This window comes from Phocoena phocoena, chromosome 17 (genome assembly GCF_963924675.1).
Source record: "Phocoena phocoena chromosome 17, mPhoPho1.1, whole genome shotgun sequence".
Lineage (NCBI taxonomy): Eukaryota > Metazoa > Chordata > Mammalia > Artiodactyla > Phocoenidae > Phocoena > Phocoena phocoena.
In genome coordinates this window covers 47,481,634-47,553,722 of record NC_089235.1, presented here as the reverse complement: position 1 = coordinate 47,553,722, position 72,089 = coordinate 47,481,634, and the positions used below count along the sequence as shown (strand labels likewise).

Below are 72,089 nucleotides of genomic sequence, written 5' to 3'. Positions count from 1 at the left end.
ATGGGCTTTAGGCGCATGGGCTTCAGTAGCTGTGGCTCGCAGGCTCTAGAGCTCAGGCTCAGTAGTTGTGGTGCACGGGCTTAGTTGCTCCGCGGCATGTGGGATCTTCCCGGACCAGGGCTCGAACCTGTGTCCCCTCCATTGGCAGACGGATTCTTAACCACTGCGCCCCAGGGAAGCCCCTTGACCACATTTTTAAAATGACTTACCTTAGTTCATTTAACGTGTTTTCCACAGACACTGCAACTCTTTCTCTTTGCCCTCAAATTTCATTGGTTTCATAATTTTTAAATTGAATTAGGTAGTTAGAAGGACAAGCACAAAGACAGGTCTGGAAACAAACACAACCAACTGTTGGTAAGTGTACAGTTCACCTGTGGGAGGAGAAGTTGAGGGATGGGGCCAGGGGCAGGCAGAGTAATGGCTCCCAAAGATGTTCATGTCCTAGTCCAGAAACCTGTGAATATTACCCTATATGGCAAAAAGGATTTTGCAGGTGTGATTAAGGTAAGGACTTTTATTTATTTTTCAATTAAAAAGAAAATTTTACTTATTTATTTTTGGCTGCGTTGGGTCTTCGTTGCTGCACCTGGGCTTTCTCTAGTTGCAGCGAGCGGGGGCTACTCTTCTTTGTGGTGCGCGGGCTTCTCATTGCAGTGGCTTCTCTTGTTGTGGAGGACAGGCTCTAGGCATGCAGGCTTCAGTAGTTGTGGCACTCAGGCTCAGTAGTTGTGGCTTGCAGGATCTAGAGCACAGGCTCAGTACTTGTGGTGCATGGGCTTAGTTGCTCTGCGGCATGTGGAATCTTCCCAGACCAGCGCTCAAACCTGTGTCCCCTGCATTGGCAGGCGGATTCTTAACTACTGTGCCACCAGGGAAGCACTTTTAGGATTAACTTTAATCCTAAAAGTTAAGGATTAACTTTAATCCTAAAAGTTAAGGATTTTTAGATGAGGGATTATCTGGATGAACTCAACATAATCACAAGTGTCCTTACAAGAGAGACAAGAGAATCAGAGTCAGTAGTATATGTGACTATTGAAGCAAGAGGTCAGTGTGATGTGAACAAGGGGCCATGAATCAAGGAATACAGACGGCTTCTAGAAGCTGAAAAAGGCAAGAGAACAGATTCTCTCCTCAGAGCCTCCAGAAGGAAACAGCCTGGCCAATACCTTGACCTTGGCCCAGTGAGACTAATTTTGGACTTCTGACATCCAGAGCTATAAGATAATAAATGTGTTGTTTTAAGCCATACGTTTGTGGTAATTTATTGCATTGGCCATAGGGAACTAACACAGGGCGCAAGTGTACTGCTCTGAAGAGGTACTCAGAGTGCTGTGGGCAGAGTGGTACTGAGGGGATGTGTTGGCTTCTCTGGCAGGTGCAGTAAGTAAAGAGTAATCAAAAGCATTTCTACTGACATGAAAAGCTGCTCAACATCACTAATTATTAGAGAAATGCAAATCAAAACTACAATGAGGTATCACCTCACACCAGTCAGAATGGCCATCATTAAAAAGTCTACAAATAACAAATGCTGGAGAGGGTGTGGAGAAAAGGGAACCTTCCTACACCGTTGGTAGGAATGTAAGTTGGTGCAGCCACTATGGAAAACAGTACGGAGGTTCCTCAAAAAACTAAAAATAGAGTTGCAGTATGATCCAGCAATCCTATTCCTGGGCATATATCCAGACAAAACTGTAATTAAAAGAGAAACATTCACCCCTATGTTCATAGCAGCACTATTCACAATATCCAAGACATGGAAACAACCTAAATGTCCATCAACAGATGAGTGGATAAGGATGTGGTACATATATACAATGGAATATTACTCAGCCATAAAAAAGAATGAAATAATGCCATTTGCAGCAACATGGATGGACCTAGAGATTATCATACTAAGTGAAGTAAGTCAGAAAGAGAAAGACAAATACCATATAATGTTACTTACATGTGGAATCTAAAATATGACACAAATGAACTTATCTATGAGACAGAAACAGACTCACAGACATATAGAATAGACTTGTGGTTGCCAAGGGGGGTTGGGGGAGGAATGGATTGGGAGTTTGGGGTTAGCAGATGCAAACTAGTATATATAGAATGGATAAACAACAAGGTCTATTGTATAGCACAGGGAACTATACTCACTATCCTATGATAAACCCTAATGGAAAAGAAGATTAAAAAGAATGTATAAATATGTATAACTGAATCACTTTGCTGTACAGCAGAAGTTAACACAACATTGTATATCAACTATACTTCAATTTAAAAAACCACTTCTCTTGTAATTAATTTGGAATTGTATTTTGTTCACTAAATCTTTCATATGTCTTACCAGATGAATGGTGAGTTTTTTGAGGGCATCAACATGTTCTTTTGCTGGCTTTGCCTCTTGAGAGATAGCATTTTAAATCAGCAGCTAATCACTTTAGTTATTTATAATTTAAAAATTGTCTGTGTGGCGTTTTTGTGGCTTAATGTTTAGACTAGTATACTTAAGATTTTTTTTCCTGTCAAAAATATTGTATCCTCAGAAAAAAAAAAAAATTGTATCCTCTACTGTGCTAAAAACCTGTAATCTAGGAGACAGGAGATGAAGAAAACATAGCAAAGGTTTTGGAGTCTTAGCCTGTTTTCTGCTATTGCCAACACTGTGGACTTGGACCTGTTAGGGAACCTCTCTTACCTTAGTTTCTTCTTACGTAAAATGGTGATTATAATACTTTCCACCTAACAGTCTTGTTGGGAGGAACGAATAAAGTACAAAAAAATGCTTGGTCCATAGATACACAACAGTGGTAGTGATTCTTACCACTGTATTGTTGCTAGAGATAATACTCTAGGAATGTGTGAAGGAGTGAAAGGACACTGAGAGCAGCAGTGCAGATCAGCAGACCTTTTATATTCTAAAGCCAGAAGGACTCTCCAAGACCGCCTAGAATAGGGGTTGACAAACTATGGCTCACAGACCAAAACAGCCTGCTTCCTGTTTTCATAAGTAGAGTTTTATTGGAATACAGCCACGCCCATTCATTTATCTATCATCCATGGCTGCTTTTGCACTACAATGTCAGAGTCGAGTAGTTGTGACAGAGACTTTACGACCTGCAGAGTTTAAAATACTTACTTTCTGGCCTTTTACAGAAAAGGTTCAACAACCTTGATCTAGAACACCTCATTTACAGATAAGGGAAGAGGGCTAAATGACTTTGTCCCCAGTCACATTGCTAGCTAGAGACAGAATCAGGACTCAAATGTAGATGCCTTGACCCCCAGTTCAAAGCCTGAATGAGGGAGAGAAAATGACAGTTCTCTGAATCCAGCCCAGAATGGGGTCCTTCGGCGGAGTTTGGCTCTGATCTAGGCTTCTAGGGAAAAGACTGACAAGTGCCTCTCCAGACACTCCCAGGCTGGTTCACACCTCCACATCCTGATATGTGCAACTTATAGAACCACCCTGTGAGAAATGCTAACAGGAGTCCTTCAAGTAGAAAGGAAAAGATACTAGACAGTAACCTGAAGTCATACGAAGAAATAAAGAGCACCGGGCTTCCCTGGTGGCGCAGTGGTTGGGAGTCCGCCTGCCGATGCAGGGGACACGGGTTCGTGCCCCGGTTCGGGAAGATCCCACATGCCGCGGAGCGGCTGGGCCCGTGAGCCATGGCCACTGAGCCTGCGCGTCCGGAGGCTGTGCTCCGCAACGGGAGAGGCCACAACAGTGAGAGGCCCGCGTACCACACAAAAAAAAAAGAAAGAAAGAAAGAGCACCAGTAAATATAACTACATAGGTAAATACAAAGCCAGTATTATCAAAATTTTCACTTGTAACTCATTTTCCCCCATATGACTTAAGATACAAGTGCAAAAACAGTAAGCATAGATCTAGGTTAATGGGCACATAATGTATAAAGATTTAATTTGTGATGACAATAACAACATAAAAAGGGGATGGAGTTGTACAGAAGCGGGGTTTTCGTACACTATTGAAGCCAAAGTGGTATTCATTCAAAATAGATTGTTATGTATACACACTACTTATAGCACAGGGAACTGTACTCAGTATTTTGTAATAACCTATAATGAAAAGAATCTGAAAAAGAAAGATGAAGTCTCTTCCTGAGACAGCAGAAGTCCTGGGATTCATTCTGATTGGACTGGTGATGGGTCCTGGGGGATTTGGGGCCCTGATGTCCAGTCCTGTTCTGGAGTCTGGGTCAGAGCCCCACCTTTAGGGTGTCCGCCCTAAAGGAAGGAGAGTGCTAATACCTGTAGAAGGGGAACTCTCCACCCTGTCCTCATGTAGGATGCCAGATGGTGAGAACACAACCAAGGTCCACACATTCTTCACTCACATGTTCCCGAGGGGGGATATTGGTCAAGAAGGGAGTCAGAGTCCAAGATGTTAGACGTAGCTGCATCCTCAGGGAGGCTCTAGTCCAACCCCCTTCATTGTGCAACTCAAGAAACGGAATCCAGAGAAATGAATGACTCCCACAGGGTTACAACTTCTTTGTAGCACTGTGCCAGGGAGAGTCCAGGTATTCTGACCCCTTATACAGACCGCTCCACTAAGTAACACTAGCAGAAGGGGTTAATTAGTAGAACTTTCTGAATACCTTAGGACAAAAGCTTTCTCAGAAATGGACAAAGATCATAACTTATACTTCCTCTACCTCCCCATATACCCAATAAGATGTTGAAATAGATATATGTGTGTGTACATATATATAGATTATATGTACATGTATGCATATAGATATAGGTGTATATGTAATTGTATGTATATAAATGGTGAGAGAGATTGATCGCATTTTAGACTCATGCCTGTGTAGAAACACTTTAAAAAGCTTTTGGTTTTTTCCTTTAAAACGTATAGAGTTACAGGATAATTATTGCTCAGCACCAGGGAGAAGGAATTGATTGTCTCAATGTCCCCCCATAGTTTATGTCAGTTTTATTGATTTTTCTAAAGCTCATTTCCAAACATCTGAGTAAATATACGACATAACTATTCCTCTTAAGTCACTACTGTTGCTGCTGGGTCGGGAAGCCAGTGCCTCACATCTGTCCCCCTTCCCACATGCATCAGTAAACCGCCAAATGAGCAGCAGTGTTGTGTGCTCTGCTGGAACATCTGGCGAGCCTGGCTGTTTGGCTGCAGTCACACGTGTAGCCGGGTGCTGCGTTCCATCCAAGGCTAATCTCAGTGCAGCGCGTTTGACTCTACAGACCGGGCCAGAGCAAAAGGCCCTGCACCAAGGACATGAACATGGAAATCTCACACTTGAGACAGACGGGTGTTTGTTCTTGTGATTTAAGAGACACCAAATGAATCTAATCCAATAATCAAACACTGGTACTAGGCTCAATGTACGGCTTTTTTTTTTCTTCCAGGATAATCCAACACGCAACAGATCCCACCAAAAATTAGCCTAGTTAAGACCCCCTTCTATAAGTTGGCTGCTCACTGTGGTCACGAGTCTTGACTGCAGTTTTTAGGTGTGGTTCACATGATAGGTATCTAAAGGGGTTCTTTGACTTACAGCTTTGTAAATGTCTGTAATAAAATGAGCTTGGGACAGTCACTTTGGAAGACAGTCTGGCAGTTTCTAACAAACTAAACATACTCTTACCACACGATCCAGCAGTTGCACTCCTTGGTATTTACCAAAGACTTGAAAAGTTATGTCCACACAAAAACCTGCACATGGATGTTTACAGCAGCTCTATCCGTAACTGCCAAAACTTGGAAGCAATCAAGATGTCTTTCAGTAGGTGACTGGATAAATAAACTGTGGTCCATCCAGACAACAGAATATTATTTAGCACTGAAGAAATGAGCTATCAAACCACGAAAAGATACGGAGGAATATTAAATGCATATTACTAAGTGAAAGAAGCCAATCTGAAAAGGCTATATAGTGTATGTTTCCAACTGTATGACATGATGAGAAAGGCAAAATTATGGAAACAGTAAAAAGATCAGTTGACTGGTTGACCGGGGTTGCAGGGGCAGGTAGGAAGGGATGAATAGGTGAAGCACAGAGGATTCTTAGAGTGGCAAAAATATACTGTGTTATACTAAAACAATGGATATATGTCATTATACATATGTACACCACCAAGAATGAACCCTAAGATAAACTATGGGCTTTGGGTGATTATGATGTGTCCATGTAGGTTCATCAATTGCAACAGATGTACCACTCTGGTGAGGGATGTTGATGATGGAGAAGATTATGCATGTGTAGGGACAGGAGGTATACGAGAAATCTCTGTAGCGCCTCTCAATTTTTCTGTGAACCTAAACCTGCTCTCAAAAAAAAATAAAGTCTTAGTAATATAAATAAACAAATAAAATTAACTCTATCCAATAGCCACCAGTTAATTTAAGCTACTTAAATTTATTCATTCATTCTAAAAATATTTGCTGAGGGCTTCCTAGATTCTAGGCACTGAACTCCTGACTTAAGGGCAGGAAGCAACTCTACAAGTAATACGCAGCATTTTCTGATACCAACTCATCCTTCCTCTGTAGTGAATCAGTAAAAACCCTCAGACATGCTCATCCAGAAGTCTCTCTGTGTGGTTCATCTCAGCTCCTTTTCTCCGGTTGTCCAGGAAACCTTTTCTGCCTCACTCTATTCAAGAGTTTGCACTGTTGGTGGTCGTTAATCCCATCTACAATGTCTGTCCATTTGTACATACACAAAGCAAATTCTCTAAGTTCAGCCATCTCTTTGTCAATAATATTCATGCATCTTGGCTATGGCAGGAATCCACATAATATTGGAATTTAAGAAATTCCTACATTTTCAACATATAAGTTTTACAGTTTAGCCTGAAACCATGTGTCCTGTCACCCCCTTTGCCTGGAAATGCAGCTCTCATGGTCCATCAGAACTTCAGTAGAGTATTGAGAGCAGTTTCCCAATCACTCACTCTGTGTAGGAGGTGAATAGCCTCCAAGATGAGAACAAATTCCAGGTACTTGAATTACTTGGAAGAGTTTCCTCTATTGCTCAGAAGTTCTTGAACTCTATGATACTTCCTGTTCAACACCAGCTTCCTGTGAAGTTGGCATTCCTCTTGACTCCCCCAAATTGCCATGATCCTCTTCCATAGAAACCACTTGAAGTAGTTGCTCATATTAAATACTTTGTTTAGTGCACTAAACCGGAAGCAGGATGTCAATGTGTCTCATTGTGAGCTTCTCATGAGACTTTTCAGGACCTTATGCCGACCTCCCTGCTGCCTTGATCTGTTCATCTGGGCAGACTGGTCACATTCAGCCCAAGCCCACTTGCCATAGGTCTATAATGGACCTTTTCTTTTCCTCTCTACATTCTTTAAAAATTTACTTATTTATTTATTTATTTTTGGCTGCATTGGATCTTCATTGCTGCGTGTGGGCTTTCTCTAGTTGCGGTGAGTGGGGGCTACTCTTTGTTGTGGTGCGTGGGCTTCTCATTGCAGTGGCTTCTCTTGTTGCGGAGCACGGGCTCTAGGTGCGTGGGGGGCTCAGTAGTTGTGGCTTGCGGGCTCTAGAGTGCAGGCTCAGTAGTTGTGGCGCGTGGGCTTAGTTGCTCCGTGGCACGTGGGATCTGCCCGGACCAGGGCTCGAACCCATGTCCCCTGCACTGGCAGGTGGATTCCTAACCACTGCACCACCAGGGAAGTCCTCCCTTCTACATTTTAAAGAAAATGTTTTCTTTTCAAAAGTCACACTTAAGGTCAAGAGTATTATCTTGAAAATTGCATGAAGTTGACAGTTTTGGATGGCAGATTTGGGCAATCTGACCCAAGTGCTTTTCAGTCCCTGCTCTAGTAAATTATCTGAAGGCTGCTTCTTCTGAAATTCGCTCTTCATCATTACTAGGACTTGATCAGGTCACCTTGCCAAAACTGCCAGTTTATTTATTTAAAGAAGAAAACTGTTCAAACTCTTTATCCATTTGAAACCACTCTTCTCTGTTCTGGAGCCCCAGTCTCAAGATCACCTAGGCCACCAAACTTAGTGTCCATTAGTGGAGGAATGGATGAGTAAAGTGGGTGGACTGCACTGTGGAATTTTTGCAGCAGATAAAAACAACAAATGTGATGAATGGACAACAACAAGCTTAGCTCTGTAAAACATAGCACTGGATGAGAAAAAAATTAGCAAGAAAAAATAAAATTTATAGCACATACACACAAAGCAGTATACTTTATTTTATAAGATAAAGGTATATTTAAGGAAATATATGAAACACAAAAGTGGGTACTTAGTGTGGGGAGTTGGGGTAGGGGATGAAGGGGAAAAATAAAACAAGAGAAGCTTTGCTGAAAATGTGATCATGAGGTAGCATGAACTGAGGAGTAAGATGAATTCTTTTGAGTTCTCAAAAGAGGCGCAAATAAATACTAATTCAGAAACATAATCCTGTAGATTAATGCTTCCCCACAAGGTTCTGTGGAACTTGAACATTCTGAAAGATGTTAATGGGTATTTCCCCAAAGCAGATTCCACAGTCAAGCACATCTGGGAAACTTAGGTTAAACGAAGCTAATCGGGTCTCTTCACTTTAAGTGTTCTCAGAGCATATAATAAATAGTCTAATGTAAGATGGTATGCGCAGCATTTCCCAAACATCTTTGGTCTTGAACTGCTCTTTGCCAAATGCCATTTTGCAAAACATAGAGCTCTGAACATTGACGACAGTTACTTTCTTCTCTCAGGACGTCCTTCATAATCCATCCCTACCTGTGCTCCAGGTCTCAACTCTTCCATGAAGCCCCTCTGCAGCCCACAATAATCTCTATTCTGATCTTATTGCTGCAACTCTCTGGCCTTTGGACAAAGGCCAATAAGCAATAAGACCAGAATACTTTACTGTTGCTGCAAAATGCTTATTACTACAGCAGTCAGATCAGATACAGCAGGCAAACTTTACGGATGCTTCTGCACAGACTGCTTTCTTATGGACGGGTGTGACATTTTATTTTATCTATATCTAGATATTGGTTAAGTTGAATAAATTACATGAACGTTCCTTTCAGCCAATCATTTCACAGCATCTATTCAAATCGGGTTAATCTTTACAGTCTGCCTCTCTTCCTGAGAGGTGAAGGTGGATGAGTCATATTTACAAAGCATCCCAACAGTCACAGAAAAAAAGCTTTCTTCACAAAGTTTTGATGCTTTACAGGCAAGCACTCTGTCTTGAAGGATAAGAAGAATCTTGCAGGCAAAGAGTAGGAGATGATCATGACATATTGGTAAATGTGTAAAACCGGCACGCCAGGAAGGGGAAAAGCACTGATGTGAAGCATTTGCTAATTTCCATGGTGTAAATTCTCCTGCTGCAGCAGAATTCAAGGTACCAACGTGATGTCACTGAACAGAGTTGGGACTAGATGTGCATGAGCTAGTAAGAGCCAGATCCAGCCAGCACACCACTGGAGGCACCAGATGAAAGCAAGAGCACAGGCAAAGGCATGGAGTCTGGAAATGTCTGGTGATTAGTTGGCTATTGTATGGAGTGTGAGACAGTAAAATCGAGCAGGACCCTGTGAGGTCTTCCTGAGGACAGACTCTCTCCCCCCACTCCCCACCCACTCTTCCCCCTCTGCCTCTTGTTTGTAGAAAAGCTTTAGCCTCCCAGGCCTTCCCTGAGTTCCAAAAAGAAAAATTTAATCAGAGAAGTAAAAAAAAATACAGAAACAAAAGAAAACGGTCAAGCAAGACAAAATAATAATAGTTTAGCCATAAAATAGTCAAGGACCTTTAGTTCCTTTTCAAGGGCTGTAGATAACATCCTGAGCCATATCCTTGAGCTGTTCGGCAAATTCTAAACTCCCCACCAGGTGGAAGAAGTTAACTGCATGCTGACCACCAGTGCGAGACCCCAGACTGGTTGGAAGTAGAAGGTTGATGATTGAGATTCCTGAAACATCACCCTGTTACTTCACCATCAACCAGAGAACTGTGCACGAGCTGATCACACACCCTGTGACCCTCTCCCTCACACTGTCTTTTAAAACCTTTCCCTGAAATCCACTGGGGAGTTTGGGTCATTTGAACATGAGCTGCCTGTTTTCCTGCTTGGCCCTGCAATAAACACTGTACTTCCCTTCACCACGACCCCAGTGTCAGTAGATTGGCATTTCTGCGCATCAGGTGAGTGGACCCAAGTTTGGTTCAGTAAAAATAAGGGCTGGAATATAGATGGAAATGGAGAAGCTTGCACCATCTAAACCAGGTAATTCCCAAAGAGAAGACAGGTGTAGCCTGGGATAGTTAAAACAGATCGTGAAAGAAGAATTTGGAAAACAGTTTAGGAAGAGATTGCAAATAGCATTGAAAACTTTTGCAATTTTCTCTTTTATACAGTTGATAGTGATCTAAACCGTCCAGATTTTAGAAGAATAACTCTAGTGGCAGTATGGAGGAATTACTGCAGGACAGGGAGACTGGGAGTAAGGCAACTGGTTGACAAAATTTCAAAATAATCTTGAAAAGAGATCTAAACTGCCAATGCTTGGCATCTTTGAGCCACAACGCAGCCATTTCAGTACTACTCATGTATATTCTACCTGAAGGGGTTGTTTAACTCAGGTCTCTGGAAAACAACAAAAGGAAATAAAATAATTTTTAAAACTACTAAATATAAACTATACAATATAGTTCATAGCTTAATCAAACGCAACTGTGTGTATATGTTTTTACATATTATGAATTCTTTTATGAATACCCTGCTCTTCCACAGCAGGGAATACACTGTAGTTTATCTGCTTTTGCTTATCTTCTTATGGCTAATTCTTATTGCCTCTTCCTGAGTACCACACTGGTCCCATTAAGCTCTCAAATTTGTTCTATATTTGCTTGATGTTCAATTATACAAGAGCTCACCCCCTTTAACTACAGCAAAGTTTGTTTCTGCAGCTGCAGTGCCCCTGCTGCTTGTTATGCTGAGCCAGGTTTCCTTGGCATTAGTGCTGGAGCTGAACTCAACACCTACCCTGGAGATGTCACACTTTCTCAGGCCTCTTGGACTAAGCCACATGGCCCAGGAGCTGATGGCCCTGGGTCTATGTCAGCTGACTGGTTGGAAGGCTCCCTGATGAGTTCTAGTTCCCTTGTCAATAGTGGTCCATGAGATGGTGACATAACTGCAGCGTCTGTGCTTTTGCCACAGGCTATTATGATTGTTTTCTAGGCACAAATATTTACCCCCATGGGTGGTCCTGTGATCTATAAAGGGAGGTGTGAGTGTGACAATGTCTGCAGAATCTCATACCAACTGTCTCTATCTCTCTCGAGCTCTTATTCTTTCCTGTTCTTCCTATATTTGGCATCAGAAGGAAGCATTTGTTACCAGGGCTGGGACCACCATTGCCCAGCTCCTTTAACTCTTGTACCACCAGCAGGTGGGGACAGCAGCAGCAGCAGGAGAGCACGGGAGGTGAGGGAGGGGTGGGAAAGTCCACTGCTGCTTCTCATACCTGCTCAACCAAATCCTTGGAGCCAAGAAGGCAATCTGCTCACTTCCTCCCAAACATGCTGGTATTAATGCCGACACACGTCTCCGGCCACACTGGAATGTGCTGGTTAAGAGTGTGGGCCCTAGAGTCCCACTACCTGATTCAAACCTTGCTCTATCACCTGCCAACAGGATAACCTCAGTAGGCTTGCCAGATTTAGCAAGAACAAACAAATGCAAACAGGACACCTAATTTAACTTGTCAGGTAAATGATGAATAACTTTCAGTATAGGTATGTCCCATGCAATATATATACTAACCTATTTTTTGTTATTTATCAAATTTAACTGTATTTTATCTGGCAACCCTAGACTTCAGGCAAGTTACTTAACTTCTCTGTGCTCAAATTCTCTTACCCGGAACTTGAGAATAATGGAACTGTCCACCAGAAAGCATTGTCTTGAGGATTAAATGAGATAATATATGTAAAATGTTAGGAACCTGCTTGTTGGCACACACTAATAAATGTTATGTGGCTGGGACTTGTTGGCACACACTAATAAATGTTATGTGGCTGGGACTTCCCTGGTGGCGCAGTGGTTAAGAATCCACCTGCCAATACAGGGGACACGGGTTCAAGCCCTGGTCCGGGAAGATCCCACATGCCACGGAGCAACTAAGCCCGTGCGCCACAACTACTGAGCCTGCGCTCTAGAGCCCGTGAGGCCACAACTACTGAGCCCGCGTGCCACAACTACTGAAGACTGCATGCCTAGAGCCCGTGCTCTGCAACCAGAGAAGCCACCACAAGGAGAAGTCCGCACACCACAACAAAGAGTAGCCCCTGGTCGCCGCGACTAGAGAAAGCCCGCGTGCAGCAGTGAAGACACAACACAGCCCCCAAAATAAACAAATTTATATTAAAAAAATGTTATGTGGCTATTAGTCAATATATTATGATGGAGTGCATGGACTCGGGAGCCACACAGACCAAGTTCAAGATGAACTTGGGCAAGTTATATAATTTCTTTGTGTCTCAGTCTCATCATCTACAGAATGGGGATAATTATGGTTCTTACCTTATGCTGTTGAGAGGAGTAAATAAGACAATACATGGCAATCATTTAGCACAATTCCTGGCTCACAGCAAATATAACAAATAGTAGTCTCTGTAATAAATAGTCATAAGAACACCCTCCCCCGTCAATCTGTCAGCCCTCTTTGCTGTGCAGTGTCTCCATCCTATTCCAGTGGGCACTGATTTCTCTTCCTCTGAATTTCTGTAGTCCTTGCTGATTTTACCCCAAACGGAACCCTCAACTATACCCTGCCTTGCACTGTTTGCTAACTATTCCATTTATGGACGCCGTATTTCATTGGTCAGAGCCTGGAAGCCTTTTCTTCCAGCCCCTCCCTTGGGTGCTGGGCACCATTTTTAGTACATATCTGTTTTTTGTTTATTTTTGTTTTTGTTTTTGTTTTAGCTGCACCGCATGACATGCAGGATCTTGATTCCCTGACCAGGGATCAACCCCATGCCCCCTGCAGTGGAAGCTTGGAGTCTTAACCACTGGACCACCAGGGAAATCCCCAGTACATATCTGTTGACTGATTAACTTTTTAGTGCCATCGTCATGGATGTGAGGCCCAAGAGGAAGAGTCCTATCTGCAATATCCAATGACCTACTTCCTAAAATCGACAGGCAGAGAGGGGAAGTCCTGTTTAAAATGTCAGTGCACTTTCCCCGCCCACGGAACCCTGGAGAAGGATGCAAAGTGGCAGGGCTGCCATTGTCCTGAGCATGCTCAAGCAAGGGGCTGAGGTGCTTACCTTCTCTGAGTGTCTGTCTAGGTCTCTGGATCCTTCTCTCAAATCCTGCAGATGGGGCTTGAGACATGAAGATGTTCAGCACGTGGTTACTGAATAAATCAACCATTATGCATTGGAAACACAGCTCTAGACCTTAGCAAGGCACAAAGTCAGGAGTTTTCCATACATCCCAAACAGGATAACAATAGTAAACCCTGTATACCAGTGATTCTCAGCTTTGACTGAATATTATAATCACCTGGGGAGATTTAAAAGCTGCCAAGGTTCTGGCTTAGTTGATCTGGATGGGGTGGGGCTGGATGTCTGGAGTTTCAAAAGCTCCCCAAGTGATTCTAATGCACAGCTGTGGCCAAGAAACTCTGCTTATACTGCTTTAAATGGAAACTAATGACTTGCCTGATACGCGATTTTTGCAAAGTACAGAATATTTCTAAATTGCCTACAGGTTGACACCTAAACACATACTTTTTTTTTTTGCTCTGGACAGTAGATAAAACAACTCTAAAATGACTTGATGTTCTTCCAAATTACTGTATAATTAGTTATCACTGAACGAAGTTCTTGTAAAGCTTTGCCAGTAGCCTATTCCTATATCCTGTTTGGCGAGCAAACTGGGAGCCAATTTTCCATTGTGGGGTAAACTCTGGTTTGTGGGAACTGATTACTAAAATCACCTGGTGGCCCATGAAGGCAGGAGCAGGGATCACGAAACTACAGACTGTTAGAGCTGGAGGGGACGTGGGAACAGAGCTTTCCTAACTTCAATGTGCACAAAAATCAACTGGGGTCTTGTTAATGCCCAGATGCTGACTCAGTGGGGGGACCTGGGATCTGCGGTGCTAACAAGCCCTCAGCTGGTCCCAGGACCACATTTTGATAGCAAGACCTTGGAGTAAATCTGCCTTACAGAGCTTTTAAAAATTTCCAGTGCCTAAGTCCCACCCCAGATCTAGTGAATTAGAGTCCTAGGGTTGGGGTGTGGGGCTAAGCATCAGCATTTTTTCAAAGTTCCCTAACTGATTTTCTTTCTTTCTTTCTTTCTTTCTTCTTTTTTTTTTTTTGATGTCCCTGAATTTTTTTAAGTGTTTTTTTAAATTGAAGAATAGTTGATTTACAATGCTGTGTTAGTTTCAGGAATACAGCAAAGTGATTCAGTTATACATACATATATATCTCTTTTTTTCAGATTCTTTTACCTTATAGGTTATTACAATATATTGAGTATTTTTCCCTCCCCAACTGATTCGACGGGCAGTTAAGGGGAGCATGATACCTGACTCCAAAATATTCCACTTTGGCATGTGGATTATTTTGAGCTGAAGGGATTCAAGACCAAGCTGACTCAAGAAAAACTTTTATCTCTCCCTTAACTACTTAAAAGTATTCAGATAGGAGTCCTGGCTCAGAGAGAGCTATTACCAGAGATAACTTTTATCTAAATGACTGACCTAGCTGTATGGCAGGCAAACATCTAATTACCAAATATCTGCTCTTCTTATCATCCTGTGAATTCATCCTCCTCCCCTTTGAAGCCACAGGCCCCTATCCCATTCCTTAGCTCAAGATGGCATACAAACCTCAACTGTCCGGCTTGTCTTTGGGTCTCACACTCTTATAGGGCTCCCCTACATATGTAATTACATTTGTTTTTCTCCTATTAACCTATCGTATGTCAATTTAATTAATATAGACCAGCCAAGAGAACCTAGAGGGGTAGAGGAAAATTTTTCCTCCCTACAGCAGCCAAGACTGAGAACCACCCATCTGGCAGCTGAGGAAACTGAGGTCCAGAGAGATGGAGTGAAAGAGGCAGCTGAAAGTCCCACCTTTTAAAACAGCACCCAGGATTCTGCCTATAAAAACCTTCTTCCTCAATTCTACAGAGACAGGAAGTAGATTAGTGGTTGCCAGCGGCGAGAGAGAGAAGGGAAGTGAGGGGTGACTGCTAATGGACACAAGGTTGCTTTTGGGGGTGATAAAAATGTTATAAAGTTGTATAGTAGTGATGGTTGCACAACTCTGTAAATATACGAAATGCCACTGGGTGGTACACTCTAAAGCGTGAATTTTATGGTATGTGAATTATATCTCAACAAAGCTATATAAAATTTTTTTAAATTTCTGCTTCTCCTCACCCTATCGTTTTCCTTCATCTGATTAAAGAGATTCTAAGAGCAGTTGATGGGGGTGGGGGAAGGAGAGGGTGCACAGGTGTGTATAAATCGACTCCTGATTGGTTGCCAGCTAACTCAGGGGTGTTTCCAGTTGCGCTTCCTTATCCCTTAAAAGCCACCTTCCTTCCCATATTCCATTAACTGCCATAGTTTCATGGTATCCTGGGGTCACCGTTCTGTACGGGCTTTCAGTTGCAGGGTGAAATTTGGGGTTAAGTCATAAATGGTTCAATCACTGTTAGGTCACCTGCATCTCAAAGGCGACCCCCTACACTTAGGGACAGAAGATTTTTCTCCTATGCAAATTGGGACTATAATAAAATAATTTCCTTGAGATGGCTTTTCTCTTCAGAGACAAGGAAATAGGAAGTGAAACTTTTTTCCGTAGAACCCATCACTATCATCGTAATATATTTAAGGTTCACACATATTTATATTTCAGAAGATTAAGTAGATCTCAATAATAAATAGGTTTAAGGTGATAAACACTCAGCAACCTGTAGGTAATTGGCAGGCAAAAGTGTTTAAAAGGATATATCCGGGCTTCCCTGGTGGCGCAGTGGTTGGGAGTCTGCCTGCCGTTGCAGGGGACACGGGTTCGTGCCCCGGTCCGGGAAGATCCCACATGCCGCGGAGCGGCTGGGCCCGTGAGCCATGGCCGCTGAGCCTGTGCGTCTGGAGCCTGTGCTCCGCAATGGGAGAGGCCACAATAGTGAGAGGCCCGTGTACCGCAAAAAAAAAAAAAAAAAAGAATGAATTATATTGACTTGGAAAGACTTTCATGTTGGTTGTTGCTGAATGAGATCTAGAGAGGTGAATATAATTTCATTTTTAAAATATCATGAACATTTTCCAGTACAAATATGTAAATATATCTATATCAGATTTCATGAGCACTGAGAAATAAGTGATAACACAAAACTGTTAACATTGATTTGTGGGGAAATAGGGAGGGGATAAACTTGATTCTTATATCCAAAATGAAGCAAGAGTCATAATGGAATTTTTTGAAGATAGATGTTATTTTTTTAAATGGTAGCTTACAAAAAATCTTTACTTTTTTCTTTTGGCCACGCCGTGGCATGTGGGATCTTAGCTCCCCGACCAGGGATCGAACCCATGCCCACCCCCTAACAGTGGAAGTGCAGAGTCTTAACCACTGGACCACCAGGAGAGTCCCGAAAGGCACTTTTTTCCTGCATTGGAAAGTCACATTTGTGTTTGGGTAAAGGATCTACATAATTAGATTCATTACTGCTCCTGGAGTTTTTAGAGTTACTCACTGCTATTTACATTTATATTTGAGAAAATCAGATCTTCTGTGATTATACGTGGTTTTCTCTCCCACGTCTCATGATCACATTCCTTGGGGCTAGTGGAAGAGGATTAATCCAAACCATGAGGTGCTCTTGAGACACTGCCAGCTCCTAACGTTGGCCCTAGCACCAGGCCCTGATATACCCTTTTTATTTTTTAGGAGAATCCTCAATTTGTGAAAGACTAGATGGGAAGCAGGACACCTCCTGCCACTACAGAAGCTGGAGGGTGGACATGTGACCCAAATCAGCCAATCAGATGCTTATTTCAGGATGACATCTCAAAGGACTGACACAATAGTGCAGGGACATTATTCAATATGGCAGCAGCAGGGTTGAGAGTCCACGGGGTGGTGAAAATAGGTTTTGGTATCTGCAGCAGCAACCCAGCACTTCAGGTTTTTCCTGTGGTGTGGCCTCAGCATGTTTTTCCTGCCGCTCGGCTCTCGTGGCTATTTCCTGAGCCTGATTCTCTAGCCCTCCAGTTGATTTTGTGAACACAATATTCTTCCAGTACATTCCAGTAAAGAAGTTATCGAGAGTCTGTTTCTGTAGTAGACACTGTGATAGGCTCTCTAATTTCCCTTTCAAGTCTGAAGGATTTATTTTGTCAGCTGTTGAGTGGGTTGCTGGCAGCCCGTGCTCAGCTGTCAGCCTGCCTCAGAACTGCCTCAGCTGAAGAGAGTCTCATAACCCAAGGTCACACCCCTTTCACTGGGGCAGTCTGAATCCAGAGATTGGTCAACATAGGGCAGAAAGACCTGGCCCCTCGTCCCGACTCAAGTGGGATTGCCAGATAAAATACACCATGCTCAGATAATTTCAGATAAACAATGAATAATTTTTTCAGTATAAGTATGTTGCAAGTACTGTAGGAGCCACACTTATATTAAAAAAATATATTCACTGTTTATCTGAAATTCAAGTTTAACTAGCCATCCTCTATTATTATATGCTAAATATGGCAACACTAAACTCAGGGCAAGTCTGAAGGACCATCCCAGCCTCAGAGCACTCTGTGGGGTTGGCTGAGGATTACACTGAGACTGCATTTCAGCCCAGCTCCTCCCCCTGCCCCCTCCTGCTTCCATCTCTTCTCTTCCTTAGGTGGTGATCCCAAGACCACTTCCTGATACAGCTGCTGCAAGATGATCTCTGTCTCAGAGTCTCCCCTCAGGCAACCCAAGCTGTCACAGTTTCTCTTCCTTGCAGTAGGGTCACCAACTGTCCTGTTTGCCCAGGACTGAGGGAGGTCCTGAGATGAGTTGATCACCCTAGGTTTGGAATTCTAACAGATATAACTGTCAATAGCTTGGGCGACCAGAAAGTGTCACTGCTCCTTCCCCTTTGAGGTGCCTAACAGTCTATGGGCCTGGGCTTTTGCCTTATTGTCTGAGCCCAGTGCTCCCATGCCCTGTCAGGACCAAACGTTTGTTCTGAATCCAAGCCTGTTCCACCGAGGCCCTGAGGTCCTGCGTGAGATCATATCCTGTGCTGCTAGAACCCGAAGCTGTTACTTCCTGACTTGGGCAATTGTCTGGCAGCTAGGCTTTCCTTGCTCTAACTGCAGGATTGGTCCATCCATCCCCTGCCACACCACTATTACATGCCTCCAACTGCACTTGAGATTTCTATTATTAATAGCTCAGATGTTCAGACTTCCCTGGTGGTGCACTGGTTAAGAATCTGCCTGCTAATGCAGGGGACAAGGGTTCGATCCCTGGTCTGGGAAGATCCCACATGCCACGGAGCAGCTAAGCCCACGTGCCACAACTACTGAGCCCGCGCGCCTAGAGCCCATGAGCCACAACTACTGAGCCTGCGTACTGCAACTACTGAAGCCTGCACGTCTAGAGCCTGTGCTCCGCAACTAGAGAAGCCACCACAATGAGGATCCCACGCAACGCAAGGAAGAGAAGTCCCCGCTCACCACAACTAGAGAAAGCCTGTGTGCAGCAAGGAAGACCCAATGCAGCCAATAAATAAATAAATCTTTTTAAAAAAATAGCTCAGATGTTTTCTCCAGGGCCAGTCTCTCTCTTTCCAGAGCTGACTTTTTTCTCTCTTTTGATAGCCCATGTTTCTGAAGCCATATGCCTAAGCATCCCTCTCTATTGATCGGAAACCTAAGAGCAAGCTGAAAAAGCATATAGATTCATGTTGTTTCCAATAATATTAATTGAACATTCCCTATATGCCACACTGTACCAGGAACTTCATTCATTCATTCACTCATTTGAAAAATGTAATGATTACCAGCCATGTGGCCGGTACTATGCAAATGACATTAGGGATATAACAGTAAACAGGAAGATGAGGTATCTGCTCTGGGGCTTCCTTTCTAGCGTGGGATGCAGTCAATAAGCAAGTGCAGCCAGTACTATCCCAGCCTTGCTCCCTGGGATCCCTTACAGTATTTCTGGGTGCCTCTGCCCTGGCTCCTGTGTGCATTCGCTGTGATGGTCACGCCTGCCACTCTCCAGCAGCCTGCTCTTGGGCAACTGGAGGGAGTTAAAAGTGATTGGGAGTTGACCCCGCCCCTAGTCACCCTTAGCCAATGACTGATTGGAGCAGGAATGCGAACATGCTGCTCATTTGCTTCAAGGTGGGATAAGCTCAGAGGCAGGATTTGCACTGCAGAACTCCCCTATAGGACCAGGTTGAGGCTGGGACTGTCCCTTATTTGAAATTTTTGGGACTTTACCTTATGGAATCTCACCTTTATTTGCCTTCTTCCCCATCCCCGTTCCGCTTCCCCCACACCCTTACTCATTTCCCCTGGGAGAATTTCCTAAATCACTGCACTTGAATCCTCTTCTCAGGATCTATTCCAAGTGAGCCTGATCTAAGAAAGCAAGTAAGTAAATAAGTAATGATAAGCTGTGATCAGTCTATGAGGAAAGGAGTACTGTTCTAGAGAAAAATGGAGGGACTTATTCTAGACAAGAAGACAGGACAGGCCACCCAAAGAGGGGACATTCCAGCCAAGAAGGAACCAGATACGTGAAAAACAAGGGAACGTGTATTTCAGGCAGAGGGAAGGGCAAGAACAGAGTTCTTAAGGAGTGAAAGAACTTGGCACTGACCACGTTCTAGGAATTGTCCAAAGACTAGTGGGGATGGATGGCAAGGAGCAAGGGGGACGGGGCACAGGAAGGCAGAGGCCAACTCACATGCTGCCTTGTAGGCCATGATAAGGACTTTGGAGTTTACTGTAAGTGACATGGATACCGCTGGAGGGTCTTCAGCTGCAGTGTGATACATGTGATTACCTTTTAACTTTTTTTTTTTGTGGCTTGTGGGATCTTAGTCCCAACCAGGGATGGAACCCGTGCCCCCTACCCTGGAAGCATGGAGTCCTAACCACTGGACCACCAGGGAATTAACCCGAATAACATTTTAAAACAATTGCTCTGGCTATCTGGTATAGATGATGGGTGGAAGTCAGAAAAGCAGTTGGGAGACTATAGCAACAGTCCAGTACTCAAATGAGAGCTGGTGTCGACTGGGACTAAGGAGGAGGTAGAAGTGGAGACAGAAAGGGTATATTTTGGAGGCAGAATTCTTTAAGATTTTTTTTTTTGACATGGACCAATTTTAAAGTCTGTATTGAATTTGTTACAATATTGCTTCTGCTTTATGTTTTGGTTTTTTGGCCTCAAGGCATGTGGGATCTTAGCTTCCCGACCAGGGATTGAACCCACACCCCCTGCATTGGAAGGCAAAGTCTTAACCACTGGACCACCAGGGAAGTCCTTTGGAAGCAGAATTGACAGGGCCTGTTGATGGGTATTAGCAAGAAGGATTGGTTAAGAACAACCCTCAGGTTTCTGTCTTAATAATTGAGTGAATGGTGATGTCTTTCATTAAGATAAGGATCACTGGGAAAGAATCAGGATGTGGGGACAGAGAATCCCACACATGATCTAATTCTCGCAAAAGCCCTTTAACCAATGTGGAAACTGAGGCAGGGAGAAGTAGCTGTCTCCAGTTTACAGCTAGTACATAGTAGTGGAGGACTTGAAACCCTGATCTGAACACTGGCCATGGTAACTCTGGGCTGTCACAGCAGGCCACCAGTCTTATTTGCATAGGAGGCCCTCTGTCCCCAGAGAGTAAGACTACAGGAGGGCTCATGCTAGATGCTGAGGTTACGAGATGCAGGAGGGACTCCCCTGGTGGTCTAGTGGTTAAGATGCCATGCTCCCAAAGCAGGGGGCCTGGATTCCATCCCTGGTCAGGGAACTAGATCCCACATGCTGCAACTGAAAATCACACACGTGGCAACAAAGGTCCCACATGCCGCAACTAAGACCCAGCACAGCCATATAAATAAATACATACATAAATAAATATATATTTTTTAAAAATAAAAGAGATGGGGGAGATGAATCTACCCTAATGCCTCAAAAGACTGATCAGGGACCTCACCTTGAAAGGTTTTTTAACTCCTATCAAAGGCTTGGCTGAAAGAGCATCAAATAAAATCACCTATTATTTGGGACAGAAAAGTGATGCCTCTTCCCAGTGTCAGGGGCAGCTATGGGGCTGGAGGGGTTGCAGGCAGGCCTGGCTGGGATTCCAGTGGACCTCTCCTCGGCCATCAGCTTTAGCATTACAAGGTCCTTCCTCGCCCCACCCCATGCAGCTCTCGCTCCAGCCAGGATCAGCTACCTACTGCTTTCTGAAGGCAGCAAGCTCCTTCATGCCTTTGTCAAATGGATCACTGGTCCCTCTATGGGGTGCTGGGAATGCGGTTCCTTCCCAAACCTATACCTGGTGGTAACACCTCCTTCACCTCTAGGATTTAGCTCTAAAATTAGCTTCCTTGTGAAGTTGTCTCCACTTCCCCAGGCTGTGTTAGTCACCTGTCTGTGTTCCCACAGTGTCCTGTCGAGGCCTGTGCTATGGATTTAACTATCCGCATTTTGCAGGTGGGGAAAATCTGAGCCTATATAACAACTGAACAGAGGGGAGAGGGGTGGGGCTGGAGGTGGGCACTAGAAAATTCTGTATCACTTGAGCCACATGGGGAAAGAGAGTTTCCAGATGACCCCACCAGGCCCGGCTGGGCGAGGATGGGGATCCAGGAATGATGGCAGAAAAAGTGGAATTAGGGAAGGCCTGTTGGAGAGGCTGTGACATGGGTTATTTTATGCTCTTTCTAAAACCTTTTCCCACAGCGGTCCACAAATTGAAATTATTCCTTGTTGTGTCTTTTCTCTGGAACTTCTAAGAGGACTGTGGACGTGAGCACTTCACTTTGTCTGCCTTACTCAGGAAGACCCTAAGTGTGGCTCTTCACCAAAGTGAGCCCAATTCATCCTGTCTGCACACAGCACTGTGCAAAGCAAATTAAAGAGAACTATCCCCTGCTTTATATGTCGCGAGTTCTTGCCAACATTTGCATTAATAGAATCTCCCATTTATGCAGCACCTTGTAATTCACAAGCTGCCAAATTGTTTCATTTCAACTTTCACAAGAAGTCAGGGTAATTCTGCTGTAAACTCATGTTACACGTGAGGAAATTGAGGCTCCCATAGTTCAGGTACCCCAACAGGAGGTCACAGAGCCAGGACTAGAACCCAGGTGCCACCAATTATAAGTCCAGGACTTACCTAAAGAATGACCAACATATGTTCCCTGGGCTTCCCTGGTGGCACAGTGGTTGAGAATCTGCCTGCCAATGCAGGGGACACGGGTTTGAGACCTGGTCTGGGAGGACCCCACATGCCACGTAGCAACTGGGCCCGTGAGCCATAACTACTGAGCCTGCGCGTCTGGAGCCTGTGCTCCGCGACAAGAGAGGCCGCGATAGTGAAAGGCCGCGCACCGCGATGAAGAGTGGCCCCCGCTCGCCGCAACTAGAGAAAGCCCTCACACAGAAACGAAGACCCAACACAGCCAAAAATAAATTACTTAATTAATTAATAAAAATTAAAAAAACCCATACGCTCCCTGAGGAAAGGTCTTGCTTCCACTCTTCCAAAAGCCTGAGAAAATTCTAACTGCTTGACCTTCAGAACTCAGGAAGACCTTTTTGACTGTGGTTTGTGTCCTGGCCAAAGAAAGCATTATTACAGGGCTTTGTGATGACAGGGGCAGTTTGCAGCAGGCCCTAACCAAACCAGGAAGAGCTCCATCATAGGTTGATAAATAACCCTGCTTCCATAAAAAAGAGATGATTCCAGAGAAAATAAACACTCAGCAAATTGCTCCTTGTAGTAGGAATGTTCCAGTGTGTGGGTATAATAAGGAGCATTTCATAAGGAAGGAAGAGAATGCTGTTGGGGGATAGGAATAGGAGATATTGTGAAAAAGAACTGAGAAGAAATACCAAAGAGCAAAAAACAGGATTGAACCATTGGCAAAAAGAAAAGGATGTAGAATGTGGTCCAACAGAAAGGCCTTGAAATGTCAAAGATAAACATTTATTTAACAATCTGAAAGTAAAAATGAAAGAAATGTGAGGTTCTGGATTGAATCAATATGTACTGAATCCCACAGGGTGATTGTGCCATGACAAGACAGAAAATGACAAGAGAGAAAAAAGACCATGATAGTTATATTTACTGAGTTCTTTGTTATATGTCAAGTGCTGGCCTAAGCCTTTAAAGATATAACCTCATTTAAAAAAGATATGATCCCATTTAAGGGCACAATGACCCTTTAATTTTGCAATTGTACAGATGAGAAGCTAAGGCACAGACAATTTATCTACATTACCCAAAGTCACTTAGCTGGTTGATGCTGAAGGTAGGATATGAACGTGAGGATCCTGAGCTGATGCTCTTAACTCTATGCCCTATCATTTGGTATAGGTGGCCTGCCTTGACAACTCAAGGTTTACAAGGTTAGTATTCAGATTAATCTTTAAATCCAATGAATTCTACAAATTGATCCTAGCAAATGTGTGTGGGGAGAGGGGGTGGAGGGGGTGGAGAGAACTCTCTGAAGAAGGAAGTGATAAAACACAACTTAAACTAGGTTAAGCTAAAAGGGAGATTTTTGGCAGTCAACTGAGATGGCTCCCAGAATGAAGGATGAATTTGACAACTAAGCTGTGGGGCTCAGGAAACAGAGAGTCTCTGAGATTTTAGGTCCTGGAATCAAGGATTTGAAAGGTCTCAGGACTCTTCACCTTCCACCCTGTTTCTCTCCTTGGGTTGATATCATTTCTCCCATTGCAGGAAGTTTCCTTTATGGGGTTGAGGTTGGCCTCTGGTAGCCCTGTGCTCCCAGCCTAGCAAGAAACTCCACAAGTGGAGAAGAAAAAGCCCTCTTCTTTACCTCTTGTTCCCAAGGTAAAAAAAGTTCCCAGGGAAGAACCACGATTGGCCCAGCTTGGGTCATGCATTCAACCCTGGGCCAATCACTGTGGCCTAGGGGCAGGGTTCTATGATTGTCAGCTCCCACCCACTAGGGTCAGATGGGGCTTTGGTGGAGCTTTTCTCAGAAGAAGGGAGCTGCTATTCTGGAGAGTTAAAACAATAAATGTCCATGTGAAATTGGACTACTGCTAAGAAAATTACAAACATCAGAAGAGATGCAAAAACAGCCAAGATCAAACAATTTGATAGCAAGGATAAAATACTCAATAAACTTTGGAAACACTATATAATGAAAGCAGGATTTAGGTATGACGAGCAGAGATTTATCTAACAAAGTAGAGGGTCTAAAAAGCAATTTAAGAGATGAATTAAGATGCCAGCTCTGAGGAATTCCCTGGTGGCACAGTGGTTAAGAATCTGCCTGCCCATGCAGGGGACACAGGTTTGAGCCCTGGTTCAGGAAGATCCCACATGCTGCAGAGCAACTAAGCCCATGCACCACAACTACTGAGCCTGCACACCACAACTACTGAGGCTGCATGCCACAACTACTGAAGCCCACGCACCTAGAGCCCGTGCTCCACAAGAGAAGCCACCGCAATGAGAAGCCCGCGCACCGCAATGAACAGTAGCCCCCACTCACTGCAACTAGAGAAAGCCCGTGTGCAGCAACAAAGACCCAGCGCAGCCAAAAATAAAATGAATAAATAAAAGCAATCATTAAAAAAAAAAGGGAACAATTCTTTTTTAAAAAATTTATTTTATTTATTTATTTTTGATTGTGTTGGGTCTTCGTTGCTGCACACGGGCTTTCTCTAGCTGAGGTGAGCAGGGGCTACTCTTTGTTGCAGTGCGCGGGCTTCTCTTGTTGTGGAGCACGGGCTCTAGGCACGAGGGCTTCAGTAGTTGTGGCACATGGGCTCAGTAGTTGTGGCTCGTGGGTTCTAGAGCGCAGGCTCAGTAGTTGTGGGCTCAGCACATAGGCTTAGCTGCTCCATGGCATGTGGGATCTTCCCGGACCAGAGCTCGAACCCGTGTCCCCTGCACTGGCAGGCAGATTCTTAACCACTGCGCCACCAGGGAAGCCCGGGAACAACCCTTTAAAAAAAAAAAGAAAAAGATGCCAGTTCTGAAACCTTGAAATAGTTCTATTATTAAGGTAAATGCATTCTGGGAAAGTTGATTAATGCAGGATCATGCTCCTAGTTTGTGCCCACTAAATTATTAATTCATTTTGATGACAGGTTTTATTTGAAATTATTGCCTGTAACACTTACATATTTATAACATATTTTTAGCAGAATAATTTGCATATGTAAAGTTACGCATAAGTGCAACCAATAGCAGTTTATTACAGAGTCATTGGGCTTATATTTACTCATTCATGTATGCATTTATTCATTCATCTGCTAGTGACTAATTGAGTGGATACTTTATTTCAAGGACCCTGTTGGGCACACCTGGTTTCTGTCTTCAAGGTGCTTAGAGTACAGGGGAGGAGACGGAGCTGTAGGTAAATTGTGCCTGGATAGGTGTAGAGTGGACACTGGTGCACTGGCAGGTCCCCCTTCAAGACTGAGACACTTTGCTCCCATGTATAGGGAGTGTGTTAATGTTAAAGGTTCATAGATGAGTCCACCCTTGGGAATTGCCCTTGACTGTTGGGAGTTGCTTCCTCCAAGGTAATGTCCTCTAAGGCTGGGGCAGTCCACATCCCATGACTGGGCAATGACTGGTCATTGAGAGGGTACAATGGCCAGCCTCCTTGCCACCACTGGAGCTGGCACTGAAGGGTTGCCCCAGCCCTCAGGTCCTGGTGGGATCAGCTGAGGCCTCTGCTGCAATTGCATCACAGTGCAAGTCCTTACTTTGCCCAGTCTTGCTTTGCTCACTTCCCTAGAGGCATTGCTCCTGAGAACACTCTGTAAAAAACTCTACGTGCAGGTCTCCATTTCTGATCTCTTTTACAGGGAATCCACCTAAGACAAGGTGTAACTTAGAAAACTCTAATCAGGAAAAGTCATGCTCACAAAGTTGCCAGAGCCTGCTTTCCAGTTAGAAGACACCAGTCACCTTGGAGCAAGTCTTTGTTTGGAGAAGAATCACCTGGATGGTTTCTCCACTTTGTGTAAATGTAGGAAAGAAGGTACCCTTTGTTCTGGAGAAAGAAAGTTATAGAATATTCTTTGTAGCATGAGAAAACCTGGCCCTCTCAAGTGTCATGGTGTATAGGGCCGGTTTGCTGGGGAGAAAGGATATTTTGCATAGGAGACCAGGAGCCTCCTGGGAAGGGAGGCATAGAGAATTGGACCCTCTCCCTTGTGAGGTTCAATGTTATTATAACCTCTCTGATAAATGGGATGGTCCCTACTGAGGTCCCCTGGTGAGAGAGGAGGAAAAGGCTTCAGCGAGGAACTTACCAGGAGCAAAGGGGGAGTCCCTGGGAAGCCCCTCATGTCCCAGCCAGCCTGGTGGGGAGGGTAGGCTTTGAGAGAAAGAGAGAACACAAGATTGTAAGTTAAAGAGCCAGAGAAACATTTTAACTGAGGACAACACTGAAGGAATGAAGTCATCTTTTCTCAGAGGACTGCTTGGCCAATGAAGAATATTAACTTGCAAGACCATCATCTCAAACACTGTTTTACAAAGCCAACTTTCACTAGCAACCCTGTAGGGTAGTAACAGAATCAGCCACATGGAAAATAGGGGCATACCAGGACACTGATGAGGATTTCCTGTTGCCTTTCTCAAATGTGGGTGACCGGAGTTCCCAGTAACTGGCTAAGGGAGGCTGTGGGCAATTTAACACTCAGGAGAGACGTGATTGTATTGGTACTTTAATCTGGTGAAAGGGGCCGTGCAGGGCACAAAAAATTCCCAAACATTATGAGTTGTACTTTAAGGAGGAATGACTACTGTCAGGGAGGAAGCCTTCCCAGAGGTGAGCTAAGCGAGGTATTGCAGGCTGAGTGAGAGTCCGAAGGGAGATGATGAGATGCGGACATTGGTCAGAAGAGCATCTGAGACTTCCCAGGACAAAAGCACCAAGGAGAGAAGGCACACTGTCTCCTGTAAACAACCTGCGTAGATCTGGAGCCCAGGAGGCACTAAAGGAGAAACTGCAGGTTGGGTGAGACAGTCAAAGGCCCTAGAAGCCAGGATAAGACATTGAAACTTGCGCAGGTTACCAAATCTTGTCGAGAAGAGCTGGAATTCCTGATTTTTATCAGACAGACCCAGAGTTTTTTCAGTTGGCAATTATTCCAAATTAAAAAAAAAAAAAAAAACAACCATTGTGGGAGCTAAAACAAAACATCCTTAGAGGAGGCCACGGGCCTTTAGTTTGTAACTTCTGCTAAACTGAAGGGAGCTTTTAGACAGAAAATTGGAGAGATCAGACTGGCATATTAAAAGTTCACTCTTGGCAGTATGATTAGAGAGAGTAAGAGACTTGACAGGAAGACTGGTTAACCCAACAACAAATATTTTGAGACTTCTGTGTATGGCGAGAGCTAGAGTCACAACAGTGGGTTGTGGACCTGAGCTTGGTGTGGGAGACAAATCTCAGCAGCAAATACACAAACGTGTAATTAGGCACAGTTACAAATGTGTGATTATTCCAGGGAAGAAAAGGGGAGGGCCTAAATCGTGGGGAAATATGGAAGAGAACACATCAAAGAGATATTTGGAAAGTTTGGTAACAACTTTAGACAGGGAAAAGAGAAAAAGGGAGTTTCAAGGTCTTACTTGGGTGAGTGGGTAGATGCTATTTTAGAAAGAAGCATAAAAACGATCACGGGGAACTTTGCCACTACTGAGAGTTCTATAAACAGAGTAAGTATGGTTTAGACAGACGGGGCAAAAGAATGAGAGCTAAGACCTATATTTTAATTTTTATCCTGAGGCTTCCAAAATGTCATATTTGCTTCTTTCTGAAGATAATACCTGCCCTGCTTATCTCACAAAGCACTTGGATTAGTCTGGGTTCTCCAGAGAAACAAAACCAGTAAGAGTATAGAGAGAGAGAGGAGAGATTCATTGATTTAGTTAGTATAAGGAACTGGCTCATTCAATTATAGAGGCTGACCAGTCCTCAGATCTGCAGTCGGCAAGCTGAGGACCCAGGACAGCGGATGGTGTATTTCTAGTCCCAAAGCCAGCAGGTTCAAAGCCCAAGAAGAGGTGATGTTCAAGTCCAAATGCAGGGGGAAAACTGGCGTTCCATGTCCAAGGCAGTCAGGGAGAGGAGTTCCCTCTTAGTTGAGGGAGAGTCAGCCTTTTTGTTCTATTCAGGCCTTCAAGTGTTAATTTCAACCAGAGACACCCCCACAGAAGCACCCAGAATAACGTTTGACTACATGTCTAGGCACCCTCTGACCTAGTCAAGTTGACACATAAATTAACCGTCACAGAACCTTTGAGTATAAAATGAAATACTTGAAAAGAAACTACCTTAGGTAAGTCAAGGGCCATACATATATAATATAGTAAGTAGAGAAAATGTCTATAATGTATATGTTGCATATTCTCTGTTTGCCCCTCCTGCCCTATGCCTGGCAGGCTGGTCTCCGTCTACTGTAGTATCTGGACTCCCTGACGCTCTGGTTTCTGGTTGGGAGGTACCGCAATAGGTTGAGAGTAAGAGGAAAGAAAGACTGGGTGGGCAGGGCATTTATTTCCCCATTCCCTCTTTGTCCCACTTGTGACTTAGCCCACGCTGGCATCTCCTCTTCCTTTGACTGCAGCTTCCTCCCCTACCCCATCAGGCCTAGGGGTGCTAACAGCTTCTCTCCGCTTGAATCTCTGGGTGCTTCTCCATCCCTTATGGGGCTCTTACCCCTGCCAAAGAGCAAGCATCTAGGTGCTGTATTGATAATGTTAACATTAAATTCATATCTAAGCTCTCAGAGGAAATTCTTGTCAATTCTATTTCTAATCTCAAATCAATTTCTTGCCATCTTTTTTCATTTAACTTAATAATGACGGCTTTAACATGAGCATGTGTTTGACTCTCAAGAAACTGTCATATGTACAGGGAAGAGTGAGCTGCCCACTGAAGGGAATGCATGACGCTTAGGGATGGAGGGAGAGCTGTTTCTGGATCCAGGTGATATTCAAAGACAGCAAAGCAACGGAGAACTGTACTCATTTGAATAATCAGAACTTCTTCAACCACTGGGTCACTTCTTCCTTGGGGTAGGGGCTGAGTACAGGCCCTACCTCAAGGAAGGACCTTTCCTTCCTTACGGTGACATTCTTGGGCTGCTCCAGCCATAGCATGTGGTCAGGGTCTCAGCCGGCTCCTTTAGGGCCTTGAGGACCACCTTGCGCATGTGCGCCTGATCCCGAGGACAGGCAGCTGCGTGCGGGAGGTGGCAGGAGGTGTGACAAGCCTGAGCTACCGAGGCGCCCACTGGCCAGGAGAACTGAGCCTGTGACAGATCGATAGATCCGTCTGTGACACCAAGTATGGCACCAGGAACTGCAGCTCTGCGCTGAAGGGTGCTGTCTTCTTGCCCTGTTTCTTGCCACCTTCACTGCCAGTGCCCTAGCTCATGCCACCATCCTCTCCTCACTGGGTGACTGCACTGGCCTCCTAACTGGACTTGATGCTCCTGTGCTGGGTATTTCCCTTGATCTTCGGGATACCCTTCTGAGCTGTTCTCTACGATATGGGGTTGGGATAATGCAAACGAAATCTCCCCACCTCCCAGCTAGCTGGCTTCCTGTTAGGTTCTGCAATGTGAGGCATTAAAAGGAGAAAGAAAAGTGGAGGGAAAGGAGAAGGGACTTCTTTCCTGTTTTTCACTTCCTGCTTTTCGGCATTGCTCCAGTAGCACCATATAACTGGCCCCAGCTCCCAGAGACTTTGAGTGCTCCCAGCATGCCCCAGCTGCCAACAGTCAACAGTCAGGCCCCACTCCCTCACCTATGGAGCTGCTGCCCCGGCAGGGCGGGCGGGGAGGTTCCCTTGGTGGAAGCCCGATAGCCAGCACTTCCTCCTCAGAGGTCTGAGCAGGGCAAGCCTTCCTTCAAAGATCCAAGCACCAGCCCCCTGGGCCCCTCTGCCAAGCTCCTAGTACGGGTAATACCACCTGTTCTCCAGCCTTAGGAGGCAGGAGTTTCTTCTTGCAAGTATTAATCCCTGGGTTACTACCTTCTTCCTTTTTTTCTTTTCCTTCTCCTCTTTCAGCCTTCTAATGCCTGTGAAAGCAATTCTTTATAGTAAAGCCCCTCTATTTGAAGTAACTTGTTTGATTTCTGTTTCTGGCTGGTCGCTGGCTGATACTCCCCTTCTTATCTATTTTCCACTTAGCAGCCAGTTATCTTTTGAAAATGTGCTTCAGAATGCATCACACCCCTGCTGTACTAGTCAAGATGCTTGCTTCCAAACCACAGAAACCAGCACTGGTTGACATTTAAACAGAAGAAGAATTTACTGAAAGTGACTGTGGAACTCAGAGCATCAAGAACAAGGCTTGCACAGTGAAGCTCCTGGAACGGTTTGTTGAGGATGCGGCCCCTGATTCCTTTTCACAGGACACTTACGGGCATCCAGGTGCCAGTAGACATTGGTCACCATGTGCTGGACTCTGCTGCCCTTGCACACTCATCCCCATGCACTCCTGACTGTACCACTGTCACCTTAATAATTTCTAGTTGACCTTGCATCTTTGAGACATGCCCTCACGCTTCAAAGTCCCAGGTAGGAGCATCAGCTGGCCTTGTGTATGCCACAGAAGAGGAGAGAAAATACTTTCTCTTGCCTTCGATTTCTATAAGCCTTGGAACTAGGACCCTGCCTCCCATTAGTTTTGTGATTCCCCAAAATAAGAAGGGCTTTTGAATGCTGGCCAGCCAGTGACAAATGTCTGCCATACTGCCTAAAACCCTCCAATAGCTTCCCCTATCTCTTAGAGTAAAATCCCCAAATCTGGCTTTCACGCCATCAAACTTTCTGACCTCACCTCATGTCACTCTCCTTTGCTTCATGTACCAGTCCCATGGAGTTTCTGTCTGTCCCTTGAACATGCCACACTCATTCCGACCCCAAGGAATCACTGTTCCCTCAGCCTGGAAGACCCTTTCCTGCTCTTCTCAAGGAACTTCCTTCTCACTTCCGAGTCTCAGCTCAAATATCTCTTCCTCAGTGAAACCTTCCTAAAAGAGCCTCCACCGCACACATCTTTCCTTTGTAGAGTTTGTTTGTACCTGATATTTTCTTGTGTGTTTATCTGCCTCCTCTCTCCTTGTCTGTCAATTGCTGCAGTATCCCAGCACCTGGGAGAGCATCTGGCTCAGAGCAGGTGCTGAATGTTTGTTGAATGGATGGATGGACGGATGGCCCAATTTTGTTTACTATAGGATTCTACCTGATTAAAAAAAAAGCAAAACAATTTTGTGATGGAAGAAACAGCAAATAGGATTACATGAAAGCTTTTTAAAATAACTAACTTTTTGACATTTCTTATGGAGGTTTTACTAAGGAGTTAGGGCTCTGAGGTGAGCCCTAAGGAGGCTGTTTTGATCTTCTGGAGAAGCTGTAGGTTTCCTTCTAATGGCTGCCAGCTGGGAGTCCTCCATTTTGTGAATTAAAGCAGAAGGTAAAGTTTAGGTAAGGAAAACCACAAAGCACACCACATCTTACTGAGCATGAAAGAAGCCATATAGTATAATTGTTATAGTCTTGGGTGTAAGATAGACCTGAGTTTTACTCTCACGTCTGATTCCTATTAGCTGTGTGTTTGCTGGCTCTGCCACTTCTAGCTGTGTGACCTTGGCCAAGTCACTGAACTTCTCTTTGCTTCAACCCTATATCATAGGGTTGTTGTGAGGATTGAAATGGGTCAATATATACAAACCACTTAGAAGAGTGTCTGGCATTTAGTTAGCTTTGATAAAGCATACTATAAGCATAAGCTATTATTATAGCTAGAATCGTGTTTGTCTGTGACAAAAGAAATTTTAACAAGATAGAAGTTTATTTATCTTTCATATAAGTCAGAGATAGGCAGCCCAGCGTGGGTACAGCAGTTCTGCGGTCATCAGAGAACAAAGTTCCTTCTTTCTCCACCACCATCTAATACATGCTTTATATCTTCAAAGTCCAAGATGGCTATTGAAGTTCCTGTCACCACATCTGCATTTCAGGCATCAGGAAGAAGGAATGGAGAAGGACCTTATGGCAGAGTCAACACTCTTTACAGAATCTTCCCCAAAGGCCCACATAGTACTCCATTTGCATCTCATTGACCAGAATGTAGGCACATGATCACACCTAGCTGCAAGGGGCACTGGGAAGTGCAGCTTTTTCACTGGATGCATTACCACCCCAAATAAAGTTGGCATTGTGTTACTAAAGAAAGGGAAAATGGATATGGCACCTTGTGCAAATTATTTAACTTCTCCAAATTTTAGTTTTGTCATTTGTAAAATGGGAACAATGGTTCATACCTCATACAACTCTCTGGAAGTTTATATGAAATAAAGTCTAAAAACTTCTAGCACAGTGCCCAACGCATACTAAATAAAGATTAGCTGTTATGAGAAGGAAAAAAATATATCTCTGAATACTTTTAAAAATAAGCTAGATAAAACCAAATGGCAACAAAAAGAAGAAAAAAATACCTCTGCCAAAAAAGTACTGATTAACTTCAGAAAGAAACCTACTCCACCTGCAGGTTTCTTCCACCTTTTCATGGCTTTGGCCCTCTTTATCTCAACTGATTCTCAGCTGACAAAGTTCCAGTTTTAAATATCGCACCACGCTGCTTTGCTACTAACAAAGGGCCACTGTGTCTGGGTGGGGACATCCCAAACTCACTCTCCTAAATCTTTCTGGTTTCACCCACCGTCCAACTTCTGTCCATCTGCGTCCAGTATTCTAGACCAGTGGATTGCGAACCTGGCTGATCCTAAATATCATTCACTTGCAGAGTTCTGTAAAAATACAGACTCTCGGTCCCCACCCCAGCAATCAATCCAAAAAACTTCTATATATCTGCCTCACCTGTGTCAAACTGACCCTGGGTTTTTTGGACTAAATGACTCAGCAACTTGAACATTTACATAATACAAGTGAATGTAGTTTGAAACATAAACATGGTTTGAATGCTACTAGGAGCCAGGCACTGTTCTAAGCACTTTGCAGGGACTAACTCATGTAGGTACTATTATTCCCCTTTATACAATCTGGAAACAGTCACAGAGAGGATAAGCAACTTGCTCAAGGTCACACAGTTAATAAATGGGGGAACTGGGAGTGGGGATTCAAGCCCAGGCACTCTGGCTTCTGAGAGTCTGTGCACTTAACCTTTATCCTCCACCACCCTGCCATCTCCCAGGTTCGTATTAAACAGTCATGGCACTTCAATACATATTATTTTTTTTTTTTTTTTTTTTTTTTTTTTGCGGTACGTGGGCCTCTCACTTCTGTGGCCTCTCCCGTTGCGGAGCACAGGCTCCCGACGCGCAGGCTCAGCGGCCATGGCTCACGGGCCCAGCCGCTCTGCGGCATGTGGGATCTTCCCGGACCGGGGCACGAACCCGTGTCCCCTGCATAGGCAGGCGGACTCTCAACCACTGCGCCACCAGGGAAGCCCAATACATATTATTTAAAAATTTGAACAGCCTTCCTCCTAGCATCTATCAGTAAATTGCAAGAAATTCTAATTCATGATCATTTATCCTCCCAAGCACGTGGGTCACAGATAAGCCTGATATAACAGTATTTCAAGGCAGCCATCCATCAAAAATGGTGTTACAGGGCTTCCCTGGTGGCGCAGTGGTTAAGAATCTGCCTGCCAATGCAGGGGACACAGGTTCCAGCCCTGGTCCGGGAAGATCCCACATGCTGTGGAGCAGCTGAGCCTGTGGGCCACAACTACTGAGCCTGCACTCTAGGGCCTGCAAGCCACAACTACTGAAGCCCATGCACCTAGAGCCCGTGCTCCACAACAAGAGAAACTACCACAATGAGAAACCCACGCACTGCAACGAAGAGTAGCCCCTGCTCGCCACAACTTGAGAAAGCCCACGCACAGCAACAAAGACCCAACACAGCCAAAAATAAATAAATAAAAATTTTTTTAAAAATGGCCTTGACAATGTTCACTGCAGCTCTATTTACAATAGCCAGGACATGGAAGTAAGCTAAGTGTCCATTGACAGATGAATGGATAAAGAAGATGTGGCACATATATACAACGGAATATTACTCAGCCATAAAAAGAAACGAAATTGAGTTATTTGTAGTAAGGTGGATGGACCTAGAGGCTGTCATACAGAGTGAAGTAAGTCAGAAAGAGAAAGACAAATACCCATGCTAACACGTATATATGGAATCTAAAAAAAAAAGTTCTGAAGAACCTAGGGGCAGGACAGGAATAAAGACGCAGATGTAGAGAATGGACTTGAGGATACAGGGAGGGGGAAGGGTAAGCTGGGACGAAGTGAGAGAGTGGCATGGACAAATATACACTACCAAACGTAAAATAGCTAGCTAGTGGGAAGCAGCCGCATAGCACAGGGAGATCAGCTCAGTGCTTTGTGTCCACCTAGAGGGGTGGTACAGGGAGGGTGGGAGGGAGATGCAAGAGGGAGGGGATATGGGGATAGATGTATACATATAGCTGATTCACTTTGTCATACAGCAGAAACTAACACACCATTGTAAAGCAATTATACTCCAATAAAGATGCTTTTTTAAAAAATGGTGTTGAAACTATATTTTTATATGGTATATGTTCACTATGACCGATATTCTTTATGTGAAGAAATATATCCACACACATATATATACACATACTGCATATGACTATAGAAAGTCTGGGAGAAAACACAGCCAGGTGTGACAGTTAATTCTGCGTGGTAACATCACTCTTTAATTTATCTGAAATAAGCATTTGAATTTTATTTAATAGAAAAATTGTGAAAATTTACATATTTGGAAGCAAAAGCAATGGAAGACAATGACTATATCCTGTCTGTTTTCTCAGAGAGTCTTACGAGCTCTTCATTTTAACATTCCTCCTATAAGACCCTTTAAAAGGAAATCTGATGGAAGTATGGGATTACAGGTGTGCTTGCATGGTGGTGGAGCTATTGGTTTCAGAGTCTAGCAGATACAGGTTTAAATCCCAGCTGTAAAGCTTCCTGGCGGAGACACAGATATAAGACAGGTCACCGATTGGTCCATCCTCACTCAGGCATCTGTGTAAAGGTCCAGGGGCCGAGGCATTTCGCAGAGCTGAGCACATATATACAGCGGGTGATATAAGGTAGCAGCTGTGCCGAGCAAGCGGCTGTCATCATCAGAACATAACTCAGAATTGTTAAATGCCAATCACAAACCCAGCACCTTTTTTGGCTCATAATAAAGATTGTAAATAAATTACTACTTAGAGTTGAGAATCCACTTTTGTGAAGAGATCCGAGGAAAGGGAAAGGTCAGGTTGCCCTCGGGTATCCAGCCGAAGTTGGTTTAAGGTATTGTTTCCAGTTCAATGCATGTATGTTACGTGGGACAGGCAATCCCTCTAAGCCTTGGCCTACCAGCTTCTGAACTTTCTGTTTTCCAAAACACAGATTTCTGTGTGGTCATATCCTGTTGTTCCTTTCTGCTGCCTCTGTGGTCGGCTGCTTCCATCGTACCCCTGGCCATGCCCACCTCTTGTGCATCACTGGAGACTCCTAAGCCCTTCCCTCCTCACTCTGCTTCCATCTGGCTGCCTTCCCTCCAGCACTGCTAAACCTGCTGTCTCAGAGGTTAGGGTGACATCCTTATTGCCATATCCAGGGTTCAGCCTAATCTTTCTGGACCTTCTTGATTCATTGTCACTCTCGCCATGGGTCCAGGTACCTTCCTTTCAGTCTACAAACATGCTCCAATCTCCGGTAGCCTTAAAAAATAATAAGAAAATGGGGCTTCCCTGGTGGCACAGTGGTTGAGAGTCCGCCTGCCGATGCAGGGGACACAGGCTCGTGCCCCAGCCCAGGAAGATCCCACATGCCGCGGAGCGGCTGGGCCCGTGAGCCATGGCCACTGATCCTGCGCGTCTGGAGCCTGTGCTCTGCAACAGGAGAGGCCACAACAGTGAGAGGCCCACGTACCGCAAAAAAAAAAACAAAAAACAAACAAAAAAACATATTACTAAAAATCTTCCAGATACATGTTAACTATTTTTTAAAAACATATTTATTTATTTATTTGGCTGCGCCGGGTCTTAGTTGTGGCATGTGGGATCTTTTAGTTGTGGCATGCAGGATCTAGTTCCCTGACCAGAGATCAAACCCTGGCCCCCTGCACTGGGAACATGGACGGAGTCTTAGCCACTGGACCATCAGGGAAGTCCCAACTATTTGCTTTTATGCTAGAAAAATGAGAAAGAAAAAATGTGTTTTCAAAACCTTAGGAGAAATTCTGAACATTCTCTGCAGGCTGATACAGATTCCCACAGGCACCGTTTATTATCTACTTGTGGGCATCTCCTTTGCAAGCTGACTATTACTTTCAAGCACAGAACTCAAAGAATGTCTGCATTTTTGGTATCTTTGTGATCATTGCTTTTGCCTCTGACATTAGTAATTATTAAGAGAGATTCACCATTCCTAGAACCAGTTATTGCCTAAAAAGTAAGAGGCACTGAGCAGTAGTACCAATAATTAAGTTTTAAAGAATCAGAATCTTCTTCTTTCTTTTTAAATAGATAATGTATTCATATAGTCCAACATTCAAAAGATCAAAGAGTATACAATAAAAATTTTTCTTCTGCTTTGTCCTTTAAGAGATCTTCTGTTTATACAAAAGAATACATACACATATGCATTTTTTCCTACTGCCTGCTTTTTTCTAGATCCCACTATACACCCTATCTTGCACCTAGCTTTTTTCACCTAACAATCTATTTTCACCTAAAAATCAATACATAAAGAAAATTTCTCACTTTATTTGTTACATTATATAGACATACCACAATTTATTTAACCACTTCCCTACTCATGGACGTATAGGTTGCTTCCAATATTTTGAAATTCAAACAGTGTTGTAAGGAATAACCTTACTTACGTCATTTTGCACATGTGCCAGAATATCTGTAGCATAAATTCCTAGAAGTGGATTAGCTGAGCCAAAGGGTATGTTCACTTGTGATTTTGTTAGCTATGGCCAATGTTCTTTCTAGGGAGGTTGTTGTAGCAATTTGCCCTCCCACCAGCTTCCTTGCATCACCACCAACAGTGTCAGCTGACTTTCTAGGCTTTGCCAATTTGGAAGGTGACGAGTAACATCTCCATGGATTCAAGCTTGCATTTTTCTTATCATGAGTATGGTTGCACTTTTTTTTTTTGTCCTCAGTGCTATTTATGCATTCCTCTCTCTCCGTACAAAATAATGATAACAACAACAATAATGATAGCAAACACTTATGGAGTGGCTTACATCTCCCACGTATATTACAGACATCTCATTCATGCCTCTCAGCAGTTCTGTGTTGTAGGGACTGTTACGATCCCCAAATTACAAATGGGGAGACTGAGGCTTGGAGAGTGGAAGGGGCTGGCCCCAGAGTCTCATAGCAGCAAGCAGCAGGGCCAGGGCTTGAACCCAGGCTTCTCTGACCACAAAGCCCCTGTTCTTAAACACAAGGCAGCTTCACCTACTACCCAACAAACACAACAAAAGTAGAGACCTTGGGGCACTGACTCTCAGATTACCTCCCTGAGATTCCAGAGAAGTCAGAGATGAGGCACTGACTGGAGCCTCCCGGAAATGCAGCCACGAGAGCTGAGTAAGTGGGCAACTGCGTGGACACTAGTTCACAAATAGCAACCTCAGGCCTACAGGTAAGGAAGAAGTGAAGTTCATCCAGTCAGCAAATACTTACTGAACATCTACTGTGTGCCTGGCAGTGTTCCAGGCACTCAGACACAGCAGCGAACAAAACAAACCAGGTCCCTGTTCTTATAAAACTTACGTCAGACAATAAATAAACAAGAAAAAAAAATGGATAGTAATAAGTACTATGCGGTGAGTTAAAACCGTGTGATTTGGTAAAGAGGGGCTATCTTGGATTGGTCAGTTGGTGAAGGCTTCTCTAAAGGAAGTGCCAGTTACACTGAGAAATAACTGGTATGGGGGAAGCAGCTATTGAAGTTCAGGGGAAGAGCATCTCAGACAGAGGAACAGCCAGTGCAAAGGTGCCAGGTTGGGAGCAAGCTGGTGTATCTGCAGACGGGAGAGCCTAGAGGCAGGGAGAGGCGAGGCTCTGGCAGAGGCGAGGGTGACAGGTGTGACCAGACCTCACCTCAGGGCTCTCTGAATCAGGAAAGAAAACTTGGGTTATACTGTGTCCAGTGGGAAGCTATGAGAGGTTTAAACTGGTGGGTGGGTGGGGGCTGGGGAGAGGAGGGTGTGTATGTGTGTGACATAATCTGATTTAATTGTTTTTGAAAACAATCACTCTAGCTGCTAGGAGGAGAGCAGATTATGGTGCGGCGAGATAGTAAGGATGGAGACCAGTTGGAGGCTATTGAGGGAGCTTGGACCAGAGATCACAAAGCCTTAGACCACATTAGTACTACTCAAATTTATTTTTTTAAAAAAATGGTTAAGATGGTACATTTATTTTATTTTAATTAATTTTGGGGGGCGCACCGTGCAGCTTGTGGGATCTTAGTTCCCAGGCCAGGGATTGAACCAGGGGCCACGTCAGTGAAAGCGTTGAGCCCTAACCACCAGACCGCCAAGGAAGTCCCAGTACCACTCAAATTTTAGAGGGCATCAGAATTCTCTGGAGGGTCCCATCCTCAGAGTTTCTGATTCCGGAGAAGGCTCCAAGATTTTTGCATTTCTAACAAGCTCCCAGGTGACACTGATGCTGCTGGTCTGCCAATGGCACATTGAGTAGCATTGGACTAGACTGGAGATGGAAGAAGTGGATAGATTTCAGTATATTTTGGAAGCAGAGTCAACAGGATTTACTGATGGATTGATTGCGTCTGGGGGACAAGTGAAAGAGAAGAATCAAGATGACTTGGGGTTTTGGTTAGCAACGGAGGAAACAATTACAGGCATATACTGAGAGTAGAAAATAGAAGGAGGGGCAGATGGAAGGGGAGAAAAACAAGAGCTCTGTTTTCGGCATGTGAAGTTTGAGAAGCCTGTGAGGCATCCAAACGTTTCCACCAGGTGGTGAGTTCTGGTGTTGGAGCGAAAGGTGAGGACTGGGGAGACCTCAGCATAAAGATGAAATTTAAAGTGATGGGACTGGATGAGATGGGCCAGGGAGAGATCGGACTTGGGGAAGAGAAGGAGCAGGGAACTTAGCTCTGGGCATCCAACACCTAGAGATCAGGAAAAGCAGAGGGATCAGTGGGCAGGAGGACAACCCAGAGACTTAACGTCGTTCACGCCAGGGGCAGAAAGCCTTTTAGGAATAACGGAAGGGTCAGCAATGGGGTTGGAAGCAAGGTGTGGTATGAGAGATCCAGAGAACAGAGGAGAGCACCCTCTGGGCAAAGAAAAGAACCAGCAAAAGTGACTGAGGAACTTCAGAATCTGTAGCTCTTTGTATCCTCAGATGGATCCTTCGAGAGTTGTGATTAACAATCAACTCAAAGCTAAAGGCCCCATGCTTTTATTTTTGGGAAAGTAGAGAAGTGAAGAACCGCCAGATATATTACAGCTGTCTCTCCAGCCAGCCTCCTGTCCTGGAGGGGTGGTGCCTTTGAGGAGGGAAAGAAACAGACTGAGTTCCGGGAACTGGGCCTGGAAAGGAGAATATAAGTAGGAAGATGTCTTGGGATTCAAATATGACCATAGATGGCTTCTCAAACAGACAGGCTGTACCATTCTGGAAACTTCTCTACTTCCACCTCAAAGAAACAAGCATCCCTTCTCCCATCCGAGAGCGGTTCTTCAGCCAGTGTTTGTGAGCCCCGGCTCCAGTGGCTGTCCCCTCCCTCGTCTGTATTTTGATGGCTTCCTCTAGCCTGGCTCCTTCCCCTCAGACTACAATAATGCCACTCCAACCTAAAAGAAAGCTCTGTTCCTCCACCCTTCCTCCCCTGCAGCTACTGCTTTCATTGCTTTTACCCCAAACTTCCTACACCAATGCTCATGCTTCCTCACTTTCTTTCTCGTCTGCAGCCACTGGAATTTGGCTTGGGTCCCTGCCACTGTCTCCAAAGCCATGGCCACGTCCTAGTCATCCAACTTAGGGCCTGCTCCCCCAGGCCCTTACCTCAGGCCATCTCCCTGCTGCATTCGCACAATGGCCACACACTCCTTCTGGAAACTCTGGCATCCTCCTCTCGCCAGCCCACACAGTGCTCTCCCTTCCCTCAGTGTGGCCTCGGGGGGCCACTACTCTGCGTTCTGTAACTGGTGGCCTCATCTCCTTCCCTGCCCTCTCCCGGATGATCTCCTCCAGACCCTTCCACCATCGCCTGGCTGTGATCTGATGACTGATGACAACTTACACTGATATTTCCAGCTGCCCATGTGAGATTTTCTTCAGGCATATCAAAGATGTCCAAAACAAAACCTAGATCCACAGTTTGCACTTAATAAATGGATATTAAGTACACGTTTACTGAACAAACTGTTTTCTCCTTGCCCACTCCTGCCTCCTACATGTTAAAGAAAAAACAATAAACAACAAACCAAACACAGATACGTCTTCCTCTTCTGTCTGGACTAGTGGAATCACCTCACACCCTCCTCTCTCATACATCTAATTGCTCACATGATCTTGATTCTATCTCCAAAATGTTTCTGGGATCATTCCTCTTTTCTCCTTTCCGTTCCTACTATGTTGCAATTATCCTCTTCCCAGCTGCCTAACAGTAGCCTAACTCAGTGGTTCTCAAAGCTGGCTACACATTAGAATCACCTGGGAGATTTTGAAAATCCTCACACCCAGCCTCCACCCCAGATTAATTCAATCGGAATGTCTGAAGGTGAAGCTGGAGCACTGGTATTTCTAAAAAGCTCTAAAGATAATCATAACATGCAGTCAGATAAGAGAACCACAGATAGTTTCCTTCGCCAGTATCCAGTATTTCCCTCCCTACCACCACCCCCCAATCAGATCTGATCTTAACATTCTTCTGCTGTAAAACTTCAGATGACTTCCTATGTCTTACAGCAGGATTCTTAACTTGGAATCCAGTTTTAAAGGATCTGTAAACCCCATTAAATTATATGCAAAATCTCGTATGTATGGAGAAGACTCCTCCGTTCTCAAAGGACTGTGATTCAAGAAAGGTAAAGGACTATTAGCTGGGTAGTAGTTAATAGTGATTCAACACTTACTGTGTGCCAGGCACTGTGCTAAGTACTTTACATATACCAGCTTGTTAACATTCAAAACTAACCCGTCAGTATGAGCATTACCCCCATTTTACAGATGATGCTTAAGTAACGTCCCCAAGTCAACAAACCCTTGGAGTCTGGACTTACTTGCAACCGGAGCTACTCTTTACCACCTCCCTGGTTTGCAGGACCAACCCACACCCTTTAGTGGAGCAAAAAAGTCCTCCTCTATCTGCCTAATTAGAGGCACCCCTTGTCCCCCAGCAGGCTCCAGCCGCCCACTCCTCTCCACTCTCTCGCCCATGCCTCTGTCCCCCTTCGGGCTGTAACCACTCCCTGGAGTGTCCTCCCTGCACTTCCCTGCCATGTAGAATCCTAGTCACACTTCAGGGCACAGTACAAATGTCCCCTGCAATTCTCTGAAACCCTCTCTCCTCTCTGACACTTTCCTAGAAGACACTGATTATGGTGCTTTCAGCATCGGATGATAGATAGTGGTGTTCACGTCTCTCCCCTGCCAGGCAGTTCTTTGGGGGAAAGGACTGCTTCTTGTCCACCTGCAGCTCCCCAACATCTTGCAGTGCCCTGGCCCACGGCCGGGGGTGGGGGTTCAATGAACATTTGCTGAAAAATAACACAATTTAAGTGTCCTTTCTACTTACTAGGGAGTACCCAGGTTCTAAATACAGGGAGTAGGCCTTTGTCTTGTGAGAATGACGTTGGGGAGGTTCTTATGTTGCCAGGATGTCCCTACCGATCTCATCGGGTTATTGTTAAGATTAGATGAAATAATTCTTTAGAAGCACTTGCATTGTTAAACACACTATGAAAAAGAAGGCCTGATTATTAACTAATTCTCTGCTCACGTCCAGGGGCTAACGGACCATTATGAATGCCAGGAAATACAGATTTAACAGCCACCAGCTATATGCCTTAAAAAAAATGTCTGTCATCACATTGGCATCTCCTGCTCCGAAAAAAACAATTTCCTCATTGCTGTGGCATTCTGCACAGCTGAAAGAGCCACACCAGTAATGCCCGATTGAATTAATACTTACTATAAATTAGTTTTATAAAACATGTCTCAAGTGTCTTGAGAGGTTCAAACAAAATTGCTTTTTACAGGGGTGAGAGAAAAAGGCATCAGAAGTGCAGTTCTGCATATGTGGACTGTTATGAAGTTTCCTGATTTTGGTGGTATCCTACTGAGGGAACCCTAAAATAGAGCACTTGGGAATGAATGAGATAAAATTGGTCTTTTAATGAAAATTATCAAATTGTGTCAAATTCATGAGGTTTGATCCTAATTTTGAATGTTCTCATACTTTCTAAGCACTCTTAAAGGTTACCCTAGCTTGCCCCACTTGCTAATGAAAGACTGGGATATTTCATTTGTGGGGAGTGATTTCCAAGCCCAATTCTACAGGCTGGTGGCAGAGAAAATTGTTAAACTGATGTTAGCATAATATACCAAGCATAATAAAGTGTGAGTCATTTGGCAACTCACCAAAAAAAGAAAGAAAGAAAGAAAGAGGAAAGAAAATTAAAAATTTTAAAGTCTACAAGGAAAGGATGAAAGGAGACCTCACCTGAGTCCCCATCAATGGACAGCTATATCTAAAAACTTTATACTGTGTCTATAAGTCTGTGCTCACATGCATGTACTCAAAGTAGAATATTAAAAGAAAGCCTCAAACTGTAGGCAAGGATCGGAAAGACCCTACCAACTCCTGACCTCATCTAATTCTCCTTAGACAAGAGTATGATGAATGTAATAGTTAAGAGTTCTGGCTTGGATGAACCGGTTTGCAGGGCAGAAATAGAGACACGGATGTAGAGAACAAACGTATGGACACCAATGGGGGAAAGCGGGGGAAGGGGTGGTGGTGGTGGGATGAACTGGGAGATTGGGATTGACATGTATACACTGATGTATATAAAATTAATGACTAATAAGGACCTGCTGTATAAAAAAATTAAATTAAATAAAATTCAAAAATTCAAAAAAATAAAATTAAAAAGATCATTATTACTGGAAATAATAAAATTTTTTAAAATAAATTTATTTGTTTATCTTTGGCTGTGTTGGGTCTTCATTGCTACATGCGGGCTTTCTCTAGTTGTGGCGAGCAGGGGCTTCTCTTGTTGCGGAGCACGAGCTCTAGGCATGCGAGCTTCAGTAGTTGTGGCACGTGGGCTCAGTAGTTGTGGCTTGCAGGCTCTAGAGCGCAGGCTCAGTAGTTGTGGTGCACAGGCTTAGTTGCTCCGTGGCATGTGGGATCTATCCTGGGCCAGGGCTCGAACCTGTGTCCCCTGCATTGGCAGGCAGATTCTTAACCACTGTGCCACCAGGGAAGCCCTCCACTTCTACTTCTGATGGCAGTAGAGATCTCTATTTGTCCTGTAGTAACCATTCTCCCTTTCTTCCCTGAATTTTTAATGGACATGTGGCCAAGGTGAAGACTACATTTCCTAGCGTCCTTTGCAATAAGGTATAGCTATGTGGCCACATTCTGGCCAATGGACTGTGAACATAACTTCCAAGTCATCCCCTTAAAAGGGGCAGGTTTCCCCTCCATTTACTTTCTTCCTCTGTTGAAATACAGAAGTAACATTGCTCCTTGCTCCATCTTTGACATGGAGGAATAGGGTACCCCCTCTGATAAGGCAGAGCAACATGAAAGAGGCCTGATCCCCAACAAGGTTGAGCTACCTTATCAGCCCCAGCCAGCTCAGGATGAGACTGACATGAGAGAGAATTAAACATCTCTCTTGTCTAAGTCATTGTTACTTTGGGCTTTGTAGTAGCAAAATTGATATCCTACTAGAGTAACTGTGATTAAAAAGCAAGTTACTTGGGGCTTCCCTGATGGCGCAGTGGTTAGGAATCCACCTGCCGGTGCAGGGGACACGGGTTCGAGCCCTGGTCCGGGAAGATCCCACATGCTGTGGAGCAACTAAGCCCGTGCACCACAACTGCTGAGCCTGTGCTCTAGAGCCCGCGAGCCACAACTACTGAGCCCGTGCGCCACAACTACTGAAGCCCACGTGCCTAGAGCCCATGCTCTGCAACAAACGAGGCCACCGCAATGAGAGGGCTGCACGCACTGCAGCAAAGAGCAGCCCCTGCTCCCTGCAACTAGAGAATGCCCGCGGGCAGTAACGAAGACCCAATGCAGCCAATAAATAAATAAATAAATAAAATACGTTTTTTAAAAAAAGCAAGTTACTTAACCTCTATGGACTTCAGTTTTCTCATCTGTAAAATATGGAAAATACAATGACAATAAGAAAAACAATAATAAAAATACCTTCCTCATAGGGATAGGGCATGTCAATTGATTAGATGAGTTTCTGGCTCATGGTGAGTACTCATAATTGTTAGCTATTATTACTAAAGTAAAATTATCGAATGCCTATTATATGCACGGCATGATCGTAGCCTCTGGTAGTTGTAAGTTCATCCTCTATACAGCCTTCCTCTTCTCATTGGTATATGAATATCTTTGTTCAACTACTAAACACTATTATAATTATATTTGGTGTGTATCAATTGTATCCCCTAAGTATCACATGGTATATTTTTTTAAACAGCTATCCTGTGTAGATTTCAGAGTATGACTTTCATTAGTTAAGATCCAGAAGCAGCTTAAAGTTAATCATGAAGGGTGGTATGTATAGACTCGAGGGAATTCAGTGATAGGCAGCTTTGAGATTCCATTAAAATCAGGATTTATGTTTATAATAGGAAGCTGAGAGGTCACACGGATAAGCTCAATATATTCAGAGCTGATTTCCTCTCCCAGGCCCTCCCCAAACTCAATCCTCCTCCTTTATTATTACAATCCACCTTACCCACCAAAAAGAACTCAGCCCTAAGCACTGAAATCAAAAACCTGTATGTGTCCCCAAGCCCTCGGGGCTGAGCTGCTTCTGGTGTGTGAAGTGATGCAATGCTCCTCCCAAAGGCACTCATGTTTGCAACCTGCAAAGAACTTTCTGGAAGGAAACAGTGAGACCTAGGGCCTCTCTTTATAATATAAAAGTTAATATAATATCCCGGCTGGACTTGGGCTGAGGTTGGCTGGCGGGAAAGAACAGAAGTGTCCCCCAGGGCGCTCAGGGTCAGAGTGGGGTTCTGTTCTGGAGAGCTGACTCTGGGAGCAGTACCAGAGCTGGTGCCCTGTGGTCCAGCCACTTGACTCCATGGGTGAGCCCAGGGAAAATGGCTAAGAGTGTGAGTCCTCTTGGCTGTGGAGTGGTCACATCTAAGCATCTCAGAGGGCATCGCCCTCCTCAGCCTGAGACTGGGAGCCTCAGCGATGCCTCATTTTCTACTGTGTTCAGGGTCTGGCCTAGACTGCTGTGGCTAGCTGGCATTCGTGCCTCAGTTACTGCAGTAGGTCCAGGGATGGATGGAGCCTCCTGAGGAGATGAGGCCTCCCCACTAGATGACTTTCTGCTTGGGGCCCTTATACCTTTAGCCACTGCAGAGGAGAAGGGCTTATCAGTAGACATAATGGTAACCAGGACTGACTCCTTAAGACCCAATGAGCTCCCCTGGGGTTTTGTAAACGTATTCTAAGAAGGACCCCCAAAAAGGAAAGGAAATAAAAGGAGGAAGGGAAGAATGTATCATCATATTTGCCTGAATGCACATTTTTAAATATCTCTGGAAGGATACATAAGAAACTAGAAACAGTGGTTACCCTTTGCAGGTCCGGGTGGGAATTGAGCAGATGGGAGAGAAGTGAGAGGAACACTCTTCACTGTCTTCCTATCCTGTCTTGAATTTTGAAGCATCTGTGAAACTGAAGTCAAAAAATAAAATAGAATAAATTAAAATAATAGTAAAGTAAAACGAGGTCTTCAGATAATGTAGGGAGGCTGAGCAAGGATGCCTAGAGAAGAGAAAGGAGGGGGGAAGCAGCTACAGACCCCACTCCCATTGCAAGTCTGGGGTTCCCACAGCTTTGTCACAAGAAGGGGGCGTGGGAGGACCGGCTGTCTTTCAGTTCTGCAGAGCCAAAAAGAGAGGTGACCTCATTTTGGACCTCGAGCTAGTAAAATAGCTACAATTATTATCTTGTCTCTGCTGCCTCTGAAATGGCCCTTGTGTCTGGGCTTTCTTCATCTCTCACCTTGGTTTCTCTGACAACCTTCCAGCTGGCTTCCTTGTGCCAAGTTTCTAATCCCTCAAATCCAACCACCAATCTTTAAATTTTTTTGCGGAAACGAAAACCTGATTGTGCCCCTCCAGGAGCCCTCCGTGGTTAACATCCTCCCGCAGTTGCCCATGGAGCACATGATAACACCTAAATTCCTTCTATATTCTTGCAGGATCTTGCCACTCTCCCACTCGCCCTGCTCTACCCACACCTGGCTGCTTGTGGATTTCTGGATGGCCCATCATGTCATGCTTTGTGGCTTTCCATATGCCGTCCCTTCCCCTTGAAGTCCCTCTTTGTGTTTTGTCGCCCTGGAAAACTCCATTCTTCCGTCAGGATTTGGTTGAAATGTCATCCTGTCTCTGTGACCCACGATGGCCCCTCTTCTTGCCCCCAATCCTGACCCCGGTCACCCCAGAACACATTGAACACATGACTATTAACATTTACTTTAATCTATTTGAATTATTTCTACATTTTTATCAGACTCTCAGCCTCCTGAGAGCAGGAGTTATGCCTTATTCTTCTTTGTATTTCCAGTAGATGGAAGAAACTGGGGTTATAAATGGATGAAAGTTTTGTTCTGAATTAAATCCTCAGGATTGGCCACAGAGAACAACTGTTAAGGTACCCTGAGGTTAAGCTTGCCTTCCAGAATTCTGTAAAGTTGGCTCTGTCCCTGTCTAAATGATGAAGCTTAAACACTGCAATTGGCTCTGTCCCTGACTAAACAATGATTGGAGTTTAAACTCTAACCAAATAAATCCTTAGCTCACTTTTTTTTTTAATGCTTAAGTATTGAAGGAGATGTGGCCTTATATCAAGGAACAGAGTGGTTTTATGTACTGTGTGAATGCTCTGAAAGTCAGGACATGTCTCATTCCTTAGTAACAGCACAGTGATACTGTAGCAACAGGTAGGGTCCAATAGCAACCATGTGCGGACAGATTCACTTTGGGGGAACTCCAAGGAGTAGACTAGTGGTGTTTTCAGTTCCAGCTTGGAGAGCCAAGTGTGGTTCTCACATGGTACTCCTCTCTGTAGCGTAGTTATGGTGACTGTCAATGGAATTATAAACTGCTGAGATGAAACCCCACAGAACTTTTTATATACTTTTTTTTTGGTGATTTTTTTAAATGGTACTAAAATATACATAACAAAATTTATCATTTTAACCATTTAAAAGGTATAGTTCAATGGCGTTAAGTACATTTGCAATGTTGTGTAACCACTATCCATTTCCAGAACTTGTTCATCACCCCAAACAGAAACTCTGTCCTCATTGAACTTTCCATTCATCTCCCCCTCCAGCTCCCAATAACCTTCATTCTACTTTCTGTCTCTATGAATTGGCCGATGCTAGGTACCTCATACAGGTAGAATCATATAATATTTGTCCTTTTGTGTTTGACTTATTTCACTTAGCATAACGTTTCCAATGTTCATCCATGTTTTATCATGTGTCAGAACTTCATTCCTTTTTATGGCTGAATAATATTCCATCATATGGGTATACCACAATTTGTTCATCCATTCATGCATTGATAGACATTGTTTCCACGTTTTAGCTATTGTGAACAATGCTGCTATGAAAATGGTGTACAAGTATTTGAGTCCTTGCTGTCAATTCTTTGGGGTATATACCTAGAAGTGCAATTGCTGTACAATATGGTAATTCTATGTTTACCTTTTTGAGGAGCTGCCAAACTATTTCCCACAGCAGCTGCACCAGTTTACATTCCCACAAACAATGCACAAGTGTTCTTTCTTTCTTTCTTTTTTTTTTTTTTTTTGCGGTACGCGGGCCTCTCACTGTTGTGGCCTCTCCTGTTGCGGAGCACAGGCTCTGGACGCGCAGGCTCAGCAGCCATGGCTCACGGGCCCAGCCGCTCTGCAGCGTGTGGGATCTTCCTGGACCGGGACACGAACCCACGTCCCCTGCATTGGCAGGCGGACTCTCAACCACTGCGCCACCAGGGAAGCCCAAGTGTTCTTTCTTTATATCCTTGCCAAGGCTTGTTATTTTTTTTATTTTTTTTTTTTTGGTTATAGCCATCCTAATGGGTTTGGTAGTTTTGATTTGCATTTCCCTAATGACGGGTGATGCTGAGCACCTTTTCATGTGCTCATTGGCTCCTTGCATATCTTTTTTGAAGAAATATCTATTCAAATCCTTTGCTCATTTTTTTAATTGGGTGTTTATTTTTTTCTTGTTGAGTTGTAGGAGTCCCTTATACATTCTGGATATTAATCCCTTTCAGATATATGATATGCAAATATCTTTGCAAAATTTTAAGATTTCATCCAAAAGAAAGTAGTAGTGTTATACTTAGTAGCCATCAAAGTGGTGATGCCCAGGCTTTCCAATGCTAAAATGAAAGCTCTGTTACCAGCCGGGCAATACATTTCCCTCCTGTCAGCACCTCAGAAATGGGGGCAAGCAACCAACAGCAACAGGTGGCGAGAATGAGAGCTCAGCAAGGTCAGGGTGGGAGGGGAAGGATGACCGGAGCTGGAGTCTTGTTTTAGGAACTCAGAGGGTCAAGGGAACAACCTGGGTTCTCCCTCCCTGTGCCCCCTGCTGCCATGGATGTTGACTGGGAAGTCTCTTCTGACTCCTTCTAGAGCCTAGTCAGAAACATCCCTTACTGAATTTGCCACCTGGAGGCACCCCCCTCCCCTGCCTCACCTCCCCACCTTGTTCCCCAGTCAGGAGTCATGCAGTTATTTTAGGCCAAGCTTTCTTTTCACTTTGTTTCTGGGGCCTCATTCATTCAAGGCTGACAATGGAGCTGGTAATGAGACAGCTGAAAGTCCCTGTCTCCCCCAAATAGAGTTGCAGTTAAGAACAAGGGCTCAGGTGTCAGGTGTAGTATCATTTTTTTTTTGGCTGCACTGTGTGGATTGCAGAATCTTAGTTCTCCGACCAGGGATTGAACCCCAGGTCATGGCAGTGAAAGTGCCAAGTCATAACCACTGAAATGCCAGGGAATTCCCAGTAGCAGCATGTTTGAGCTCAGTTTTTGAAGAAACTGGCTGCATTTGAATCCTGGATCCTCTGTTTACGAGCCCTGTGATCTTGGGAAATCACATCTCTGTGCCTCATTTTTTTCATCTGCCAAAGGGGGATAATAATAGGATCTACATCAGAGGGCCAAGGTGAGGATTAAATGACAAAGTTCCTGGAATGTGCTTAGACCAGGGATGGCACATTGTGAGGGCTTAATAAGCATTAATTATTATTATCTTCACTCCCTTCAAGGTTCCTCTTAAGCTCTGGAATTGGCACTTTCCTGTGAGTGACACTAAATGTTGTTCCTCCTGTGAATTTCTGCTCTGCACCTGTCCCGGAGGGCTGACTGCATGTTCTACGAATAGGTGATGATGCTGCCAAAGGGGTCCGGGACTCACCACCGATGACAGTAGAAACTGAGTCACAGTGCCCAGGTACAAAGCGAAAGAGGGTGTCCCAGGGAAGGTGAATCACTCAGCGCCGCCCTCTGCAGAGCATCCACAACACTCTGTGACATTTTCCTTGACCACCGACGATAACACCGTCCTCACCTGGGAACCTGATATAATTTCAGTGTGCTAGCCCAGAGCCAGTTACGGCAGCAGCAACCCAGCCACGAATAGGTCTGACATGCCCGGGAAGAGATATTTGAATGGATACCCTGACTCAGCCCAGAATCACTATGGCAGAGCAGCTAAGAGTGTGGGTACTGGGCTCAGGCGGCCTAGATTCTTACCTGGGCTCTGCTATTCATCAGCTGTGTAACGTGGGCAAGTAGCTTAACCTCTCTGGACCCCAAGTGTTATTATCTGTAAAATGGGGATTAGGGTACTAATCACTTCATGTTCTTTTATGAGGATAAAAAGAGTCAATACATGTACAGGACTTAGAACAGTGTCTGGTGTATAGTAAGCACTCTCTTAAAAATGAATGTGATGCTCTGAATTCATCAACCACTAAATGCACAGTAATGGAAGAAAAATGGAACTATCAAAGAGAGACAGATGGAGAGGGTGACCCCAGATCCACCAAGCAGCATGTCTGGCTGTGCGGTGAGGGAGAAGATAGCGTGGTGCCACGCCTTGGTGCTGGCACTCAGTGGAGAGGTTGGCCCTCACTATTACAGGGAGACACCTGAACAGCTGGGTACAGGGAGGAAGCCGAGGTTAGGAAGGATAGAGAAGCCTCACAGGGGCTCTTTAGGGGCTAGGTATTGGGAGGTACCCCCGGATGGGGCATTCATTCCATTCAAAACATCTTGGAAGAAGACCAGTTTATATTTGCATATGACTTAAGCAACATCAACTTCATTGTTTCCACCAGCCTTTAGCTGGGAGATGACATTAACACAAATTCAGAAACTCTTCCCTGGCTCTCCACACCTCTGCCACTTCCAAACTGGGTTAGCATAAGGCAGTGGCCAAGGGTGCTGCCTTTTATGCTCCTCAACAGGCGCACGGGGTCTGCTCTTCTTGCCTCCACTTGGTGTCCCAGGAACACCTCCTCTTGGCCCCGTGCTTTCCAGCTACTGGACTGCCACTTCTCAGGTCTCAGACCCCTTCTGGTTTTGACACTTTGGCAATGACTGCCTTCCTGGCTCAACTGGCATCTCCTGGCACCCACCCTTGTTAAATCTATCGGCCTGAAGCAGCAGTACACCCTGATGCTGCAAAGCTCAGGGCTTGAGAATCAGGTGAGAGTTCAAAGTTGCTTTCAGTTCCTACTGGCCATGTGAGTTTCTACTGGCCACGTGGCAAACGACTCCATTTCTCAGAGCCTTAGTTTCCCCGTCAGCAAAATGGGAATCACCAGCACCTTCCAGCACTGTGGTGAGGTTTACAGGAAATAAAGAAGTGTTTAGTGCATACCTGGCAGAGTGAGTGCTGGATAAATGCGAGCTCTTCTTAGCAGGCCTTGGATGGCACATCTAGGCCCTGTTTTATTTTTGTTGTTGTTGTTTTGCGGTACGCGGGCCTCTCACTGTTGTGGCCTCTCCCGTTGCAGAGCACAGGCTCCGGACGCGCAGGCTCAGCGGCCATGGCTCATGGGCCCAGCCGCTCCACGGCATGTGGGATCTCCCCGGACCAGGGCACGCACCCGTGTCCCCTGCATCGGCAGGTGGACTCTCAACCACTGCGCCACCAGGGAAGCCCTGCAGCTGCTCTTTTGAATCCCCACTCCTCCTCCTTCCTTTCTGCCAAGCACCAGGTTTTAGGATTAGGGTAATTACTAAGGTGTTGACAACTGGGTGGGGCACAGGTACATTTGGAATTACAAATCAGTTTGTGACAGACTACTTCAGCAATGAAGATTGTGGGGAGCCATTGGCCCCAGGCAACTAATTGCTGCTGTCTTGGGAAGTAATTTGAGTTGGGGCCCCAAACACTGGGCTCTGTTTCTGGCAGCGGAAGTGCGCTGACCTGGGCAAGAACTCTAAAGGAACCCACCCACAGGAAGGGGCGGATCCGGTCCCTTTCTGTTCTCCACGTTCCAGCTGGATTACTTGCGAGGGCTGGGGACACCTGAGCCAGAAGCCGGAGGTACTAGGATTTGTTTTTTGGCACCAGGGGAACCAGACCTTAACTGACTGTTGTACCCACTCTTGCAGGGCAAAACAAAACAAAATCCACCACCACCACCCCAGGAGTCTTTGGCCCACACTGAGCACGGCTACTCTGACGAGGGATGCTGGTATTTGGTGACCTTTGACAGCACTGGAATGAGCTCTACTTGTCTTCCAGGCAGAAACAAAATAGAGCTTGGGTCCTCTAGCCCAAAGGGAAACAGTCTGTATCTCTTTGAGGTCAACCTTCTCCCTTTTTGCCTAGCACAAAAGGGTCAAAGGTGCCCACGCTTATCGCTCAGCCAAATCCAGCTTTTCTTTTCCGAAAGCAAGCTTTCAGAACTGGCCACTCTCCACTTGTTACAGGTGAACCAGATCATTCTTCCTGGAGTCCCCTGGGGCTACTGCCCTTGGGGCCCAAGAGCCCCCAGAGGTCCTTCCCACCAGGAAGTATCAAGCTCTGGCCTCCCGGTTTCCTGAAAGTTGGTGTAACGTGGCCGTGTGCACTACATCACACTTCCTGTGTGAAATCCAAACTGGAGCTTTCTGTTGCATGGGAGGAGGCAGAGGAAAAGGAAAATTCCCTGTAGCATTTCTAAGTGGGGCTGTAATTATATACACAGATGTATTATATCCTCTAAAAACAAAACTTGTGACTTTTTTTTTTTTTTTGCTTCCGGTTAACCTTCCCTGAAAAATCTCCTGAGAGTCCTTGATACTGGTTTCCCCTCTTTCCCTTTCCCTCATCTTTCCTTAGTGCCTTCTCCTTTGCTCCCCTCCACAGACAGTTTTGGAGCCTGGCAAATCATCCCTATCAGGCAATTGCAGAGATCGGATATGGAAGTAAAGATGGTTGGACATACAAACATTGCCACAGCTTCAAATTTCGCACAGTATTTTCTATCAGCCAATGCCTCTCTATGGGAACAGCAAGAGAAATCTGAGCCACTGGCTTATGACTCTTTTCAGGTCTTTAATCCTCAAGCCCACCAGCTCTCTGCAGGTCTCTTGGGGCAATCTCAGAAGCAGCCCATTTGACCCACGCCTCTCTGCTCTGTCCCTCCCACAGTGGTCCAGCAGGACCTGGAGTGACCTAGAGTGCTGACATCAGGACTGGAGCAGTTACAACACTATGGATAAGGATGAGTATACAAGGGCCCTGGGCTGGCAGGTCCCTAATGACCAGGCAGCACACAGCTGAGCCCAAGAGAACTGGAAAAGGAACAAAAACATGAATCCAGAATCTCCCCATCCACAAGTCCTTAGGCATGTGAAATAAAATTTATATTTTCAGGCAAGACAAGAAAAATCTAAACATAAAAATTCTTCTCTGGGGAATTTCCTGTCGGTCCAGTGGATAGGACTCTGCGAGTCCACTGCAGGGGCCATGGGTTCAATCCCTGGTGGGGGAACTGCGATCCCGCATGCCACGCAGTGAGGCAAAAAAAAAAAATTCATCTCTGCCCTTTGGTCTCCCCCTCCCCTCACTGTGCATTGTGTATCTGCATTATACTTCAACCAGACCTCCCGCATGAGCAGCAATACCTGCTCAGCCATAAAGAGCTACAAGACAACTCCTTAAAAGATAACATTCTTTCTTGATCTTATAAGGGGTCACATGACCCACCACGATGCCGCTTAGATCTGGATTACGTAAACTGTCAATAATACGTCATTTATGTACAGCCCTCTGTCTCAAAAAACTTATATAACTGTGCCTTGACTTCTAACCGGCGGAACAGTTCTCAGAGCTTTCTGATGTGCTCTTCCCGCGTTATAATCCTCAAATTTGGCTCCAATAAAGTTTTCCATTTCTTTCTTAGATCGACTGATTAATTTTTCGTCGACAGGTACCTTCTTTAAGAGGTGGGTGAGTAGAAACTTCTCTCCATAGAGGGGCTGGGCTGCATCTGAGGGGCTCCCTGCCTCGAGGGGAGACTCAAGAATCCTCTTGGCATGCAGGGAAGCAAGACCTAGAATTTCCCTGGGGCTTCTCCTGAGTCACTCATTCTGCCTCAGCTTTGGCATTGGAGGGGAGGCACCAGAATGGTGTGAAACCCCTCCCTCGCCTCCACGTATCTGCCCCTACCCAAGAAGGAGAAAGCTTTCTTTCTCTTACCTATGGGAACCTTGGACATAAGTGGTTTTAATTTATCTGTTTTCTTTTTCTGTGAGTGCTGGGAGCCACAAAAAACAAAACAAAACCAGGAGGTTTGTTGTTATTACTATGGAGAATTTTTTTTTTTTTTTTTTTACAGTTAAACAAAGGCAGAGAAGAACCTCTCCAAACTTTTTGCTCAGAGGACTAAACTTGAACTTCCATCCTTGAAGGATTCTTGGAATACTGTTCAGGTAAGCACAGAATCCCCACTTACCCCACAGGGTTTTTAAACTTTGCTGCCCAGCCCCTCCATGCATGCCAAATAGATGCTGTGTCCCAACCCAAGAAGCTGAAATGCTCATGAAGCTTAATCAAAAATTTATCTGAGGGCTTCCCTGGTGGCGCAGTGGTTGGGAGTCCGCCTGCAGATGCAGGGGACATGGGTTTGTGCCCCGGTCCGGGAAGATCCCACATGCCGCGGAGTGGCTGGGCCCGTGAGCCATGGCTGCTGAGCCTGCGCGTCCGGAGCCTGTGCTCCGCAACGGGAGAGGCCACAACAGTGAGAGGCCCGCGTACCACAAAAAAGAAAGTTATCTGAGAAGAAACAGAAAGAGTAGCAAGGCCTCAGAGGGCTATGATAAATCACACCAACAGCAGCTCACACTGTTTTGCATGCAGGCACTGTGCCCACGCTGCTATCCAGGTTATCCCACTTGACTACCACCACACACTAGGAAGGAAGCATTCTGTTTAGCCTATTTTACAATTCTGGAGAATCAGAGGCAGGGTAAGAAAGCAGCCCAACGCTCTGTTCCTAGAGTCACACAGCCAGGTTCTAATCCTGACTCCATTAGTACCTGGCAGTGTGACCTTGGGCAAACTAGCTAACTATCCCTTGCCTCAGTCTCCTCATCTGCAGAAGGGGGATAATAATAGTACCCAGAGTTGCTTCGAAGAGTAAGTGAGGGGGGCTTCCCTGGCGGCACAGTGGTTAAGAATCTGCCTGCCAATGCAGGGGACACAGGTTCGAGCCCTGGTCTGGGAAGATTCCCACATGCTGTGGAGCAACTAAGCCCGTGCACAACTACTGAGCCTGCACACCACAACTACTGAGCCCGTGTGCCACAACTACTGAGCCTGCACTCTAGAGCCTGCGAGCCACAACTACTGAAGCCTGAGCACCTAGAGCCCGTGCTCCGCAACAAGAGAAGCCACTGCAATGAGAAGCCCGCGCACCACAACCAAGAGTAGCCCCCGCTCCCCGCACCTAGAGAAAACCCGCGTGCAGCAACAAAGAACCAAAGCAGCCAAAAGTAAATAAATAAATTTTATTTAAAAAAAAAAAGAAGAGTAAGTGAGGTAAGAGACACAAAGTGCTTAGGGCAGTGTTTGCACACAGTAAATACACAGTAAATAATGTTTTATCATTATGGCCTTGTTCGTTCAGGCCAGAATTAGACCCAAGTTATCTGGCCACCAAGGCCTCTCGCTCCTGACCGTGCAGGTAGCTTCTAGGAAGCAAGAAGCCAGGGCCCGCTGACAAAGCCCCAGGGCATAGCCTGACTTGTCCATCTTCAGGCGCCTCCTGCTCAGGCAGGTCCAGGTCTCCCCTTTCACGCGAAGGTGGAGCCACAGCTCAGACACATCTGATGTCAGCAGTGAACCTCAACACACAGGCAAAACCTGCGAGTGCCCATCTTTCCCCTCAGTGGTCAGCTTGTGACGCAAAACCCTGCTCCAAGAACTGATTTTGGGAGTCCTTCGCTGTACCTTTCACCCTGGTGTCCTGCCAAGCCCTGTGCTTGAGGCGGCCTCATTCTCCAGCTCTGGCCTCTCAGGCACCACTCTTTTCCATGAACAATTCAATGAGTTCTTTCTTCAGCCCAGCCATGCGTCAGCGAGGCCCGACACGGGCTTGGCTCACCACCTCCAATCAGTGGGATTGCTGGACTCCAATCACCAGTAAGGGTGGCCCCCTCTCTGCTGGGGCTGCTCTTTCCTGGGTGTTCCCTTGGCTGTTACCCTCACCCTGGTAACTATTCTTTATTTATTTTTTTTTTTTGCGGTACGCGGGCCTCTCACTGTGTGGCCTCTCCCGTTGCGGAGCACAGGCCCCGGACGCGCAGGCTCAGCGGCCATGGCTCACGGGCCCAGCCGCTCCGCGGCATGTGGGATCTTCCTGGACCGGGGCACGAACCCGTGTCCCCCGCATCAGCAGGCGGACTCTCAACCACTGCGCCACCAGGGAAGCCCTGGTAACTATTCTTGAGGGATTTCTGTGATTGCTTTTAAAGCAATCTCTCCTCCCCCTCCTCCATCCCCACACCCCACTGTCAGGTTGGGCTTCCCTGATCTCAGGGAAATAGACCTAGAATTCAAGCTCATGTTGCTGCTTCATGGAGAGGCTCAAGGGACACCAAGGAAAACCCAGCCTTTCATGGTGGTTGTGAGGCCTGGAGATATTTATGCAAACTGTTTAGCACATGCCCAGCAAATTATAGACTTTCATTAAATAACCTAGATGCTATTGTTATTATTCACTGTGCAATCAACCTAAAAGCAGTCCCACTAAAACGGAGCGGGAAGACTGCAACTGTACCTCCCAGAGTGTTGCCCTCTTACTGTGATGGACTTTTCCTTCTCTAGGCTGCCTCTGAAGTTCAATGCCAGTTGGGTTCCCCTACAGGAACTTCTTGTCATGGGAGGGGAAACATACAGGTGATTTGTTCTACAACTTGTTTAGGGTCATCCTTTCTTAGAAAATAAGGCAAATAAATTGAATGGGTGAGAGGAAGCACTACGTGTTTGGGAAGCGTCTATGACATTGTTGGTTGCAGAAAGTAGGGGTGAGGTAGAGAGGGGGCAGAGCAAATATGAAAAATGGGAAGGGTGTTCCAAGGGCGCCTTCATCTGCTTTGCAGTACTGTGTAGGACCAAGATGACAGCTCCATTCCCTCTTTCATCCTCGGACAGTCCTATGAGGTGGGATATTATTACCCCATTTTCACTTGAGAACACTGAGGGGAGTGGTCAGATAACTTACCTGAGGTTCAACAGCTGTTGAGAAGCAGCATTGAGTACTGAGATTCACCCCAGGTCAGCCTGAGCCAGAGCTTACGTGCATCCTTCCCAGATTGCTGTCTTCTCCATAGTGGTCCTGGGGTAGGGAAAGCAAGAAAGATCTGGAGTGAAGTAGCCTGATTTCCATTTCCTGACCCAAGCTACAAGAGGTGGGACAGCACTGCATTCACCCCCAGCACGGGGCCTGGCTACGGTAGGCTCCCAGCAAACACTGAGTGGGGCAAACAATGAGAACTGAGTTCAGGTGAACTCTAGCCAGGCCACGGAAAAAGGGCAGACAAATACCCATACTAGAAGTGCCATTTGCATCTTTTCTAAATGCTCTTTATTTGCTTCTCCCACAAGGATCTTGAATCAGGAACCCAGAGAAAAATGCAGTTATATAGTTTGTTTGGGAACCATTACTTTTCATTTATTTATTTATTTTAAATAGACAAAATAACAGTGCCCATGAGATGCCTATAAAAAAGGCGTTGACCTAAATAATGTATATGTAATTTACAATGATTTCTCTTTCATTCTAAGATTCTTAGAATTAATACTTACATTTGGGGGCTGGAAAGGATCTTGGCATTTTTCTGATCAAAAAACCCCATTTCTCAGATGGGAAAGTTGACACAATATCATGCGGCTTGTCTAAGGCCAGCCTCCATGGAGCAGCAGAGCTGGTTAAAAGGCCAGGGCACTTCCTACAGGTCACAAGTTTTTAAATTGTGGAGAAGAAGCCACCAGCAGGTAGTAAAATTAATTTTATAAATTACAACCAACTTTTATCTTTATTTTTTAAGATTTTTTTAATAGATTTCATTTTTGAGAGCAGTTTTAGGTTAACACAAAAATTGCACAGAAGGGACATTTTTAATTGATGAACTGATATTGATACACGATTATTAACTAAAGTCCATTGTTTATGTTAGGGTTCACTGTTCGTGATACTCTATGGGTTTTGACAGATGCATGTCATGTGTCCATCATTACCATATCATACAGAATAGTCTTGCTGCCCTAGAAATGTCCTGTGCTCCACCTATTCATCTCTCCCCCACTCCTCCTGGACCTGTAATTCAATTTTTTATACACAAGATAGAATAGAATAAAAAAATCATAGTGCATACCTCATGGTATGGATATTAGTTCATGAAACTTTTAGATATTTGTAAATACATGTGTATTTGGGTTAAAATGTAAAATATATTTCTTACTGTGGATTGAAGAGAAAAAATGTTTGAGAAACACTGCTCTAAGCTATCTTTTACTTAAAATTCTAGGGAATAAATCCAGAAAATGAATACACAGATGGAACATTTCTTATATGAAACCGAAGCAAGAAAAACACATAACCAAGAGACATTACCAAAATAAACAAGCATAAAAAAATACTCTGAAGAGTGAGTACAAAGAGGTCAGAAAATTACTGTTTTTCCCCAAATCAGTTTTGATTTTAGTTTTCACTGGGCCTGCAAATCATTCAAATTTGAAGACTTTAAAGTTCTCAGAATATAAGCTACAGTTAAGTGTGTAGTGGGGAAGGGGTAGGAGCAAGGGCTGCCTCCTTACAAACTGATTCTGTTCAAAGTTTCCAAAACTGTTAGGTCCGTATGGTAATCAACAAAGAAAAATTTCTTTTCCAGAGGGTTTTTGAGGTTTGTTTGGCTCTACAGCTTCACATTTCTTCCTTTTTCATCAGAAAAATCACAGAACAGGGACGCCGTTGTATTTAACTTCATGTAATATCAGGTGTCTGAAGATTTCTAAAAAATTTGAATTTATGCCTGAGTTAGATTCCTCTATTTTTAAAAATCTCCTTTCCATGTATATCGATGCTTCATGTGTCCAGGAGACATGTGGAATCTAGATATACCAGGGTGTCTAAGAGAAAATCCTGATTTCCAACTCAGAATCGCATTGGCTCATTATGTGGCCTGCAGGTAGACTAGGGTTTGAGTCCCAGGTTCTACTAGTGATCCCTGCGTGAGCTTGAAAAGGAATTCTCTCCTAGGGTTCTTTTTAAAAAATTTTTATATATATATTTATTTGGCTGCGCCGGGTCTTAGTTGTGGTATGCAGGATCTTTTTAGTTGTGGCATGCGGGATCTAGTTCCCTGACCCGGGATTGAACCCAGGCCCCTTGCCTTGGGAGCACAGAGTCTTAACCACTGGACCACCAGGGAAATCCCAGGATTCTTTTTTAAGAGTGACATATAAAAATTCCATAGTAAATGATGCTAAGATTATATTAAGTGCTTCTCCTTGTATGAGTAATGTGCTGGGCTAAGCCCTTTGCATGTGCTTCTAATCCCATCAAGAATCCTATGACACAGAAATTATTGTACTCATTTAACAGTTGAATAAACTTAATCTCAGAAAGCTTAAGGAGCATGCCCAACACCACCCAGAAAGATAGTGGTTAAGCTAGATTGGAACCCATGCCTGAAAGAGCATGGGCCTATCCTTCTGTGTGCCCCCAGGGCCTAATACAGTGCTCCGTACGTAGAACATGCTCAGTAGATGTTTCCTGAAGGGATGACTGATGGATAAGCAAAAGCTCAGCAAAGATTTGGGGGTGGGATAAGTAAGATACTACTACTAGTACTGCAATGATAATATATTATGCAATATAATAACATAATATACTACCACTACTTCTATATCTGTCATTCATTGAACACTTATTTGTGACAGGCACTATGTTAAAGGCTTTACATGCATTCTATTATGTACAGAATGTACCTACAGGAATTAACATAGCATATGATGTCAATGTTACTAACATTATTACATATGACTATAATGGGAGCTATCAACATTATAGCAAAAGAGCTGAAAGTTATGATCTCTTCCAACACACACACTTGGTGCTTCTCTTGGAGCAGTATTGAACAGGTCCAACTGAGGGTCAGCTCTTTCAGCAGTGAACCAACCCCAAACCTGGTTTCTCCTTCTGTCTCTTTTTCAGGTGGGTGCAATTATAACACGCTGTGTTGGTTAATCCCTACATCATATAAGGAGGCGCTTTTTGGTGTGAGGGAGGAAGGGGGTTGCGTTTTTGTGCTCGTGCCTAGTTTGCATAAGGTACTCTTCTCGTTTGGGCTGAAATGAGAAAGAAGCCATGTGGTCTGATGGTGGCAGCTGGGGGGAGAAGGTGGTGACTCCGCAGGACTCTGCGTGGAACAGTGCAGGGCAGCTCTGGGGAGCAGCACGATTGGCCTCCCCCTAAGCCATGTGCGGGCTGCGAGCTCTGAGCAGAATCAGCCTGTCAGGCAGCCCTGGCAGGTAGGAAGGAGAGGAAGAAAGTTGCCTGTGGTGGGACCTGGTCAGGTTGTGTCAGTGGCCTTGGGGACACCACGAGCAAGTTCTGGGACACAGGACTGTGTGGCATCATGCTAGTACTGAAAGTTCTTTGCAACCCAAGATAGCATATTTTTTTTTTTTTTTTTTTTTTTTTTTTGCGGTACGCAGGCCTCTTACTGCTGTGGCCCCTCCCATCGCGGAGCACAGGCTCCGGACGCGCAGGCTCAGCGACCATGGTTCACAGGCCCAGCCGCTCCGCATCATGCGGGATCCTCCCGGACCGGGGCACGAACCCGTGTCCCCTGCATCGGCAGGTGGACTCCCTACCACTGTGCCACCAGGGAAGCCCAAGATAGCATATTTTTAAAGTGGGAAAGTACCAGGTATTGCTCACAGGTCTAGGTAAGGTCTTGAGCCTGTAGCCTTGAAATTAAACTTCAGGCAGGAATATTATGCATATTTTTAGAAATATAGCATTTTATCATAACCGGAGGTCTTCAATCTAGTGGTCCTACTATTGAACTCAGTATCAATATATTTTGAAACAGGACTTATATAAATAGAATATGAAGTCACTGTTACCTCTAACGACTTGAAAGTTTTTCAACAAAAATTCTCGTGGAAGAGATCTTAGAGTGTATTCATTCATTCATTCATTCAAGCTACAGTTTATTATCCTTTTTAAAAAATATTTACATTCTCTGAGGTAGGCTGATGGTGACCTGAGTATACAGAGATCTTGGGAAGTCTGTAAAATATGAATAAAATTTCTTTGCCATATTCTAAGAACTTAAAAAAAAATTCATGTGAGATAATGTATGGAAAGTAATTGGTAAGTGGTAAAACATGATATGAAATTATTGTGTTTTACCTATTAAAGAAACGAGACATGGAGCGAGCAAAAATTTTGCTGAAAGTCATCATTAGCTAGTAAAGGAGGGACAAAGATGAAGTATAAATTCAGGTAACTGGACACATTACATGCTGGAGTTGATTCAGCAAAACAGTTTCCGGGCTTCGCTGGTGGCGCAGTGGTTGAGAGTCCGCCTGCTGATGCAGGGCACGCGGGTTTGTGCCCCGGTCCGGGAGAGTCCCGCGTGCCGCGGAGCGGCTGGGCCCGTGGGCCGTGGCTGGTGGGCCTGTGCGTCCGGAGCCTGTGCCCCGCGGCGGGAGAGCCCGCAGCGGTGGGGGGCCCGCGTACCGCAAAAAACAAACAAACAAACAAACAAAAACAGTTTCCTTTTTGTAGCCAGGATGTGCGTGACTGTAAGAAACATCAGTCCAACTAAGGTAAAACGGGGTACTTACTGAGAGTACACAGAGATCTCACAGGATCCAAGGACAGAAAACGAAGTGTTGCTGGGCTCCATTCAAATTGGCCAGAGAACTGGGGAGCCCTCAGGAGCAGGGTGACTCTTCCCTGTGTCAATCTGTCTCTGCTTCTGCGCCAGCTTCCGCCTTTCCTCCATTTTGCCTCCCTTTCTCTGCTTCTTCACCCTGCCAGAGGCACAGCTTGGCCGTTCCTCCTGGACTTACACCATGGCTGGTAAGCTCCAGGACCCACCCTCAATTGACTACACACACTGAAGTCCTTCAGAGAGGAAGGAACTAGCCTGGCTCTTCTGAGAAAACCTGGGCCACTCAAGTCGTTTCTGAGCAAATGATTGGTTCTTGCTGGGTCAGGTGTGTGCTCACCCCTGGTCCAATCAGCTGTGCGTTTCCCCACCCCCATCACCTCCACCGCCCATCCCTAGAAGTCACATTACCTTACACTGTCTTGTGTAGCTATATCTTCCAGAGAGCTGTGGCTGGCAAGGGTGCTAAATTGCCAGGCTGGATGTTATCACATAAAGAGAGAAGCTATTTATAGGGAGACTGTACTTGGAAAGCCTTTATGATGTATTTCATTTATGAAATCTAAGCCCCAAATTTCCTGGTCAAAAAAATTCAATTCAAGGGAACTCCCTGGCAGTCCAGTGGCTAGGACTCCATGCTTCCACGCTGAGGGCCCAGGGTTCAATCCCTGGTCAGGGAACTAATATCCCACAAGCCTTGAAGCACGGCCAAAATAAAAAAAATCAATTCAATTTAATAAATATTGTGTTGGGCTCTGAAGATAAGACATATATGCCCATAAGATATGTCCACAAATAATTATAATACAAGACAATTCTATGAAAGTTTCTTAGAAAACTTTTAAGAAACTGGGGCTTCCCTGGTGGCACAGTGGTTAAGAATCTGCCTGCCAATGCAGGGGACAGGGCTTCGAGCCCTGGTCCGGGAAGATCCCACATGCCGTGGAGCAACTAAGCCCGTGAGCCACAGCTACTGAGCCTGAGCTCTAGAGCCCACGAGCCACAACTACTGAGACCACGCTCCACAACTACTGAAGCCTGCGTGCCTAGAGCCCGTGCTCGGCAACAAGAGAAGCCACTGCAACGAGAAGCCTGCGCACCGCAACAAAGAGTAGCCCCCGCTCGCTGCAACTAGAGAAAGCCTGCGCGCAGCAACGCAGACCCGATGCAGCCAAAAATAAATAAATAAATGAATACATTTTTTAAAAAAAGAAAACTTTTAAGAAACTTACAAAATTACATGAAAGCTTTATAAAGGATTGTAAGGGTTAAGAACAGGCCTCCCTAAGGTGTGCTAATTTGGCATGTGGATTATTTTGTGCTAAAGGCAATGGAGACCCTGTAGGCTCAAGAGAAACTACTGCCCCTCCCTTAACTACCTGGAAGAGTTAAAATTGGGGATTTTTCCCAGAAAAAGTTATTACCAGAAATAAATTTTATCTAAGCAGTGCCATCTATATGGCAGAGTAAACATCTAATTCCCAGCCATCTGCTCTTCTTATTCTGAAATTGCCTTCCTGTCCTTGGAAATTCCAGGCCCTGATCCCATTCCTTAGCTCAGGATGGCATATATGCCTCATTTTATCTTTCTGTCTCTGAACCTCTCATGTATGTAGGGTTTCCATATGCACAGATTAAAATTTGATTTTCTCCTGTTCATCAGTCTTACATCAATTTCATTCTTAGACCAGCCAGAAGAACCTAGAAGGGTAGAGGTAAGCTTTTCTTCCTCCCAGACAGCTTTTTTTTAAATACATAAATTTATTTTATTTATTTATTTACTGGCTGCGTTGGGTCTTCGTTGCTGTGCATGGTCTTTCTCTAGTTGCGGCGAGCGGGGGCCGCTCTTCATTGAGGTGCGCTGGCTTCTCATTGCCGTGGCTTCTCTTGTTGCAGAGCATGGGCTCTAGGCACGCGGGCTTCAGTAGTTGTGGCACACAGGCTCAGTAGTTGTGGCGCACAGGCTTAGTTGCTCCGTGGCATGTGAGATCCTCCCGGACCAGGGCTTGAACCGATATCGCCTACATTGGCAGGCAGACTCTTAACCACTGTGCCACCAGGGAAGCCCCCAGACAATTTTAAATCTCCTGGGGGAGTCAGAAAACTTTCACTGAGTAAATGCACTTTGAGATACATCTTGAAGTGTTCATTAAATTTTTATAGAGTGACCAGGAGGACATATGTGAAGCAGTGGGAAAAGAATAAGCAAAAACTTGGAGAAGGGAAACTATGTGTGTGCTCTGTGACAGCAAAAACTACAATGTGGCTAAAGAGCAGGGTGCAGGAGGGAGAAAAAGAAACCAGCACGAATTGACTGGTCTCAAGTATATGCTGGACATTTTCAGATGTCACCTCATTTAATCGTTTCAGCAATCCTTGAGGTGGTGTCTATTGCCCCTATTTTACCAAGTGCACAAAGGCCGAAGCCATTCCCTCCATTGTACCGTGGTGAGGATGAGGTGGAGAGGATGCAGAGAGCAGAGGGAGGGAGGTTGCCTGCCAGGTAACGAGCCCACACTCGACTCCGGAGGCACTGGGAGGGAAGTCATGCAAGAATTCAGAGCCAAAAATGGCCTGATTGCCTCTGAATTTTAGAAAAATAATGCTGGTGGTAATGGAAGAATTAAACAGAGTATTCTTTCTCTCTCCTTCATTCATTTAATTCAAAATATATATTGAAAACTTCCTTTGGGACAAGACTGTGGTGTACCAGACCTGTGGGAAAAAATGTCTGGGGCAAGATACAGCTCCAAATCTCACGAAGTTTACAGTTTCTGTGTGTGTGCATATAATGCATAGCTCATATATACTATTTTATTTTATTTTATTTTATTTGGCTGTGCAACGTGGCTTGCAGGATCTTAGTTCCCTGACCAGGGGTTGAACCCGGGACCCCGCAGTGAAATCACTGTATCCTAACCACTGGACCTCTGGGGAATTCCCATTTGAGCTAATTTTTCTTTGTTTGTTTGGGTTTATTTTTGGCCAAAGAATTTTTATTACTTTTATGTACAGAAAATGCAATAGTGTACACTCACCTGGCCAGTTTGGTAGGCAGCTCTTTGGCCTTTGCCTTTTCCAGCTTGGCAATGTGAGCCCCTGATTTTGGACCAAGGATGTTGCTTCCCCAGTGAAGGCAGAGGTTGTCATATCATCATCGTAATCAGTCCTGATGGCTTCCACTAGCTTAGCCAGAGCCCCTTTGTCTTCCGAGTTGACTTGTGTGAAGGCAATGGTGGTGCAGGTCTTCCTGTGGACCACATGTCCCGCCTGGCCATCCCCTTGATGATGCAGTAGGGATCCCCCATCTTACAGCACAGGGCAGGCAGGAAGACCACCAGCTCAATGGGATCCATGTCATGTACAATTACCACCAGCTGAGCCTTCTTGTTCTCCACCAAGGTGGGGACAGTATTAACCCGTGCTTGAAGGACAGGTGGCCTCTTGGTGGGGACATCCCCTTTGCCCTCAGCTTTCTTCTCAGCTCAGGCCAGCAACCTCTGCTTCTTCTCTTGCTTCATCTCTGGTCTGTACTTGTGGGCCAGCTTAAGCAGGTGAGTAGCTGTTTGGCGGTCCAAGGCCTGGGTGAATTGGTTAAAAGCAGGAGGCACTTTCAGCTGCTTATAGAGGATTTGCCACTGCAGCTGGATATAGCGGGGCCGTTTGACGAAGTAGGTGAGGTCCCTTTTGGGCTGGATGTCCTTTCCAATGCCAAAATTCTTGGGCCTTTTTTCAAACAGGAGATTGATCACCTTCTTGGCCTGCTGCTTCTTCACGGCAGCAGGGGCTGGGGCCACCTTCTTCCCCTGGGCCTTCTTTCCCTTCGGCATCTTGAACGGCTGGCAGAGAGAACTTGAGCTGATTTTTATATATGACGTAAAGTAAGGTCCAACTTCATTCTTTGCATGTGGCTATACAGCTTTCCCAGCACTGTTTGTTAAAAAGACTGTCTTTTCCTCATTGAACGGTCTTAGCACCTTTGTTAAAAAGCGTTTGACCGTATATTCAGGGTTTATTTCTGGGCTCTCTATTAGCTTCCATTGGTCTATATGTCTGTCCTATGACAGTACCATATTGTTTTGATTACTACACCTTTGTAGTAAGTTTTGAAATTAAGAAGTGTGAGTCTTCCGATTTTGTTCTTTTTCAAGGCTGTTTTGGCTCTTCTCTTGAGATTCCATTTGAATTTTAGGACGGGTTTTTCTATTTCTGCAAAAAAAGCCATTGAGATTTTGATAGCAATCACGTTTGAATCTGCAGATTGGGTAGTATTTACACAACATTTTGAATGCACTAAATGTCACAGAATTTATACTTTAAAATGGTTAATTATACATTTTGTGAATTTCAGCTTGATTAAAAAAAAAAAAATTGGGCAATTTTACCTGAAGAGCAGGTATGGGGATGGCATGAGGCTGCTGGAAGGTAAAGGAGGTTGCGATCAGAGGGAGGAATGTTGGGATTGAAGACCCCAATACTGAATAGTTTAGGGCAGGTGAGGGCCCCTGGAGTTGAGCAGTAAAAATGGCTAAGGTGACCCAAACCTTATCTCCAAAGACACTGACTTCACAAGGAGATTCAAGACTGCAACTTCAGAAGGATACATCTCCAGTTAGGGATGGTGGCCATCACTGGAGTGGGGTGGGGATAGCTGAGATTATAGGGGAATTTTATTACTATAGTAACTTTATAAGGAGAAAGAAAAATGAAAGTTGTTTTAAAGCTATAATACAGGAACTTTACTTTAGGAAAGGAGGACAATGACCTAAGTGCCTTTTTTTTTAATCGTCGTGGGAGTGGCAGCAAGGTGTCAGATGATACAGGCATGGATAGGGCGTGGGCAGGCCAGCTGACTTAATCTCCTATTTATTTTCAGAGTAATGGTCTGGCAGTAATATTGTGGAGCTGGGAAATGGCCAATCCTGCCTTCCAACCCTGAAGTATGTGAGGCTTGTTAGAGTAAACATCCCTCAATTCAAGATGATAGCCAGGTTTCAGTTAAGGCAAGGAATGGGAGACAGACTGGGGGTGTGGAAGGATTTGTTCACCATGAAATGGGGGTTCCAGAGAAAAGTGTGAGAAGGAAAGTAGCAGCTGGGGAATGTGTGTGGGAAGGCACAGGGCAGTTTGGGGACCAGTGTACAGGATAAGATGGATGACCAGAGGCATTCACATTTTGGCACTTATATGGAATGGGAATAGGGTAGTTCAGTGAGTCACAGTGGCCTTAAAGGCCCAGAAAGACCTGTGATGTCAAGTTGAGTAACAGTGGGACAGGCCTCCTGGGATTCAAACAGGATACTGGACTTCAGCTGGGACTTCGGACAGTAGAATTTGGGTAGACAATAAAACAACTGTACAAAGTCCCTGAGGCAGACACAATCATGGATAACTCGAGGGCCCACGAGCAAACCAGACAAACCAAAGCTGAAGGTTTGTATGGGGGTTTAGAAGGCTGGCTCCCAAGGGTGGGGCTGGGGTCTGAAGAGCCTTATAAGCCAGCAGAGGAGTCAAGACATGCTTTGTGGGCGGACTCTGGGAGGCTTCACGCCAAGGAGTACTTCCCAGAACTTCTGCTGCCAGTGTCCTTGTCCCCACAGTGAGCCACAGCCACCCCCCGCCTCTGCAGGAGACCTTCCAACACTGGCAGCCGTATGGCTGACAGGGTCTTGGTGCTCCGGCCGGGTGTCAGGCCTGAGCCTCTGAGGTGGGAGAGCCGAGTGCAGGACATTGGTCCACCAGAGACCTCCCGGCTCCATGTAATATCAAATGGTGAAAGCTCTCCCATAGATCTCCATCTCAGTGCTAAGACCCAGCTCCACTCAACAACCAGCAAGCTACAGTGCTGGACACCCTATGCCAAATAACTAGCAAGACAGGAACACAACCCCACCCATTAGCAGAGAGGCTGCCTAAAATCATAATAAGGTCATCGACAGCCCAAATCACACCACCGGACGTGGTACTGCCCACCAGAAAGACAAGATCCAGCCTTATCCTCCAGAACACAGGCACCAGTCCCCTCCACCAGGAAGCCTACACAACCCACTGAATCAGCTTTAGCCACTGGGGGTAGACACCAAAAACAATGGGAACTACGAACCTGCAGCCTGTGAAAAGGAGACCCCAAACACAGTAAGTTAAGGAAAATGAGAAGACAAAGAAACACACAGCAGATGAAGGAGGAAGGTAAAAACCCACCAGACCAAACAAATGAAGAGAAAATAGGCAGTCTACTTTTGACCATCTAGAGGGGTGGGGTAGGGAGGGTGGGAGGGAGACACAAGAGGGAGGGGATATGGGGATATGTGTATATGTAGAGCTGATTCACTTTGTTATAAAGCAGAAACTAACACACCACTGGAAAGCAATTATATTCCAATAAAGATGTTAAAAAAAAAGATATGATTTGTAAGTAACAAAGCTTCATTATGGGTTTTTACCAGTGGAAGGACATTCCACTGGTAAAACAGCATTTAAGGAAGATTAGTATGAGAAACATCCATGCTAAGTGGATTGGGGCAGGAAAAATTGGGCTTGCCACAGATTTTGCAACTATCCAAACATGATGTGGTATAGGATTGGACTAGGGAGGAGGAAAAATGATAATTTCAAAATAAAAACAAACAGAACTCAGTTTATATGTGGGAGAGATAAAGAAAAGAAGGGATTAAAATTTTTCAAAAATTTGAACCTGGCTGAGAGTTATATCAAGCATGGGCAGGGGAGACCTGAAAGAGAAGGACCAGTTTAGGGGGAAGGAGTGGACAGTGATGAATTGAGTTTGGGACCTAGATTCATTTGAATCTTACAGCAAAGTGAGACTTTGCATCTAACCATGTGGAACAACTAAGTATCATGTTATATAGATAAAGAAATCTTGAATTTGAGATAACACAGGACATCCTAGAAGAGATGTCCTAGAGGCAGTTGGCCATTCAGAGCTGTACTTTAACGACAGATCAAAACTAGTGATATCCATTTTGGAGTCACAGGAATCGTCTTGTCAAATAACTGTAGGAATGGATGAATTATCCAAGGGACAGGAAACAGTGAGAAGAGGAGAAAAGCCATAGGAGGAGACAGCAGAGAATTGAATCAAGAGGCAGAAAAGAGACAGGAATTTTGGCTTTGCTATTTGTTAGCTATAGGAACTTTACAATTTATTGACCTTCTCTGGGTCTCAAACTGCAGTCATATCAAGGCTTTCCAGAGTCGGGGTGGGGTGTGGTTGGGGAATTTGCTTCCAAGCTTTGAGTGAGCTTGGAAGCAGCCTCCGCTCCCTGGCTGTTGGCTGGAGACATTGGTATCTAACCATGTAAGCTTCTCCATAAGGGCACTTAGAACATGGCAGCTGTCTTCTCTCTGAAAGTGAGTGAATGAGAGAGGGCCCGGTCTCATACAACCAAATCTCAGAGGTAACATCTCATCACTTTTGCCAAATTCTATTCATTAGAAACAAGTCAAGGGGAAAGGCTTACATAAGGGTGTGAATACTAGGGGGCAGGATTATTGGAGGCCATTTTAGCAACTGCCTGCCATAATATCTAACAGTTATATTCTTAGACACTCATACTCATTACTTTTGTAGCTAGTTCACTTAAATTGGCAATTTAATAAATATTGAATCCACTGAGGTGGACACAGGCACAGGTGGGGCACAAAGAAGGCAATTTTACTTAGAGGGAAATTATGCTTGCACTGATTTTTTTTTTTTTTTTTTTGGCTGTGTTGGTCTTAATTGCCTCACATGGGATCTTTCCTTTCGGTGCGTGGGCTCCAGAGCAGGTGGGCTCTGTAGTTGCGGTGCGTGGGCTCAGTAGACCTGTGGCACGTGGGATCTTAGTTCCCTAACCAGGGATGGAACCCGAGTCCCCTGCATTGGAAGGCAGATTCTTAACCACTGGACCACCAGGGAAGTCCCGCTTGCACTGATTCTTAACGGATAAAAAGGAGTTTATCAGGAGACAAGATGGCCAAGTTAAAAGTTTATCCAACGATTATAATTTGGACTGTGGAGTTCTTAGGAACTGATTTTAAAGTTGAGTGGAAATATGGCAGGCATGAAGAAAATATTTCCTAATTTGAGAAGTCTCCAATCTTATCAAAATGTGAAACATTGAGCGATTCACAGGATTTTATCATTTGGTTTCAAATATATCTTTAGAAATCCTAATAGTTTAACACAATCTACAAGATCTTGAAACCCATTTTACTAAATTAGCACTCCTAAGTTTCATCTGTTTTCTAAAAATATTTTATGAGCACACTGATCAACTAAAAACTTGCATGAAATAATTCAGAAATTTAAGATTACAATTTAGAACGTACTTAGGAAAAACACAAAGGCTATTCTCCCATTTTCAGTGCTATTACTCTAGTACGATAAAGCTGAAATTCTAGTTTTATTTTTCATTGTTGATTTTACTAATTCTGTGGGCTTTGTAGGCCCCCATAGTTGACACACATTCTAGAACCTTCTTGCTTTCCTCACCCATACATTCAGTATTCTGGATGCGTAGGATTATGAGTATGGCTGAACTTCAAGTAAGCTGGTTTGGCAGTTTCCCAAAGTGTCAAAAATGACAGAACAGGGCTTCCCTGGTGGCGCAGTGGTTGAGAGTCCACCTGCCAATGCAGGGGACACGAGTTCGTGCCCTGGTCCGGGAAGATCCCACATGCCGCGGAGCGGCTGGGCCCGTGAGCCATGACCGCTGAGCCTGCGCGTCCGGAGCCTGTGCTCCACAACGGGAGAGGCCACAACAGTGAGAGGCCCGCGTACCACCAAAAAAAAAAAAAAGACAGAACATTAAGGAGCTTCTCTAAGGGCTTCTCTCCTCATGACTAGGGCTATCACTGTAGAATGGGTAGTCCCATTTCTTCCCTGTAAGTCTGAATTACTCTTTGGGGCTGTCTGATCACTCAGGCTTTGGCCCAGTCTAATCTAACTCCCCCAGATCTAAGCAACCAGAAGGCATAACAAGAAGTGACGGGAGGCCCTGAGTAATGCCAGCTCATCACATTTGGAAGAATATTGATTTTGATTTTCTGACCATTGTTCTCTAACAACTAAAAGGTTTGGTTCATCATTTTACTGTGGTATTAGCAACCAAATGTTGGATCCCAGTGCTTGATGGTCATGTAACTCTGCTGCCAGTGGGTACGGTGCCTGGGAAGTAAGAGGCATGCCACAACACAGACCCTCTGTGTTAAATCATCTCCCACTCAAGGGCTGCTGCTGGCAGCTGGAAATTTGACTTAGGAATCAAATATGTTGTTAAGCACCATTGTTTTTGTGTACAAAGAACAATGACTGAGACTTTTTTCTTTTAAAGCATTCTTAATGTTATACTATTATAGTGTCCCTCATTTTCTATTTCTTCACTTTCTTTGAAAAGCAAACACTCTTTTCTTGGTAATTAGGCACACAAGTAAACATAAAACACCCCAGTTTTTCTTGGATAGCTTATCTCCATTTTTATGACTACCATTTAAAATTAAAACAAACAAACAAACAAACAAGCACTATTCAGTTCTCTCAAATTAGAGGCATTTTCTTTTCTTGCTTTTTCTTTTTCCTTTTTTTTTTTCCTACTGTAGGCTATTGATTTCCTTGGGGAGGAGGAGGAATCAATAATAGCTAATCACAGATAAAATGCATCCTAATTTTAGTATGAGTAAATAATGCATTATAAAGAAATAGAACTTCACATGTTAATATGCAATCATCACATTTAAAGTTAAAATAGTGCTAAATTTTGCTGGTTTTTAAAAAATAATATTTAATGAGTAGTAATGAATATGTTTCACCTTTACTTTGTGACTAAGTAAGGAAAGTGTCTAAGAGGTCCCTCTTCTCCAACATCCTCCCAGGGCAGAAATCCCCTCTGTATCTCTGAGTGAGTCCAGTGACAAGATATTGATAGCTTTCTGCTCCACAAGACATCCTAGGGCACTGCCAGTTACTATGCTGTTAGGAAGTAATCAGAGGTCTATGTGCAAGGCACTGTGCTGAATGTTCCATCAGATTAAAAAAATAAGAATAAAATCCTTGCCATAAAGAAGCTTTGTGAACTTT

General features: G+C 44.7%; 1 pseudogene; it reads right to left on the bottom strand.

Annotated features, from left to right (window-relative positions):
* Positions 1-27,071: 27,071 nt before the first annotated feature.
* LOC136136908 (large ribosomal subunit protein eL8-like) lies at positions 27,072-65,841 on the bottom strand (annotated as a pseudogene).
* Positions 65,842-72,089: the final 6,248 nt, after the last annotated feature.